Genomic DNA, 72,089 nt, shown 5'->3' on the forward strand with positions numbered 1-72,089 from the left:
ATGGACATCTACGTTGGATTACAGCCATTGGGTCCCTTCTGTATCAGCAACAAGCCAAGTGTTGTCAAGAGAATGGCTAAGCCTTTATTTGGATCTGGTCGCAATATTACGGCAGATAACTAGTTTTCTGATTTTGAACTCATCAACTATTTGAAAACAAACAAGCTGTCATTTGTTGGAACTGCCAGAAAAAATAAAAGGCAATTGCCATCAGAATTCGTTGAAGTAAAACGGAAGAAACGATACAGCAGCATGTTTAGCTTTAATGATGGGAAGGTTTTTGTTTCCTACATATCACGCCAGAACAAAAACGTTATTCTTCTATCTTCGTTGCACAATAACGCTGCTATTGATACCGAATGTGGAGAGAAAATAAACCATAGATTGTTACTTTCTACGATTCAACAAAAGGGGGTGTTGATACTGTAGATCAGATGTGTGCTACTTATAGTGTAAGCCAATGATAATTTTTTTCACAATGCTGAATGTGGGTGGTATCAACTCACTGGTAATTTATCTTGGAGATCAACTGGAGAAAATGCGTAGAAGAGTGTACCTAAAATCACTGGCACATCAATTTGTTCTTGGAGAGATACACAGAAGTATGAAAAAGGTTGGAATCCCCTCCAGCCTGCAAAGTCGGCTCAAAAGATTTATCCCCACTGAAGATAGATCACCACGTTTCCCACGTCCAAAAAGACGTAGATGCACCACCTGCACTACAGAAATGGGTTGCAGAAGGATGCCTAACTATGAATGTAAAAACTGCCATAACGCAATCTGCCTATCCCGCGCAAATATGGTCTGCCAACTTTGCTTTTCTGTGCGCCAATATGTTCCTTCTGGTAATTCTGAGTGAGTGTGAAAGACACCAGCATCAAAAAAGTGGCTTACAATTGGAGATTTTTTCTTAAATTTACTGTTTAATAAAATTTATGTACTAAAAACCGCAACTGTTTGGTGGTGGTTTCAAAATTTCAGTCCTTTCAATTTTGTTACTTTTGTGGATAATAAAATTTTTTTCATCCACTTTCGTATGTTCTGTCTCTAAACATTCCCATGAACGTAACTGATTACGTTTAGGGTACTAAAGTTGAGAATCTGAGATAATGGGTGATTTCAAAATCTGTGCCTGTCAGGCTCATTGCGCCCGAACTCAGGAGTCCCAGAATCGCGCCTGACCGAGAGTTAAATAACCTTGGCCATTTCTCATGTGAAACACAATATAAGTTCTGCGATATTTCGGTAACGTGCCTCGTAAGATAGAACCAATAGGAAGCAAGAACGCTCTCTACGTCACAACAGCACTGTTCTCGCTGGTTCAGACTTCAGACGTATTTTCCTAGGAATAATGGCTACCTCGTGGACGAAAGAACAAATGTGCGTTTTGATAGAAGCAGTGAAAGAAGAACAGTGTCTTTATAACGTGAAACGTAAAAATATAACAAACACGGTCGTGCGGAAGCGCTCTCTCGTGTTTTTGTCAACTGAGTAACCCAAAGGATTGCCAAAGTTCGGCACTTACGCAGTTTAGGGGGTACATGCGCTAATCACGAGAAAAGTATCTATTTTTGAAGGAAACGCGTATTTCTTAAGATCAATTAACTGTCTGCTTTCACCAACTTATTCATGTTCCTATGCCAATATGCTGCAGACACTTCAATATATTTCTTCACAGAGTTCTTTACCCATAGGTAATGCTTACAGTTTCATACATCCTAACCATGATAGCTATTGTTGGCTTTGCATATTGTTGCATATGGTATATGTCCCTATTGCTCACAGTTATGTATCTTGATCAGTGAGCCCAATAACCTACATTTTTCTGTTGAGGCTGTCTGTTTTGAAGTATCGTATATTACTGTGTGTGCCAAAATGGCGAGAAATTTTCCAGATTTGAGTGACTTTGTAATGGAAGATTTATACATGTTACGGAGAACACCCAAAGCTCTATACAACAACAAAGTCTTTTGAAGAACGATATGGTGTGTGAAAATGGAAATTGTGTTGGATACAACGAGATGAAGCTGGAGAAAACTACACGGAAAGATGGCGACATTTGGCACTGCTCCGTTGGCAGGGACTGTAGAAAGAAATGTACAATCAGGAAAATGTAATTTTTTGCTGGCATTCATTTAGACATTTCTAAAATATCACAACTGCCTTACATGTGGGCTTTCGAACTCAATAAGCAGAAGTTTTTAATGAGGGAGCTCAAAATTGGCAGTGAGCACACTGTGATCGACTGGTGCCAATTTTGTAGGGATATCTGCCATGAATATTTCTTAATTGAGCCAATAGTTTCGGGCGGCCCTGGCCATACTGTTGAAATAGACGAGAGCTGTACCGTCACGAGAAAGTATCATCGAGAGTATTGTAACAAGGCCGGTCCCATTCCAAAATACCGTTATCCATGATGGCGGCCATGACGTCAGAGTCATTATGAAATGTTTTCATAACACCGTCGCCATTCCAAAGCATCGTTGGTCGACAACAACAAGGTCGCACGCAGTGTATCCGGCACGTGTTGACTCTCTAGTCTTTATTACCGTAGCGGGTTGTGACAGAGAGAGAGAGTTAGTGCCATCTCTCTCTATGTCGCAACCCCGCGCATACATACACGCGCTAGGCAGGACCTATATAAATCAATGCACGACCTACCTCACTCTCACACTGCTCGTATACTTCATTCATCCAATACTTCTCACGTCTTCATAATTAAACGTGTAAAAATGAAACTATCACGAACCGCCAGTGACAGCAGCAGCAGCAAACGTGCTCATGTGGACGAAGTTCCATTCCCTGGTAAGTACGTTTTCAGTATTCTGATATCTACAGCCTTTAACTCTGTGTATGAGTGCTACATATCTTTTATAATGCTCTCTATAAAGATCGCTCCTCCACTTGTTCTTGCAGTGCTCTTTGTAAATATTTCATTTCGTTCCTTTTTTTTTAAATTTGCTGGTCCGCTTATTTCTCTATCACTTAACTGAAAGCACACTTCCCTTTCCATATGCGATATTATATTCAGCCTTCTCCATCTTCCTAGATTTCTTCCAGCAAATCACGGCTGATCTAGACAATCAGATCGAGATGGAAAGGGCTCAAGCGCAGCTCGAATGTAAGTACATTTATAATACAATAATACTTCTTAAACTTAAATAATTTCATCTAATATATACCCGTTTCCTGATTGTATACATTTAGTCCTCATAAGCCGGTCTTTTCTTTGTAGATGCGCCTAATTCAGCATTCGGTTCAACCACCCAAAACGTTCTAGGAGGTGGCGGTAGCGTTCAAACGACGCCCGCCACACAGGACACTCAGTCTTTAGAGGAGGAGGAGACCAACCTGCCTGACCCGTTTGAGGAGGAGATCAACCTACCTGAGTGGTTTGAGGATCTACTTGATTTTGGCAATGAGTTGCTCAAACCATGGAGTCAGAGCGGAGAAGGTGAATAATTTTGAACATTAACATTCCTTCACATAACCACCATTATCTACTCTTATTGTTATTATTTATCGCTTTTAAATATAAATCACTAAATTAATTTTTTTCCTTATTTATCTTACAGGTATATCACACGGCGTAGGCCGTGTTCCTAGAGCGGTGGTTGCGGGGGCGGGACTCGGGCGCACCGAACCGCAAAGACACGCCGCGCCATGCGTAACCCCTATAAGGGCTTCGCGGGAGACGGATGCAGAACACGCGCCAGCTCCTCCCCCAGCGCTGTCGCAACCGTTTGGCTGCGCAGCCCGTCCGCCGTCGCCACAGCCTGGCCCTTCAAACCAGCTGTCACCCCCTCCTCCTCTAGAAGCAGCAGCTCGCCGCCGCCGCCCACGCAAGGTATGCGTTCCGAGACGTATACCTCTCCCCGCAAATGATGATGATTACGATCACCCATCACCAGCCCATTCATCTATCGGGTGGACTCCTAGTTGTAGCAACAGTAATAATAGTAATTTCCTTATGGCTAGCGGTAGTTCTCTCCCCCGTCCTATCGATAACGAATTCGATCAGAATAACGGCGTAATGACTCCCTTAGAATACTCAGCAGTTGCTAGAGAGTTTGAGGGGCGAATCTCTTTCACCAGAATTGAGAATCCAGGTATCGCGATCCTGTAAGGTTTTTGGAGGCGTGCCTCCCCGTCTTGGAGACCGAGCTCCTCAAACTCTTTAGAAGATCCGGAATTTAACGCCTTTAAATGCAATGCTGTGTTATGCTGTGAACTGAGTCACCCCCCTAAACATCAAGGTGACGCGGAGACGGCTACTCTGCATTATATATGGGGTGACAATGGCGTTATTTCTCGGAGCACATCGATTGCTGAGTGGTATCGAGAATCCACCTTGAGCGCTATTATGGCCCGATTTTCCGAGATGGAAGTACGTGGATCCGCTAAAGCGCTCAGCAGTATACCACACCTCGACATCCATATACATGTCTATGATCCAATGAATGGAGGGTCCAGTTATATTAAACTCCCTATAGATATTGAGAAAAAGCAAGCATGCATTAATGTTCAAAATAAGTATGATAATGCGTGTTTTGCATGGTCAGTCCTGGCTTGCGAGAGAAATTACAATTACAAACATCATCCCGAACGTCCCAGCAGTTACAAAGTCAAAGATATTAAGAGACAGTATATCTTTGACGGAATAGAGTTCCCTTTAAGAATCCAGGACATACCTAAGTTTGAGGCTCAGAATACCGCAATTTCGGTCCACGTTTATGGCCTGGAGAAGAAAAGCAAGTCAGATGAGCAGAACAAGCATACAGTAGTAGGCCCCCCCCCCCCATTTCTCAAAATTTGCAGGTGAGCGAGAGTTGCATGTCAACATGCTGCTCTTCTCCGAACGTGATAATTATCACTACGTCTGGATCAAAGACATGTCCCGACTCATTTCCTCCCAGTTACGTAAAAATGATCATAAACAACATATTCGTATAAGGTGTTTGAATTATTTTTCATCTCAAGAGTTATTAGCAACACATCTATTAGATTGTGCATGCAAGGACCCGGTACGTGTTGTTATGCCCACTGAGGAAAATAACTTCATTAAATTTAAAAATGCTCACCACCAGCAGCGTTGTCCTTTTGTTGTGTACGCCGATTTTGAATGCTTGCTGGCTCCTATTACTCGTTGTGAAGGGAATCCCTTAGCCTCACACACAACCTTCACACAAAAACACGTACCTTATGCGGCGGCGTTCCAAGTTGTATGCGCATATGATTGTAAACTTAATAGCTATCAGTCTTATGTAGGGAACGACCCGGTGGTTTGGCTTCTCACAGAGCTTGAAAAACTTTCTTGGCAAGTTCACAAGCTCTACAGCATCAATATTCCCATGACCAAATCAAAGGAAAATGATGACTTGTATGAAAAGGCTGTTAATTGTCATATTTGCGGGCTGGTCTTAGATAGAAAAGCGGAGACTCCTCGTAGAGACCATTGTCATCTTACGGGTAAGTTCCGCGGTGCAGCCCACAATGCATGCAACTTGAAGTATCAGTTACCTACACACATACCCGTCTTTTTTCATAATCTGAGCGGGTATGACGCTCATTTTCTCGTTGAGCACTTGGCTAAGTTCGGTATGAAGAATGATCAGGTCAATATCCTGCCTGAAAGTGTTGAAAAGTACATTTCTTTTTCAAAACGAATGACGCCGAAAATTACGCTCCGCTTCCTTGACTCTCTACGATTTATGCAAACTTCGCTTCAGAAACTGGTTGAGACTTTACCTCGGAATGATATGCATATCACTCGATCTGCATTTACCGATGAGGAAAAGTTTCAACTTGCGACGAGGAAAGGAGTTTTCCCGTACGAGTATCTTGATAGTATGGCAAAACTCAATGAAACCAGGCTTCCCGACATAACTTCTTTTACCAGTACTCTCACTGGCGATAACATAACTATCACAGATTATGAGCATGCCGTTAATGTCTGGCAGGAATTCAACATCCCCAATTTGGGAGAATATGCAAGGTTATACATGGACACGGACGTTCGTTTGCTTGCAGATGTTTTCGAAAAGTTCCGGAGTGTATGTATGACCACGTACTCTCTGGACCCTGCCTTTTAGTACACGGCACCTGGGTTGTCCTGGGACGCTATGCTCAAAAAAACGGATTGCAACATTGAACTTTTGACTGATGCTTCAATGCTGCTATTTTTTGAGCGAGGGATCCGCGGTGGACTTTGTCAATGTGTTCACAGACACGCCAGGGCAAATAATCCGCGGATGGGTGTCGAGTACAACGCATCCCTTGATTCTAGTTACAGTTTGTACTTAGATGTTAACAATTTATATGGGCATGCTATGAAGCAACCGCTGCCGGTTGCCGGGTTCCAATGGGTGCCTGAAGACGAATTGAAGGGATTAGGTGGACAGATAATGGGTCTTGCGGACGATTCTGATGTAGGGTATGTGCTTGAGGCAGACATCGCGTACCCTAATAATTTGCATGGAGAGACAAGCGACTTGCTGTTATGTCCAGAGTAACAAATTCCACGAGGAAGCACCATCCCTAAACTGATGGCCACTGTTGGGGATAAGCAGAGGTATATTATTCATTATCGTAACCTCCAGCAGTGTCTCAGATTAGGAATGGAGCTCATTAAAATCACCCGGGCAATCTCCTTCAAGCAATCCCCCTGGCTGAAGGAGTATATTGAACTAAATACCGAAAAGAGGGCGGTCGCGAGTAATGATTTTGAAAAAGACTTTTATAAATTAATGAATAATCCCATTTTCGGGAAAACTATGCAAAATGTAAGAAATGAACGCGATATTGTTATTAGAACCGCATGGGAAGGGCGTTACGGCATGAGAAAATGTATAGCCAGGCCAAATTTTAAGCGTGCCACCATCTTCAATGAAAACTTTGTTGCTGTGGAGATGTCGAAGACTGCAGTAGAGTTTATGAAACCCATCTATTTGGGGATGCGTATACTCGATATCTCCAAATTCTACATGTACCGATTCCACTATGAGTTTGCGAAACCTCATTTCGTAGATCCAAAATTACTTTATATGGATACAGACAGCTTTATCTACTGGATCAAGAACTGTGATCCATATGAAGTAATTAGGTGCAATGGTAAAGAATTCGACACCTCTTCTTATGAGGTCAATAATCCTTATGGTATTGTTCCACAGAACAAGAAGGTTATCAGTCTCATGAAAGACGAGTCGAATGGTTTACCAATTGTAGAGTTTGTGGGACTGAGATCGAAAATGTATGCATATCGCACAGTAGACGGGAGCACTCTGAGACGGGCAAAGGGTGTTAGACGGATCGCGTCTCGTGCGCTTACGGTCGAGGACTACTTGCAGTGCCTGTACGGTCGTAGCGTTGAAGGCGCTCATCCACACATGGTTCAACAAACTAGTATTCGATCACGAGCTCACGAGGTGTACACTGTGCTGCAGTCTAAAGTCGGACTGTCTCCTCATGACGATAAAAGAGTCATTTGTGAGGATGGGGTGGGAACCCTCCCATACACTATTTACTTGAAACGAAAGTAGGGGTGGGGTACTCTGGTTGAGTGATAGAGAGGGAATGAGCGTGTGAATGTTACGAATGTGGGCTATGCGTGGAAATAGTATGGCTCTTTTATCATAGTGTAAATAGTTGATGAGAGTGTTTGTTGCGTGTATCAGTTTGCGTGCTTCCATGCATGTCTGAGTGTGCGAATGAGCGCGAACTTGTGTTAAGTGTGTGTGTATGTAAATATAATCATTATTTTTTCAAAGAAAATCATAATAAATCATATTGCTGACCATTATATATATATATATATATATATATATATATATATATATATATATATATATATATGAAAAGGCTATAAATTTAGCCAATTAACTTCTGTATGAACAAACAAAAAAAAAAAAAAAAAAAAAAAAAAAAAAAAAAAATAATAATAATAATAATAATAAAATTTTCTCACATAATATATGCATCACTTCTAGTTATTATAGAGCTTAGATTTTAGTTTGTAAGTTTCACCTACCGCTAGCCACCCAGTCAGAACTAGTTTTTAAGTGTATGTGTTCCACTAATTAAATTCTTTCTATATGTTCAATTGCTTGTTCTAGCGGAAAATGTTTGTAGACGTCCACTTTAAAGAAAAATATATATGTTCACCTTGTTCTTGTAGTTGAAAATCTTTAAATCGATTTAAACCCTGTTTATATTTGTGCCACAGGCTTGGATGAGGCTTGTAGAAAATGCCAGAGTGACATTTCATGCAAAAGAAACGAAGCAAAATGTTTTCTTATATACAGAACCAATGGCAAAACTTCTCATCAGCAGGAAAAATAGAAACTGGTTGACACAGATGGATGCAATACAGAAAAGCTGAACCAAATACTTTATCACGGAGACATTGAGTGAAGACGTACAATTTTGATAAGTAAATCTTGCACGTCCATGTAGGTCTGGAACAATACCTGAACAACTTCCACTACTTCGACATGGACCAGTATGTTTAAAGCAAGCGACAACTTATGACTTGATGCCGTCATCACAGTTTATTCCTCCAGTGTACAACAACTTCTATGAGAGTCCACAGTATACTGCACAGCCAGTTGATATATATATATATATATATATATATTATATATATATATATATATATATCCCTCAAGTGTAAAATTTTGTATAACCCATGGCTTTATATAGACACTGAAATTTTCCTCACAATGAACTCTATGCTACTTATACCATTATGATTTTCACCCATTCAAATGGAGTCATTTCTAGATACCTTCAATAACAAGCTTTCACAGAATGTTAAGAAAGTGTTAATGATTATTGATGAAAATAATAATCCATGGTTCAAACCTAAAGACGTAGTGAGGTATTAAATTACGAAAAATAAAAGCAGAAAATTTCAATGAAATGAAGGATGAGGATCTAGCATCAGTGAATTCTATATCATTTTTGATGGATGATAAAAAGCGACTACTCTTTGCTTCGGTATCTTTAGCCACGCATGTAAGCACCTGCTTTAATCCCCTAGTGTAATTTCATTAGCTGAACGTAATTAATTCAGATAACAACTTTTTTTTATTTCTAGGGGTATAATAGCGTATTTACTGCTTCAAGAATCAAAAATTTGAAACAGTTTGAATGGATGATACAAAATTGATCTATATTCCACAAATATAGAATTGCAGTTGAATGTGATGAAAATGGTCATAATGATTCAGATATATCAGAAGAAATTAAAAGACAAAAATGCATAGAAGATGTAATTTTAATCAAAGGAAGGATGTGGTTGGTCTACCATCAGTGAATTCTACAACACTTTTGATGAATGATAAGAAACAACTACTCTTCCCTTTGGTATCTTGAGCCAAGCATGTAAGCATCTGCTTTAATCCACTAGTGTAATTTCATTAGCTGAACGTAATTAATTCAGATAATAACTTTTTTTATTTCTAGGGGTATAATAGCGTATTTACTGCTTCAAGAATCAAAAATTCAAAACAGTTTGAATGGATGATACAAAATTGATCTATACTCCACAAATATAGAATTGCAGTTGAATGTGATGAAAATGGTCATAATGATTCAGATATATCAGAAGAAATTAAAAGACAAAAATTCATAGAAGATGTAATTTTAATCAAAGAAAGGATGTGGTTGGTCTACCATCAGTGAATTCTATAACACTTTTGATGAATGATAAGAAACAACTACTCTTCCCTTTGGTATCTTGAGCCAAGCATGTAAGCATCTGCTTCAATCCACTAGTGTAATTTCATTAGCTGAACGTAATTAATTCAGATAATAACTTTTTTACTTCTAGGGGTATAATAGCGTATTTACTGCTTCAAGAATCAAAAATTTGAAACAGTTTGAATGGATGATACAAAATTGATCTATATTCCACAAATATAGAATTGCAGTTGAATGTGATGAAAATGGTCATAATGATTCAGATATATCAGAAGAAATTAAAAGACAAAAATGCATAGAAGATGTAATTTTAATCAAAGGAAGGATGTGGTTGGTCTACCATCAGTGAATTCTACAACACTTTTGATGAATGATAAGAAACAACTACTCTTCCCTTTGGTATCTTGAGCCAAGCATGTAAGCATCTGCTTTAATCCACTAGTGTAATTTCATTAGCTGAACGTAATTAATTCAGATAATAACTTTTTTACTTCTAGGGGTATAATAGCGTATTTACTGCTTCAAGAATCAAAAATTTGAAACAGTTTGAATGGATGATACAAAATTGATCTATATTCCACAAATATAGAATTGCAGTTGAATGTGATGAAAATGGTCATAATGATTCAGATATATCAGAAGAAATTAAAAGACAAAAATTCATAGAAGATGTAATTTTAATCAAAGAAAGGATGTGGTTGGTCTACCATCAGTGAATTCTATAACACTTTTGATGAATGATAAGAAACAACTACTCTTCCCTTTGGTATCTTGAGCCAAGCATGTAAGCATCTGCTTCAATCCACTAGTGTAATTTCATTAGCTGAACGTAATTAATTCAGATAATAACTTTTTTACTTCTAGGGGTATAATAGCGTATTTACTGCTTCAAGAATCAAAAATTTGAAACAGTTTGAATGGATGATACAAAATTGATCTATATTCCACAAATATAGAATTGCAGTTGAATGTGATGAAAATGGTCATAATGATTCAGATATATCAGAAGAAATTAAAAGACAAAAATGCATAGAAGATGTAATTTTAATCAAAGGAAGGATGTGGTTGGTCTACCATCAGTGAATTCTACAACACTTTTGATGAATGATAAGAAACAACTACTCTTCCCTTTGGTATCTTGAGCCAAGCATGTAAGCATCTGCTTTAATCCACTAGTGTAATTTCATTAGCTGAACGTAATTAATTCAGATAATAACTTTTTTACTTCTAGGGGTATAATAGCGTATTTACTGCTTCAAGAATCAAAAATTTGAAACAGTTTGAATGGATGATACAAAATTGATCTATATTCCACAAATATAGAATTGCAGTTGAATGTGATGAAAATGGTCATAATGATTCAGATATATCAGAAGAAATTAAAAGACAAAAATGCATAGAAGATGTAATTTTAATCAAAGGAAGGATGTGGTTGGTCTACCATCAGTGAATTCTACAACACTTTTGATGAATGATAAGAAACAACTACTCTTCCCTTTGGTATCTTGAGCCAAGCATGTAAGCATCTGCTTTAATCCACTAGTGTAATTTCATTAGCTGAACGTAATTAATTCAGATAATAACTTTTTTACTTCTAGGGGTATAATAGCGTATTTACTGCTTCAAGAATCAAAAATTTGAAACAGTTTGAATGAATGATACAAAATTGATCTATATTCCACAAATATAGAATTGCAGTTGAATGTGATGAAAATGGTCATAATGATTGAGATATATCAGAAGAAATTAAAAGACTAAAATTCATAGAAGATGTTTAATCAAAGGATGGATGTGGTTGGTCTACCATCAGTGAATTCTATAACACTTTTGATGAATGATAAGAAACAACTACTCTTCCCTTTGGTATCTTGAGCCAAGCATGTAAGCATCTGCTTTAATCCACTAGTGTAATTTCATTAGCTGAACGTAATTAATTCCAAATTTTCCATTCACCTCCCACACAAGAGCCCTATCGTTCATGCCCCACACCGGTACCGTTGTGGCAAAGAGAAGCGACTTTAAAAGTCACTGAATTCCATATAATTCATAATGAACCGCAGGATAAGAGCAGAGATCTGAAATGCAAGCAGCAGTTATGGGACGAGATGTCCATTTACATAAAGGAAGGTTTGGGAAAGATGTTTACGCCATCACAGTGCGAGAATAAATGGTGAAGTTTGCTACGAACTTACAAGGGTGAAGTAGACAATAATAAGAAATCAGTGAGAGTACGAAAAGATTTCAGTAAGAAAAATTTGCCTAAAAGCATTGCTATTTCACCATGTTCATTCTCTTTATCTGGGAGTTAGTAACCAAGCAAATTTGATTTCACTTTGTATTTTTTGGTCCTTGCTTTCGGGTATTTTCATTGCTGGTAAGTGCTAACATTACTATGATGGAACAATACTTTCTTATGCAAAACTTCTTCCTAATGTATGCTAACAATTTGTATGCATGTGCATGCTAAGAATTCTTATACATGCTCGGCCTTATGAAGAATTTTGTCAAGGGTATGGACACAAATGCTAATGGTTTCATTTATCTACATGAAGTCTTCTCAGAATTAAGTGACATCAAACTGAAAGAAGTCATTTTTATTGGGCCATAAATTAGGAAGTTAATGCATGATAAGAACTTCAATGTAAAATTAAGTCAGTCAGAACTTGTAGCCTGGCATTCTTTTAAGGATGTTGTCGAAGGTTTCCCAGGGAATACACGAGCAGAAAACAGCGAAATATTAGTGGGAACTCTTTTAGAGAACTATAAAGATCTTGGATGCAGAATGTCACTAAAAATGCAGTTCCTTCATTCTCATTTTGATTTCTTCCCTAGCAATTTTGGGAACAATTAGTGACGAACACAAAGAGAGGTTCCATCTGGACATTTTGCGAATGGAAAGCCGCTATAAAGGTAGATGAAACCCTTCAATGTTAAGTGACTACTGTTGGTTTTCAAAGTGTGAAGGATATATATCCCACAGAAGGAAGTTGTCATCAAAAAGGCTCAACCCTCCACCATCAGCATTATCATCGAGCACATGAATTAGGCCCAGGACACTAGAGTAAGATAGTTTTATGGCATTAAGTATGTTATATAATGTCTAAATTTAGTGTAGACCACCCTAGTATCTGTTTTTAGATATACCGTAAACATTTAAAAACCTCCGTAACAAAAAGCCTCGATTGTCTTGGCGAAAATCTAACTGCATTTTCAGATTCAGCAAGTCCAAATTAGTTAGGTCCACCATGCCCAGAAAAAACTTTTTTTTAGCTGTATAGTGTAATTGGCACTGATTTTAACATTTTTCTGCAGCTCTTTCTTCATTATAGAAGTACACTGAATGAAATATGGGTCCTAGGTGAAATATTCATACAGTGAAGAAAGCCTTCAAAAAGCACTCCAAGAAGTAAAGAAATGCATCTCATTCAAAGCAGCATCCGGAATGTACCGGCTTCCCAGAACAACATTACAATTCCGGCTGAGTAATAAATATACCAAAACATCCCGTTGGCCAGCACCTGTACTGAGCAAAGAGGAGGAAAGCACCCTTGTTTGGTGAGTACTGGTTCCCCTGTAGCTTGACTCACTGACAAGCTAATTAACCCTTTGTGACAATGTGGTTTCATTTGAAGCCACCCATGATATTTTGACTTTGTGGCAAGAACACAGTGGCTACATTCGTAGCCACGCTTCTGGCTGTAGATGGTGCTGTCACCTGGAGATGAAAATTTGAATGTCAATATTTCTCAGGTGGTCGCAGTTAGCGATTCAAGTATAAGTGCCATTATTGTTTGTGTTGTGCTGGTTCTCTTCTTTTTTATTTGTGATTGAATTTGTCTTTGAAATGTAAGTTTCACACATGGAACAACTTCGTAATACTTTCTTATATAAGTACATGCTATATACAGGGTGTTTCAAAAATGACCGGTATATTTGAAACGACAATAAAAACTAAACGAGCAGCGATAGAAATACACCGTTTGTTGCAATATGCTTGGGACAACAGTACATTTTCAGGCGGACAAACTTTCGAAATTACAGTAGTTACAATTTTCAACAACAGATGGCGCTGCAAGTGATGTGAAAGATATAGAAGACAACGCAGTCTGTGGGTGCGCCATTCTGTACGTCGTCTTTCTGCTGTAAGCGTGTGCTGTTCACAACGTGCAAGTGTGCTGTAGACAACATGGTTTATTCCTTAGAACAGAGGATTTTTCTGGTGTTGGAATTCCACCGCCTAGAACACAGTGTTGTTGCAACAAGACGAAGTTTTCAATGGAGGTTTAATGTAACCAAAGGACCGAAAAGCGATACAATAAAGGGTCTGTTTGAAAAATTTCAACGGACTGGGAACGTGACGGATGAACGTGCTGGAAAGGTAGGGCGACCGCGTACGGCAACCACAGAGGGCAACGCGCAGCTAGTGCAGCAGGTGATCCAACAGCGGCCTCGGGTTTCCGTTCGCCGTGTTGCAGCTGCGGTCCAAATGACGCCAACGTCCACGTATCGTCTCATGCACCAGAGTTTACACCTCTATCCATACAAAATTCAAACGCGGCAACCCCTCAGCGCCGCTACCATTGCTGCACGAGAGACATTCGCTAACGATATAGTGCACAGGATTGATGACGGCAATATGCATGTGGGCAGCATTTGGTTTACTGACGAAGCTTATTTTTACCTGGACGGCTTCGTCAATAAACAGAACTGGCGCATATGGGGAACCGAAAAGCCCCATGTTGCAGTCCCATCGTCCCTGCATCCTCAAAAAGTACTGGTCTGGGCCGCCATTTCTTCCAAAGGAATCATTGGCCCATTTTTCAGATCCGAAACGATTACTGCATCACGCTATTTGGACATTCTTCGTGAATTTGTGGCGGTACAAACTGCCTTAGACGACACTGTGAACACCTCGTGGTTTATGCAAGATGGTGCCCGGCCACATCGCACGGCCGACGTCTTTAATTTCCTGAATGAATATTTCGATGATCGTGTGATTGCTTTGGGCTATCCGAAACATACAGGAGGTGGCGTGGTTTGGCCTCCCTATTTGCCAGACATGAACCCCTGTGACTTCTTTCTGTGGGGACACTTGAAAGACCAGGTGTACGGCCAGAATCCAGAAACAATTGAACAGCTGAAGCAGTACATCTCATCTGCATGTGAAGCCATTCAGCCAGACACGTTGTCAAAGGTTTCGGGTAATTTCATTCAGAGACTACGCCATATTATTGCTACGCATGGTGGATATGTGGAAAATATTGTACTATAGAGTTTCCCAGACCGCAGCGCCATCTGTTGTTGAAAATTGTAACTACTGTAATTTCGAAAGTTTGTCTGCCTGAAAATGTACTGTTGTCCCAAGCATATTGCAACAAACGGTGTATTTCTATCGCTGCTCGTTTAGTTTTTATTGCCGTTTCAAATATACCGGTCATTTTTGAAACACCCTGTATATTGCAACAATAATGAAAATCGTGTACTTTTTCTTTATTTACTCTGGTGGTTTCGTTTTAAACCACTGCGGCTGTAGGGGTAATATTAGAAGCTTATCTTCTTTTAATTTCAGTTTCACAAAATGTTTTCTCGCAAATTGAAGGATGAGGAGGTTCTGGCGTGTCTTTTAGAAGAAATTCCTTCTGATGTAGGCTCTGAGATTGACAGTACCAGTAATAATGTGAGTGATATTTTGGCTGAAGACAGTGATCTTGATTCACAAGTGCAAAGACCTACAGTTTCAGTTCTAAAGATAACATGCCACTAACAAGGTCTGAATTTTACATGGGCAAGGGATGACAGTACGATGCATTCTGTCGATTTTTTAGAGGAAGCTGGTATCAAGGGAAAACTGAAGGTGAAGGTATGCTGCCAGCCGATTTCTTTTTATATCTATTTGGGGACAATATGCTGGAACATATAGTAGTTCAGACTAATCTTTATGAGACTCAGAAAGGTAAGAATTACAGACCTCTTGAAAAAGGTGAACTCAAGGTGTTTTTGGCTATAAATATTCTAATGGGTATCAAACAACCTCGCGCATATCGTGATTGCTGGTCATCACACAACAAACTCGGATCAGTACAGTTCTTCACTTATGTCATTGAAAAGATTCAGCTGGATTTTATCTCACATACACGTAAATGACAATGCCCTTATGCCAAAAAAAGGGAATAAATGTTATGATAAATTGTATAAAATTCGACCACTAATAAATCAATTACTGACAAGGTTCAAAGAATGTTATGCTCCAACTAAGGAGCAATCTGTTGACGAACGCATGGTGAAATTCGAAGGGCAAATATCATTCAAACAGCATATGCTTCAAAAGCACACCAAGGGAGGGTACAAAATATGGGTCAGAGCTGACAAAATGGGATATATCTGCGATTTGAGGTATATACTGGGAAATCAGATGGTGCAGTGGCGAAATGTTTGGGAGAGAGGATTGTAAGAGATTTGTGTAAGGCTTAGAAGGCGAAAGATATCACATCTATTTTGACAATTTTTTTACTAGTGTTCCACTTTTGCAGACACTAAAACTTGATGGTATCCTAGCCTGTGGTACCATTAGGACCCACAGAAAAGGACCTCCTCCTCTGAAACTGGACAAAGGGTTGTGAAGAGGAGAAAGTGACTAGTCAGTCCGTTCTGATATGATTGCATGCATGAAATGGAAACATAAACATTACTATCAACAATTGACTTACCTGTAGCTTTGAAAGAAGTCAGTAGGAAAGAAAAGGATGGTACAATTACAAAAATACCTTGCCCAAAGATAGTGAAATCTTATAATTCAAACATGGGATGTGTCGATAAAGCGGACATGATGAATAGTTTCTATACAATTGACAGAAAATCTAGACGCTTGTGGCTCAGACTGTTTTGCTATATGATTGATATTTCTATTGGAAATGCATTTACATTCTTTCGACTAACCAAGCCGAATGGAAAGAAAAAGCTACAGGAATTTCAGTGGTGTCTTGTAGCTGGCCTTGTAGGATCCAGTATTTTCAAAGACAGTCCTGATTGCCCAAGCACATCATCTGAACCATGTGCCAAAAAGTCTAAAACTGTTGTTGCAGTGGAAAAACGCACAACAGAATCAAAACATCTACCAGTACATGGCACATCGAGGTGAAGTGTACACTGCAGCACAAAAAGTAATCCACATAGAAGCAGATGGACATGTTCTTCCTGCAAAGTTGCTTTGTGTTTATCAGCAGAAAGGTACTGTTTTGTGCCCTATCACGGAAAGTTTATGGTGGTGGTCTCATTTGAAGCCACTGAATTTAGTGTGCAGTTGTTTCACTTGAAACCACCCTGTACCTGCAGAAATACTGCACGAAAAAACATTTTTTTTCACATTTTTCCACAATATTGTATGAGCTACATCCTAATAAAACAAAAAAATTTTAAAAATAATTTTATTTATTTTGCATCTGAAAGGGTTAATTATTTCTGACAATATTCTTAATTATATTTTCAGGGGGATCTTTAAATGTGCTTGGAAGGGATTCCCACGGCGAAGACTAGATAGTCAGGCAAGTGTGCGAGAATTTCTTCATAACAACAAACATCCTAGTCCTTTTAAGGATGACACCTCTGGTTACAAATGGTATCCTGCCTTTTTAAAAAGGCATCCAGAAGTTTCTGTAAGAACACCTAAGGGGGCAACTGCTGCAAGTGCTTGTGTTAGTGAACAAGATGTGAGAGGATGGTTTACGTCCACCTCCTCAAGGAGGAAAATGTACGAGGGTCACTCCAAAAGAAATGCACACTATTTTTGTAAAAATACAGTTTTCATTCTGCACGTGTGAAAGTTTTGCAGTGTGTAGATACATCCTTCCCGCTTGTTTTCAAATTTAGTTCAACCTGTTCCCGTGAGTGGCGTCGTCACAGCATGTCTTCAAGATGGCTGCTACACTTGACATTCGTCAGAAGCAACGTGCTGTCATACAACTCCTGTGCTGTGAAAAGGAGACAGTGGGAAACATCCACAAGAGGTTGAAAAAGGTGTACGGAGATGCTGCTGTAGATCGCAGTACAGTTAGTCGGTGGGCAAGCAGGTTACGTGATGAAAGCAGGCACGGCAATATTGAGGATTGTCCTCGAGCGGCAGGCCTCGTACTGCACACACTCCAGACAATGTGCACAAAGTTAACAAATTGATGACTGCTGTCAGACGCATCACAGTGAACAAATTGTCACGCTACGTTGGGATAGGGGAAGGAAGTGTTTGCAGAATACTGAAAGTGTTGGCGTTAAAAAAGGTTTGTGCCAGGTGGGTTCCCAGGATGTTGACAGTGGCTCACAAAGAAACAAGAACAGCGGTATGCAGCGAACTTTTGGAACAGTACGAGAATGATGAATTTCTTGGAAGAATTGTGACAGGTGATGAAACATGGCTCCATCATTTTTCACCAGAGACAAAGAGGCAATCAATGGAGTGGCATCATGCAAATTCACCCAAGAAAAAAAAAAAATTCAAAACCACACCTTCTGCTGGAAAAGATATGGCTATGGTGTTTATCGATTCCGAAGAACTCTTGCTTGTGGACATCATGCCAAATGGAACCACCATAAATTCTGATGCATATGTGACGACACTGATGAAACTTCAAGCTCGACTGAGTCGTGTTTGACCACATCGGCAAAAGCAGAATGTTTTGCTGTTGCGCGACAATGCACGGCCACATGTCTGTCAAAAAACCATGGAAGCGATCACAAAACTCAGATGGACAACACTGAAACACCCGCCTTACAGCCCTGACCTGTCTCCATGTGACTATCACCTCTTTGGGAAACTTAAAGACTCTTCGTTTGGAGATGATGACTCCCTTGTGCACGCTGCCAAACAGTGGCTCCAACAGGTTGGTCCAGAATTTTACCGTGCGGGTATACAGCCGCTGGTGGCGTAAGGCAGTTGAGAAGGGTGGAAATTATGTGGAGAAATGAAAATATTGTTCCTAAAGAACATATCTACACACTGTAAAACTTTCAAACATGTAGAATAAAAGGTGGATTTAAAAAAAAAGTAGTGTGCATTTCTTTTGGAGTGACCCTCGTACTTTATGTACTGTCATGCCCGAGCCACATTTTCAATGGCGATGAAAGTAAATCTTGTGTCTCTATTGATCAGATCATTATTTATATGAATTCCAATTGCTTCTTTAATGAGGACGGTTTTCCTACCATATGTTGGCAGTGTGTCCTTTAAGATAAGCTGGCTGTTCAAGAAACTTGAAATAAAATGTGTCTTCCGCCCTCCAGCATGAGTGCAAACTATGCTGGGTTCTGTTAGATGACCTAGGTCTAAGGCCGGTATTACGCTATCAAATTTCTTTGTATAATCTTTCTGTCAAATGTAGCCAAATATTTGATCAAAACTAGGGCCTCGCTGTAGATTTGATCAAAGAAGTCACTTGTCTTCTGTTCATTGCAATGTGATATGTTACCACGTGGAGCGCTAGCATCGCTGCAGTGTTCTGTCATCTTTAGTGTGTTTGTAAACATGGCCGGAAAGTACAATTGGTGTGTGGCGTCTACCAGAAAATTTAGAGAGATGTATGAAGCTGATGAGGTGCTTTACAATGTGAGGCACCCTGATTATAAAAATAGATTACGAAGATTGGAGAGCTACAAAAATATTGCTGAGGTTATTAGCAGCGACATACGACCTGGGTGTACGGCTGAAGACATAAAAAAGGAAATTAATGGCCTCCGCACAAGTTACTCCTACGAGAAAGCAAAAGTACATATCGACATATTTCTTTCTTTTTATTTATTTATGCAACTAAAGGTTACATGTCACACAAATGATTAGCATTAATTTGTTCACTGCAGCGACTTTAAGCACACAATAATGCTTACGTAGCCTACAAGTAGTTTACATTATGTTCATTACTATTATTGCAGATACATAAAAGCAAAAGTGGAGCCAGTGCACAGGCGGCAAACACTCTGCAAGTGTACTGGTTCTACATGCTGATGTTTCTGGACCAGGCGACAGAGGCGGACGAGAGTGTCTGTAACATCGAAAGCACTGAAAGTGAAAGTGAACGTGCTACACCAACATTCGAAGAAATGTTTGAGGTATGTACATTTGTTTACATTTTACGTAACTAAATGTGAATATCTTGCCAGGGCAGTTTCCCAGCACCATTGTAAAATGTCTTAAAGTATTCTTTAACTGCTCCCCCATGTACTGGACATCCAGAAGCAGTTTGGCAAGCTCTTGGTTCAATTTGCTGTAGGTCCTCAGTGCTTTGTGTCTCAAGATTAAGTGCAGTCTCCTACTACAGCAGACACTGTTTCCTGACAAGTGTACAAGTGTTTTCTTCTCTCAGTTAACAAGTTGTACAGTGTGCAGGCAGCGAGTGTAATTGTGATAATTTTTTCTGGAGGCAGATTAATGGTACGTAGTAAGAAAAATCCTGAAACAACTTGCAAGAATGCCAAAGCTGCTCTCCACTAATCTTCTTCCTCGTGACAGTCTGTAATTGAAAACCTTCTCTTCTTTTGTGATTCCTTTTAAGGGGTATGGCTTCATAATGTTATAACTCGGAGGAAAAGCGTCATCTGCCAGTACTACCATTGGAGTTGTAATATTTGTGTTCCCAAGCTTCCTGCCTTCAGGAATGTTGAGAATAGATCATTCAATGAGACATTCGCATAGTTTGCTTTTTGAAAACACTCCAGCATCACCAACACGCCCATTAGTTCCTACATCAACATACAAATATTTGTCGGAAGCATCTACCATGGCAAATGATACTGTTGAAGGATATGTAATTGAAGAAGTGAGATCCACTAGCTTATGGACATTTAATACAAATATGCTTTCTGTCCATTGCTCCTATTGTGTTATAACAGTTTCACTTCTTCGAAATCCTCTGCAATTTGCTCCCACTCTCCTCTGCTTGTGGGTACCTGTTAATAAGATTTATGTATGTGCAAGAAGTATGTAACTAATGGCTTTTATCTCTTATTTTATAGCATGAGATGCAAGAGCCTGTCGCATGTAGCGAGGCACAGCCACAGCCACAGCCACAGCCCCAGCCCCAGCCCCAGCCCCTGCGTCAAGAGCGGCCTCCCACTAAAAGGAGAGAAGTCACACCAGACGTGGCAACAGACGTCATGGTGGAGGCCAGTAGGACACTGAAGGCTGTGGCTCATATGGTCAGAACTCTGCCCCAGCCTGTCCAAGAAGACTGCTACGGTACCCATGGCACCCACATTGCAGCAGAATTGCGCGAGATGGAAAATGTGGGTGGCAAGGAATTCACAACAGCAACAGTGCACGGTCTGCAGCGATATTTAATGGATAGGTGGGATTTGCTGCATGCGACATCTCAACAAGCACAACACCCTAATTCAGTAGTTAACCTTTCCTCCAAACCTCTCTCCCAATCCGAAACCTATGTCCTAGCCAAAGGCCTCACCTTCAGCCCTACTCCCAGATTCAACCAATCAGCCCCCGTCAAAGATTTACTGTCCTACACTCGTAGTCTCTGCTGGAAATATCACTTTGCCACGAAGAAAAATAATCCTAATCCTACTCCTAATGATCCAACTCCCCCAAGACACTATCCAAATTGATCCCTGCCTGGAACAGTTCCATCCTCTGTCACACCCTCTTCCTCAGAATCACCCTCTCCAAACTTTCCAGGAATTTCTCACTTCCAGGCTTGCCTCTCAAACCTTAATCCTACTCCCAACATCACCACAGCTGAAGCCCAGGCTATCCGTGATCTGAAGGCTGATCGATTTCCAGCTGACAGGGGTTTCCACGACCGTGGTACTTGATCGTTGGGAGTATGTGGCTGAGGGACTGCGTCAGCTTACAGACAACGCTACATACAAAGTTTGCCAAGGTAATCCCATTCCTGATGTCCAGGCAGAGCTTCAAGGAATCCTCAGAACCTTAAGCCCCCTATAAAACCTTTCACCAGACTCCATCAACCTCTCGACCCCTACCTTCTTCCTAAAATTCACAAACCCAATCATCCCGGCCGCCCCATTGTAGCTGGTTACCAAGCCCCCACAGAATGTATCTCTGCCTATGCAGATCAACACCTTCAACCCATTATATGCAGTCTCCCATCATTCATCAAAGACACCAACCACTTTCTTGAACGCCTGGAATCCTTACCCAATGTTACCCACGGAAACCATCGTCGTAACCATTGATGCCGGCACTTCCTTATACACAAATATCTTGCACGTCCAGGGCCTCGCTGCAATGGAACACTTCCTTTCACACCCTACCTAAAACCTCCGTCATTACCTTAGCCAGCCTCATCCTGACCCACAACTTCTTCACTTTTGAAGGCCAGACATACCAACAATTAAAGGGAACAGCCATGGGTACCAGGATGGCCCCCTCGTACGCCAACCTATTTACGGGTCGCTTAGAAAGCACCCACGTGATTTACGAACTGACATGCCTACACTGTGTAGCCTTCTATGTGGGAATGACCAGCAACAAACTGTCCATTCGCATGAACGGACACAGGCAGACAGTGTTTGTTGGTAATGAGGATCACCCTGTGGCTAAACATGCATGGCCAGCACATCTTGGCACAGTGTTACACCGTCCGGGTTATCTGGATACTTCCCACCAAGACCAACCTGTCAGAACTCCGGAGATGGGAACTTGCCCTTCAATATATACTCTCTTCCTGTTACCCACCAGGCCTCAACCTCCGCTAATTTCAAGTTGCCGCCCCTAATTTCAAGTTGCTGGCCCTCGTATCTCACCTGTCATTCAACAACACCTTTGCCTCTGTAGTTCCACCATCTCTGCCCAACCTCTTTGCATTTACATATGTCTGCCTGTGTCTGTATATGTGCGGATAGATATGTATATGTGTGTGTGTGTGTGTGTGTGTGTGTGTGTGTGTGTGTGTGTGTGTGTGTGTGTGTGCGCGCGCGCGCGCGCGCGCACGGAAAGCTTGAATATTCGTAATCTATATTTGTACTCAGGATGCCACACGTTATAAAATGCCTTATCAGCTTCATACGTCTCTATTAATTTTGTAGTTTCAGACACCAATTGATACATGCTATGTTAATAAAATAAAATAAAAATTGATCTTAATGAACTTAAAGTGTATTGAACATTTATTTACCTTCAGACATTAGTCCTTTATAAATTGCTTGACACGTTTCAGGTATTATTCTACTTAATGTGCACTGTGGAATTCGAGTGCTGTACTGTAAGCTAGAGTAATTTTCTCCTGTAGCAAGGAATCGAAGTGTTACAGTGAGCCAGTGTTCTACAGATATAGCAGTTCTTAAGTGAGTATTGTGCTTTGAGATATGAGGAATCACTTCACTGAGCACATACTGAAACGTATCTGCATCCATTCGTAAGTAATTGATGTACGACTTGACGTCCTCCACGTAACAAGTTTTGTTGAATGCTTTTATCGTCTTGTCATGAAACCCACGGCTTCGCCCAGGTACGTTTCCTTTTTTCCCCCCCACTTTTGTATCACACGTGCACACAGTGCAATTGTGGTACCAGCAACTGCTGCGGTTAATAACAATTTGTGTCAGCCATCTTGAACTCTGACGAAAAATTTGATGACTTCTAGCGCTGCGTCGAAGATCTTTGTCAAATATATTTGACGGAATATGGGATCACATCTTTGAACAAATCTTTGACAAAGGAATTTGATAGTTTAATACCGGCCTAAGGAGACCAGGGATATATACACTCCTGGAAATGGAAAAAAGAACACATTGACACCGGTGTGTCAGACCCACCATACTTGCTCCGGACACTGCGAGAGGGCTGTACAAGCAATGATCACACGCACGGCACAGCGGACACACCAGGAACCGCGGTGTTGGCCGTCGAATGGCGCTAGCTGCGCAGCATTTGTGCACCGCCGCCATCAGTGTCAGCCAGTTTGCCGTGGCATACGGAGCTCCATCGCAGTCTTTAACACTGGTAGCATGCCGCGACAGCGTGGACGTGAACCGTATGTGCAGTTGACGGACTTTGAGCGAGGGCGTATAGTGGGCATGCGGGAGGCCGGGTGGACGTACCGCCGAATTGCTCAACACGTGGGGAGTGAGGTTTCCACAGTACATCGATGTTGTCGCCAGTGGTCGGCGGAAGGTGCACGTGCCCGTCGACCTGGGACCGGACCGCAGCGACGCATGGATGCACGCCAAGACCGTAGGATCCTACGCAGTGCCGTAGGGGACCGCACCGCCACTTCCCAGCAAATTAGGGACACTGTTGCTCCTGGGGTATCGGCGAGGACCATTCGCAACCGTCTCCATGAAGCTGGGCTACGGTCCCGCACACCGTTAGGCCGTCTTCCGCTCACGCCCCAACATCGTGCAGCCCGCCTCCAGTGGTGTCGCGACAGGCGTGAATGGAGGGACGAATGGAGACGTGTCGTCTTCAGCGATGAGAGTCGCTTCTGCCTTGGTGCCAATGATGGTCGTATGCGTGTTTGGCGCCGTGCAGGTGAGCGCCACAATCAGGACTGCATACGACCGAGGCACACAGGGCCAACACCCGGCATCATGGTGTGGGGAGCGATCTCCTACACTGGCCGTACACCACTGGTGATCGTCGAGGGGACACTGAATAGTGCACGGTACATCCAAACCGTCATCGAACCCATCGTTCTACCATTCCTAGACCGGCAAGGGAACTTGCTGTTCCAACAGGACAATGCACGTCCGCATGTATCCCGTGCCACCCAACGTGCTCTAGAAGATGTGAGTCAACTACCCTGGCCAGCAAGATCTCCGGATCTGTCCCCCATTGAGCATGTTTGGGACTGGATGAAGCATCGTCTCACACGGTCTGCACGTCCAGTACGAACGGTGGTCCAACTGAGGCGCCAGGTGGAAATGGCATGGCAAGCCGTTCCACAGGACTACATCCAGCATCTCTACGATCGTCTCCATGGGAGAATTGCAGCCTGCATTGCTGCAAAAGGTGGATATATACTGTACTAGTGCCGACATTGTGCATGCTCTGTTGCCTGTGTCTATGTGCCTGTGGTTCTGTCAGTGTGATCATGTGATGTATCTGACCCCAGGAATGTGTCAATAAAGTTTCCCCTTCCTGGGACAATGAATTCACGGTGTTCTTATTTCAATTTCCAGGAGTGTAAAATCCCGTGCCAGTGTGGGAAATTATACATTGGCCAGACTTGTCACACTGTTTAAGATAGATGTGCTAAACAAATGTCACACCAGACTGGCTCAGCCAAGAAAGTCTGCTGTGGCTGAACACCTTGACATGGGACACAGGATGAACTACAGAGAGACAAAGATCCTTTTGTCCGCTTCCACATACTGGGACTCCATCATTAAGGAAGCAGTCTAAACTCATACAAATGATGAACTGATCAATAGAGACAGACAGGATTTCAACTCAGCAAGGCACGGGAACCAGCAGTGGCAGTTCTAAGGCATCGTCGGCTGCAGTCTAATAAATCCGAGTTAACACGGACGGAGTATCAAGTCTGCACATTTCAACTGGGCGCCAATACTCTGCCAACACACACGCTGTGCCGCTATTTGTGGCCGTGCTTTTCCTGCGTCGCGAATGAGAAGCCCGTGGCCCATTTGTACGGTAGGGGCACTGGAGGTCGCCACGCTCTACGATTCGTCCATGATGACATTATAGCGTTAACCCTTGGTGCCTGCGTTTCTCTAGCAAATCTGCATATATATTGGCGAGCCATTGCAGCAACACGTCAGTCAGCACCTGAAGACGACGAGCAACTGTCTATTGCACAGCTTCCACAATGTTATCCGCCGCGATGCCTGTGAACTGATGAAGCAGTGTCCCTTTCTAATGAAAATCTGAACATTTCAAATCCACAACATGTAAGAGTGAAGAAGGTAGCCAAGTTCATCAAGAAGAGATGACACACAAGATAAGCCTATGCCTACAATAAATAAAACTACAACCAAATGTATAAACGAAGGCTTCTGTGGCCAGAAATGGCAAAAAGGAAAGGAAAGCATCAAGTGGGACGAGTCTAATTTGTTTTAACCTCAAGGAAGAGGAATGACCTGCACAAGAAAAAGGTAAAAATGAAGGAGGATGCCATGAAACAGAAAGAAAAACGAAAGCAGGAAAGAAGAAAATGCAAAAGCAAGCTAGTGAACAAATTAAGAAGAAGAACATGAAGAGCGATACTACCATTCCGACAGAGCTGACATCCCAAGCTATGTATTCAGAGGTTGAGAATGCTCCAGCTGCTACGAGTGGTTGCATAAAGAATAGAAAAAGAGTTTCGTCGAAAGTACAAGAAGTGTTTCTTCCAAGAAGGGATATGAATGTAACAGCTGTAAAAAAAACTTCCCCACTCTACATGTATCCCCAGTGGGCATCAAATACATACCCCAGATGATTCAGATGATCAATTTTACATCTTTTTAAGCAACTTATTTCATATGGAAAATAAAGAAAAAACTTTTGTTACTTTAATATTCTAATATGTTTTGTGTTAGAATTTTACTTCAAGCAAGGCAAGTCTACATATACATCAACATCTACAGGGATACTCTGCAAATTACATTTAGGTGCCTGGCAGAGGGTTCATCGAACCACCTTCACAATTCTCTATTATTCCAATCTTTTATAGCGTGTGAAAAGAATGAACATCTATATCTTTCCGTACGAGCTATGATTTCACTTATTTTATTGTGGTGATCGTTCCTCCCTATGTAGGTCGGTGTCAACAAAATATTTTCACATTCTGAGGAGAAAGTTGGTGATTGGAATTTTGTGAGAAGATTCTGCCGCAACGTAAAATGCCTTTCTTTTAATGATGTCCAGCCCAAATCCTGTATCATTTCTGGGACACACACTCCCATATTTCGCAATAATACATTACATGCTGCGTTGCTTTGAACTTTTTCGATGTACTGTGTCAGTCCTTTCTGGTAATGATCCCACACCGCACAGCAGTATTCTAAAAGAGGACGGACAAGCCTACAGTAGGCAGTCTCCTTAGTAGGTCTGTTAGATTTTCTATGTGTCCAGCCAATAAAACGCAATCTTTGGTTCCAATGTAAGTTGTTTGTAATTGTAATACCTAGATATTTAGATGAATTTACGGCTTTTAGATTAGACCGATTTATGGTGTAGCCGAAGTTTAATGAGATCCTTTTAGCACTCGTGTGGATGACCTCTCACTTATCGTTACTTAGGGTCATCTGCCACTTTTCACACCATTCAGATATCTTTTCTAAATCTGTTTTTCAGCTTGTTTTGATCTTCTGACGACTTTATTAGTCGATAAATGACAGCGTCATCTGCAAACAACCGAAGACGGCTGCTCAGATTGTCTCCCAAACCATTTATATAGATAAGGAACAGGAAAGGACCTATAACATACCTTGGGGAACACCAGAAATCACTAAATCACTTCTGTTTTACTCGACGACTTTCCGTCAATTGCTACGAACTGTGACCTCTCTGACAAGAAATCACAAATCCAGTCACATAACAGACGATATTCTATAAGCACGCAATTTCACTACGAGCCACTTGTGTGGTACTGTGTCAAAAGCCTTCCGGAAATACAGAAGCGATCTGAAATCCCTTGTCAGTAGTACTCAACACTTAATTTATTGTACAAACAGGTTCTTAAAGTGCCAATAACTGGGTGGTTTAACCTATATTCTATGCATTAATTGAGTTTCTATAAATGTCTATATTTGTATCATTAAATATGACGATGTTATGCCAAAACATTAGACTTTTGCACATTCTTGATAATAAATCTGTCTCTCAGTGCATTAGTGTTGTATTAAATGATTCCTGCACTTTCAAAACTTTGAGGCCATTTATCTCATTATTGGCATTTTTCCATTAACGCTGTTATTGCTCCTAAGTACTCAATTGTCGATCACCTAAACTCCCACAATATTCTCAACAAAAGTTCTTTTGGGTTTTGCGCTGGTCTTTGTACCAAACGAGCAATATTCTTTTAACAATCAAGTTTTGGAAGCCATCAACAACAGAATGACACTAGTAGATATTTTCTGTAGTCTCCCAAAAGTCTTGAATCACGTAAATCATCAAATTCCTTTGAAAAAGGCTGAGTTTTATGATTTAGCAGGAACTGTTGGCATGGAGCTACAATATCTAAAGGATCAAAAGAAGATTGTAACACAGAATGGAGATTATGCTTCAGACGTGTGGGGCACCTTAAGTTTCAGTGTACCACAAGACTATTTTTGGTCCACAGCTATTTCTTTTTTTCATCAATGACCTGCCCCTTTGTTCTGATTAGCAGAACAAGTTTACCCTTTTCACACATGATACCACAATCCCCATTGGCAAATTGTCAGAAAATAGTTTCTAACAAACTGTGAACAGTTTTCGCTGAAAACTGATTTACTTAAAATGGTCTCACTCACAGCAGATAAAACTGATCATAAGAGGTTCTATACACCACAAAGAAACCTTGAAGAAATTGACACCCACAGAAGAATAGCTGCAGAAATTGAGAAAAAGAAACAGGAACAGGAAACTTACCCCATGCATCCCCTGTTTGGACACAAAGTACAAAGACCTAGGCTGAGCTTAAGAAAGAGCTTAACACACACGACATCAATTCTGTCAGCACTTGGAACTCGTCAAACAGACCTTTGGCAAGGTTCATTAAGTGAAAGGAATAGGGAAGAACATTGAAGAGGAACCTGTTGCAGGCTGGGCACAGAAGGCTCAAAGCCGACAAAGGACACGAGTGTCAAGACACAATGGAACCTAAGGATGTGATGTTAAAACACTGAGGAGGAATTATTCGAGTGTGGCGACTTACAGGACACACATCCCCTGGTCTGCAGAAAGCTGCTCTATCCTTGCACCACAAACTATCTTTATGCAGCAAGTGATAAAGCCATCAAAAAACTGCGGAATTTTCGAGCTTGCAGTCCATTTAATAGAAAACCATGTGTCTTGCTGTATTATATTATTACTTTCAGTATCTAGATTACTGTAGAGTATTTTTATTCATCATCATGCATTTTAATTAGTTTTATATAACCTGAGTCCTGATCATGTAAAATAAATAATTGACAAAAGTGTAGAAGCCAAATGATACCTAAGTTGAGGACACAATGTTCCTGGGTCCTCATACAGATAGTGAATATAACTGGTCAACCCACATTTGTACTCTTTTTTTTTCTTTTTTTTTTCCAAGAGACTTAGCTCAGCAAAATCTACACTAAGGGTTATGGGATCAGTGGCTGAAACAGATACCATCAAGTCTTCCTACTTTGGCTACTTTCTTTCACTAATGTTCTGGGGGAACCAACTTCTCACAAAAAAGAACATTACAATTGAGCAAAAAAAAAAAAAAAAAAAAAAAAAAAAAAAAAAAAAAAAGCCACTAATAATGAGAGGGGGAACCTGTTCCCCTACCGGGCGCGTCCCCAGGTGGCGGATAGGGGAAAGCTCTACAGATATGTAGGGTAGGTGGGAAATAAAATACCACCCGTGGACCAACACAGGACCAGAAATCCAAAGGCGACTGTCTCACATTGGGCGGTCTTTGGTCAGCGTCTGTTCCCCAGGTTATGGGCGGCTGGGAAAAACCTTCAGGGCTAACAACCGTGGTTGTAAATTTGTGGCTCGAAGAGTCACCCCTTACATAATACTATCAATCATGGAAGAGTGTAATGTGAAACAAATTACCCCAGGTGGACAATCCACCGCACCAAGGTGCGCAAGCAGACTATCGGATTCTGGGGAGTCTGCAGCATTGCACAGAGAGGAATCGGGACATGATAAGACATCAAGCAAATTGAAATGTAAAAAAACAAGTTACATAGCTACTTTCAATGTAAACTCTCTTTTAAAAACAGGAAAATTAAAACATCTTACAGATACCCTCAAACATCATAGAATACTCATAACATCACTACAAGAAACTCGATACATAGATGAAAACAATTTTGATTCCGGAGTTTTCAGAATATACAAAGGAAAGGTAGGCAAAAGAATAATGAAAAACACACCCCACCTCGGAACGGGCTTTATAATAGATAAAAGTATTTTAGACTCCATTATCAGCTTTCAATCACAATCGGAAAGACTCTCCACACTCACTTTTAAATCTGCTAATAGAGTATACACAATCGTGAATGCACATGCCCCCATAAATGAAGACAATAGGAAAAATAAGGAAAAGGTGGAACGTTTTTTGGGAGCAACTAGATGACGTGGTGCAAAAGATCCCAGACAAACACAACATCATACTTACGGGGGACTTCAATGCTCAAGTAGGAAAAGAGAAGAAATACAAAAATATTGTTGGAAACTACCCAGCGCACAATAGAACTAACCAAAATGGAGTCAGATTAGTAGAACTCTGCCAAGCGCATGGCTTGATCCTGAAATCCACAGCCTTTAAGAGACTACCCAGAAAACAGAAGACATGGACCTCACCAAACCCACACTTGGGTGAATTTCAACTTGATCATGTGGTGATAAAATGGAAACACCATACAGAAATACAAAATGTCAAAGTACTCAGAGGAGCAAACTTGGATTCTGATCACTATCTTTCTAAAATAAAACTCAAAATTATCCCCAAAAGGAAAGATAGAAACAGTAAACCCAAAAGCAGAAGATACGATCCAGAAAAGATAATGAATTCGAAGGAGTTTCCCCTCGCGACTCAAGATATAAGGAACCAAAATTGGGATCAAATGAAGGAAAGCCTACTAACCAAAGCTGAACAAATAGCACCTATAACCAAAATCAAAAAACACGCGTGGTGGACAGAGGAATGTGACAAACTTATTGAGCAAAGAAAGAAAGCATGGCAACAGATGCAATCTCAGAAAAATGAATATAATAGGCAAAATTTCCTGAGTGTAAGAAAACTAGTGAGTAAAAACCTCAAAAGAATTAAAAAAGCACAAGAAGATCAACTCCTTTTGCAGATCAACGAAGACTTCAACAAAAACAAGACTAGGAGCTTTTACAAAACTTTTAAACAAAAAATAACCAAGTACAGCCCACCGACACTCCAATTACAAGATAAAAATGGTAATATTGCAGACAACAACAGGGATAATTGCAAAATTTTGAGGGAATATTTCAGAAACCTTCTCAACTGTAAAGAACCAATTGAAAAAATTGATTTCAGCAACTCAACTTCAACAAGTCCTAACTCAGAACCACCCACCGTCGAGGAACTACAATCAATCATTTTGAATCTCAAAAACTATAAGGCTTCGGGAGAGAACCAAATTACAGCTGAACTGTGGAAAAATGTCAATAGAAATGCCATAGAATCTCTCCAAAACATATTTGAAGAAATATGGAAAACAGAAAGAATTCCGGATGAATGGAAGATGGCCCTCATTCACCCAATTCATAAGAGGGGATCCAGAACAGACCCCAACAATTACAGAGGGATTTCGCTCCTTGACGTAACATACAAAATACTGTCTAAAGTCCTTTTGAACAGAGCAGAACCCCAGCTAGATTGTCAACTTGGAGAATACCAGGCAGGCTTCAGAAAGGGAAGATCCTGCCCAGAACAAATTCTAAACCTCAAAAATCTTATGGCCTACCAAAAATCGAGAGCAAAAGCGTATGTCATCACATTCATTGACTTTCAAAAGGCGTACGACTCCATAGACAGGGAATCTCTAATCTCCATATTAAAAGAATTGAACCTAGACAATAAAACTACAAACCTAATTAGAGAAACCATCACCAACACATACTCCAAAATTAAATTTATGGGAGAACTCTCAGACCTATTTGAGATAAAAACTGGAGTACGACAAGGTGATGGACTCTCTCCATTGTTATTTAACTGTGCCCTAGAAAAAATAGTAAGAGAATGGAACAAGAAAATCAATAGTGGAATCCGACTAGGAACAAAAAACAAAGGCATCAAGGTTAATTGCCTAGCATTTGCAGGTGATATGGCCCTACTAGCTGAAACATGGGAAGAAGCCAAAGAACAGATCCTCGAATTACAGAAACAAGCAGAGAAAATAGGCCTTAAAATTTCTTTTGAAAAAACCAAAATAATCACAAATATAAAAAAGCCAATGAAATATCTTAAAGTAAGAGACCAAAAGATCGAAATTGTTAAAGAATTCAAATATCTTGGTGAATGGATTAGCTGGAACGCCCTTGAGAAAAAAGCAATAGAATTAAGAAGAAACAAAGTTGAACTAGCCTTTCAGCTTACTAAAAATACTTATAATAAAAAGTCCCTCTCATGGAATTCAAAAATAAAACATTACAACACTGTCATTAAACCAGAAGCACTATATGCAGCTGAGACATTATCTATCACTAACCATGGCCCAATTGAAAGGCTAGAGATCAAAGAAAGAAAAATATTGAGAAAAATTTTAGGCCCCAAATTTCATAACGACAAAATAATTCATACCAAAAATGAAACACTCTACAAAACCACAGAAAAACTTTCGGATACAATGAGGAAAAGAAGAATTGAGTTTTATGGGCACATTCTCAGAATGAACCCAAATAGACTTACAAAAAGAATGTTTGACTACTTCAGGAATAAAAAATCCAAACCAAATTGGTTTATCCAAACAGAGAAAGACTTAAGAGAACTACACATCACAGAAAAAATGCTCACAGACAGGACCGCAAAAATGATAAGCAAAGACAGAAAAGAGGGATTCCAGCTCCAAAATAGAAAGAAAAGAACGATTGTCATCTCTGATGAGGAAAGAAAAGCAAGATCAGAAAGAATGAAGCAGTACTGGGCGAAAAGAAAGGCACAGAACACACAGAAGTGATTGATTCAACTTACCCCAAAGTTGGGTGAAACGAAGAAGAAGAAGAAGAAGAAGAAGAAGAAGAAGAATGAGGAATGAGAGGTGTCCACCATAGGCATTCTTGCAGGTATCTATTTTGAAGGATGGGGATCCTTATTACCACACATTATATATTTTCCTTGTTTGCTTGTCTGTAATAACTTTTCTCTATACATAAATAATACCAAATATCATTATTACAACGTAAGAACCAAAAACAGTCTGCACATTGGACTGAAAAATCGTAAGTCTGCTTCAAACAGTAGTTTACTACTCCAGCATTAAGCTGTTTAATGCACTCCCATCACATTAAATGTGTAAATAAACAATTATCCTAATTAAAACAAATTTTCAAACAGTACTTTTTATACAGTCGAATTTTGGAGACACAATGCATATGACTTGGTTAGCTCAGTTGGTAGAGCACTTGCCTCCAAAAGACAAAGGTCCCAAGTTGAAGTCTCGATCCGGCACACCGTTTTAATCTGCCAGGGAGTTCATTTTTTACTATGGTTGCTAAAAAAGAATTCCAATTTCCAGCTGTTATGTGTCTGGATGGTAATACATCGCATATGTCAGTGCCCTTGAATCAGTTTTGTGCAGAGAAGGGCATTATATCCAAAGACAACACACATTTTGCAGCCTATTAATGTTGCTGTGTTCCATACCTAATAATGTCTTGGAAGCAAAATGTACAAAAATGGCACATGGAGAAAGGACATTTAAATAAACAAAACTGACCATGTGCTCATTTTGGTTCTAGATGGTATAATACTTGAGATCCTTCAGAATGGGTTCCGTGAATGTCCCTATAAGAAACCCATTTTCTGCTCCTGAACAGGACAGTTTTATATTATCAGTTTTATTAATGTTTAATTTGTGTTATGCTTTTGAAATGTTAGAACTGAATAAAAATAAATCATTAGTATTTTCCTTGTTCATTTTCTCTCCTTATTTTTTAGTTATTTGTATTAATTTTTGGAAATAAATGATTCACTGAACTTTAATAACAATCTATTAAATATACGATCTTTTTGGTTCAAATTCCGTGGCAGATTAAAACTGTGTGCTGGACTGAGACACAAACACATGACCTTTGTCTATCGCAGGTAAGCATTCTGCCAACTGAGCTACCCAAGAACACCTCACGACCCATCCTCACAGCTTTACTTCCGCCAAGATCTTGATACCTGCCTTCCAAATTTCACAGGTCTCCTGCAAAACTTTCCACAGTAGCACTCTTAGAAGAAAGGTTACCGCAGAGCTGTGGCTCAGCCACACCCATGCCCTGTGGAATGTTTCCAGAATGACATATTCACACTGCAGTGGAGTGCCCGCTGATATGAAACTTACTGCCAGATTGAAACTAACTGCCAGACCGTCTCATATCAACACTCTGCTGCAGAGTGAAAATTTCATTCTGGCACTTTTGTTTGATTAACATGGGCTCACTGAATTTTTTAACTTCGTGTCAACAAATTTGAACACGCAGGACAACGCCATCCGGAGTACGGGAACATTACCTCAAATTTTTGGAAAGTTTTCACAGGCATAAACAGTTTCAAAAATTTGGTATTACCACACTAACATCACCACAAGAGATATAGATAAAAAAAAGCTGCTACAGCTTAGCAGCATCCTGTCAACCAATCAGAGTGTAATGCATCAAAGCGTATGGAAAAGTGGGCCAATGTTACCCAGCTGACAACACAGATATACAATATGAGGACATTAGTATGTGAAATGTAGGGGAAATGAAATTTCTCAGAGCAGTTAAGGGAAAAACAAGAATGGACAGAGTAAGGAATGTAGAGATTAGAAAGGACCTCAAACAAGAAAGTATGAGAGAAGAAATTGAAAGAAAGAGATTAAGATGGTATGGGCACGTTAAGAGGATGCACGGCCAGAGACTCCCCAAAATTATGGAAGAACTAAAGATGGATGGGAAAAGACCTAGAGGGCGCCCAAGAACACAGTGGAAAATGGGAGTGAGAATATCTGTAGAAAGGAGAGGTGTGACCTGGCAGCAAGCGGAGGAAGAAAAGTGGTGGGAGGACCGAGCCAAATGGAGAGGACTCATCAGCACCCAGACCCGGCAGTAGCTGGAGCGGGATTCGGATATAGATAGATAGTATGTGAAATAATAAGTCATGCTTTTCTTACTTATAAAACTTGTTGATGGGGTCATGTTCTCCAAAAGTGCATTTTCCAAACAAAAGAAACCACGCATTTGGGCAACTGGTGCATAATAATCTCCTTCCTGTACTCACAATTCACTCACATACACTGCAGGACTGGCACTCCGGAAAGAAATGATATTACAGGGAAACGGGTTACCCAACGCGTAAGGGGTTGTTTCTAGAACATTTCAAGTCACCCCAGAGTGTCCCAGAATTCTCCCGACTTTTCCAGTAAATTCAACTTCCTTAAGAATTCTCCAATTTCTAGACAAGTCATGATTCTGGGCAAAAGTACTGCAACGTCCCGGCATCACGGGATGCAATGGATTCGGCAGATGCTCCAGAAGTGCAGCTCGCGCCACGCACAGTACCTGACAGATGCAGTGGATGTTGGCAACTGAGGCGGATAGCAGTGCCAGGTCACGGGTTTCTGTGGCCAATCGAGAGTGGTGACTCCAGATCTGGAAATGGCTAGCTGTGCCACTGCATTCCCCTGCAACAAATGAAGCAATCCTGTACAGCACACAAGTATGACAAATGAAAAATATATGATAGTAGCCATCATTCCTACAGCCACATTCCTCTATGGTGAGCCAAGTTGTTAAAAAGGTAAACTTTTATTCATGAAAAGTGAGGCTAAAATTCATCTGCATACATCCTAACTTCTGATGTTTACATTATTTACAAAAATTTTAAGCAAAACTCAGGACTGTTCCTCGAACAAAACACCTGGTCCACATTTGAAGCCATGTTGAAAAGGAATGCACCAAATCTTTATTCTGCTCTCTGTATTGGTTAAGCTATTAGATGCCATAATACATATTACTCAGTCAACTTCCCTGCTTTGCTGACAAGTTGCAGCCCCCTGCCACTTGAGGACTCAATTGTAGTGTGTAACATGGTGATATGTAATGTAGCTGCGGCAGGTTGCGGAAGTAGCAGCTCAAAAAACTGAAAGCGTGAATTCAAAGAGTTTGCCCACACTTGGACCATGACAATGCCAGACCACAAACAAGCACTGCAATACCAGCAACAATCCAATGCCTCGGATTCATTGTTATCAATCCGTGAAACTAGTCATGTGATTTACAAGCTCAGCTGCTCCGTTCTATGTGACCACGACAACCATCAAGCCGCCTGTCCCCACGAATGGCCACCGACAAACTGTTGCCGAATAAAAGCTGGACCACCCAGTTGCCGAGCGCACTAACTATCACGGCATTCTTCATTTTAATGACTGCTTCACAGCTAGTGCCATCAGCATCCTTCCTAACAGCACCACCTTTTCTGAACTTCGCTCCAAGAAACTCTCCCTGCAATTTATCCTATGTTCCTGTAAGCCTCCTGGCCTTCAACTTTGTTAGTCACTGTCCTTCACCCACCTATCCCTTATCTGCTCGCACTCCACAGCCTTCTATTCCACCAACGCACACACAGTCTCTTTACTTCTGTCTTTTTCCAGTGCCTGCCTCCACCCTCCATCTAACCTCCCGACTGCACCTAGCTGCCCTCCCTCTCCCCACATTGTCCCTTTATGGTCTCAAAAGCAGCACTTTAACAGCCTCCACCCCTACCGTGCTATCCCTCCCCTTCCACACCCTAACCTCCTCTTTACGCCCAACACCCTAGATTGCTTCTCGCATCACATGCAGTTACTCGGAGTCTCGCACTGGCAGCCAGAGACAGTGGTCACGGATATGTGACTGCATTTGTGTGAACTTGTGTGTGCATGTTGTCTATTTCGGAGGAAAGCCTTCTGGCCGAAAGCTTACGTGTTTACCAGTCCTTTTGTTGTGTCTGTGACTCAACAACTCCACTTCATAATGAGTAGTAATCTATCCTTTTCGTAATATTGCCAAAATTTGATGTAAAGAAGATCAAGGTTTAATGCCTCAATGACGAGGTCAGTTGGTTGGTCAACGTGGGGGAGGGGACCAAACAGTGAGGTCATCGGTCTCATCACATTAGGGAAGGGTAGAGAAGGAAGTTGGCCGTGCGCTTTCAGAGGAACCATCCCGGCATTTGCCTGAAGCGATTTAGGGAAATTACGGAAAACCTAAATCGTGATGGCTGGATGTGGGTCAAACCGTCGTTCTCCCAAATGAGAGTCTAGTGTGCTGAGCACTGTGCCACGTATCTCAGTCTAATGATGAGATCAGTAGTGTGTGAACAAGAGCTCGTACTGGAGAAGGAAATGAGGTGCATCCTGCTCTGAAGAGCCAGCCTGACACTCTTTTTAAGCAGATTCAGGCAAACCACATAAATCCAAATGGTGAGACAGGAATTTGAAACACTGTCGAACTTCCGCCCTCCATCAACTTTGACCCAGTAAGTAACCCCACTGTTCCTCTACACAGTGCCAGTCCATGGTCATACCGCATACTGTTGGGAGCTCTTATTTCAGCTATACGAAGTACTACTACTACTACTACTACTACTACTACTACTACTACTTTTGGTGTGTATTGTTTAGCTTATTTTTTCATTTGAAAAAATGAAAATTTTCTTTAGCTGTTGTTGTTGTTGTTGTGGTCTTCAGTCCTGAGACTGGTTTGATGCAGCTCTCCACGCCATACAGTAAAGCTGCATGCCCTCGGGAAAAATTACGGCCGTAGTTTCCCCTTGCTTTCAGCCGTTCGCAGTACCAGCACAGCAAGGCCGTTTTGGTTAGCGTTACAAGGCCAGGTCAGTCAATCATCCAGACTGTTGCCCCTGCAACTACTGAAAAGGCTGCTACCCCTCCTCAGGAACCACATGTTTGTCTGGCCTCTCAACAGATACCCCTCCGTTGTGGTTGCACCTACGGTACGGCCACCTGTATCGCTGAGGCACGCAAGCCTCTGCACCAACGGCAAGGTCCATGGTTCATGGTTCATGAGGGGGTTCTTTAGCTACACTGTTTTATTTTACTTATTTACATTTAATTATTAGTCCTAATTCCTAATTTCAAGCAATTCTTTATAAAAATAGTACATAAAGAGTTAGCACGCTAAAAGCATAAGTTTTGGAAATTATATTACAATGACATTATAGCACCATTAATTTATGTAACAGTCTAAGGTTAATCTCTACAAAGCACCCATGTGGTTTATGTGACAAATAGGTACATAATCCACAAGAAAACAGCTCTGCTTTGTCAGAGTAATAAAATATGTATGATGCAACTGAAGATAGTTAAACTGTCAATAACAAATAATTAAAAATGATATAATCTAACCAAAACTACATCTGTGAAATAAATTCGCAATTGCAGAACCTATCTGACATTAGCTGCATTAGGTATAAAGATATTATCTAATGGTAACATGAAAATCTGTGCCAGGCCAGGACTCAAACCTGGATTTACCACTTCTTGCAAGCAGTTGTGTTAACCACTGCGGGGTGATCCTGGTGATACACCTGTCTCTGATGAACACTCGCCATCAAGAAAAACATACTGGGTTCTATTACTAAAAATGCCTCTGAGCCACTCACATGTCTGGGAATCTATTTCGTATGCTCAGATCTTTGTCAACTGTCTGCAGTGGGGCATCATGTCAAACGCTTCCCAGAAATCTAGGAATATGAAATCTTCCTGTTGTCCTCCATACATGGTTTGCAGGATATCATGCAAGAAAAGGGCAAGATGAGTTTCGCTCAAACAACGCTTTCCAAATCCATGTTGATTTGTGGACTGAAGCTTTTGTGTTTCAAGGAATGTGAATACTGAGACATACAGCTTGCACATTGGACAGTAGGTGTTGAGTGGAATTCAATGACGATCTACACAGAGTAAGGAAATCACAATACGAATAACTAAGCAAAAGACCCTCCCACAGACAACAATCGTTACTAACTGCTAGGGGAGTCATGACACTCTTAATTTCTGAAGGTTTTCAGGACTTAATAGTGAATCACAGTGTAAACCATGTCCTTCCATCAAGGTGTCCCGTTCACACACAGAACAGAGGGAATTTGGTGAGATGAGGCACCATCCAACAATTTCGAAAAAAATCCTTTCATTTTGTGGGTTGCCCGGCTGAGTACATGTTTAGCAGAGCAAATCACACAAAAGAATTACTGCAGGCCAATTAAAATTATTTGATAGTTGACAATTCACGCACTGGGAGCTGGTTTCCTTTAATCTGAGCACTCAACGTCGCACCTGAACCATTCACCGCTGGCAAACTGCCACAACAATTGGTCAGTTCACTTCCAATTCTTTGTCTAGCATTCTTTCTTGGTTGTGTTTGTACCCCGAATCACGGGTCTGGCACTTTCATTTCACACACACACACACTCACACACACACACACACACACACACACACACACACACTAGATAAGCTTTGAAAGACAGTGTGTGAAGCCAAATTTTTTTAAGGCTGCAATTCACTGTTACGAACAGATCACTTTAGTCATAAATATAACTATTTTGTAGAGTAATGTGTAGTGCAATGGTTAGAATATTCACCTGATACGTAGATCGTAGTTTCAAATCTTATCAAATGTTAACAGTTATTTTTATTTCTAAATTGGACCAAAAGAGTTATTTTTATCTTTTCACCATCATAGTGACTTCTTTATTTGCTTATATTTTTTCCTAACATAATTTTTTTCATTTGGAATCTGACTGTGTTTCCTATAATCTGCAACAGAGAGCCAACGAGAGCTGCTCATCGGCTGGTAACACTGGCAGTTTGTGTAGCTAGTGCGAGGATAGTTTCAGGTAAACAATGATGGTGCTGAACCTGAAATTTTTCTGCCTTGAGTTTGCTCATAGAGGTTAGCTTCAATCACCACGAACAAAACAATAGTGATTTTAGTTCTGCCACAGATTGCTGATCATCATTTTCTTGGATATATTGCAAATCACGAGGACGGTGGTTAGCTTAAGGACATCAGTTTAAATTGGGGCTACAAGGTGCGTCATCTGCCACAGATCGGCCACTGGTCACTCAAAATCAGCAGCTAACATCTTTCATTTCTGTCATACCTCGAGGCAGTTCTTCCAACATTGCTCCGCCTTACACATTAACAGCATTTGTGCAGTGACCCGTCATGCTTATGTGTCACGTATAACCGAGCGTTGGCAGGGGTGTTCAACTCGCAGCATTTGTGTTGTCGTCTGAAGAAATAGTGATGTTCATTTTACACATTTATACCCCTTTTTTCTCATTCCTGTCTACATTTACTTATGTGTCAGGCATGCAATGCCTTTTCCTTTTACATTCAGACATCTTCTGTGGCGTTAGTCTGGTTTTTTTTACTTGTGATGCATATACACAAGGAAACAGTTTACTTCATAACACAGGCCAACAAAAATGGTTTTTCAGAAACTTTTTACTTTGATAGCTGATCTTTAAATTTTTATGAGCTGATTTCAAATCTAGCCTTGGTTTTTTTTATCACCCATGGTTTTTGAGCAATATACTTTTTTTTTATATAGTATAAAAATCCTATGCTATATGGTAAATGGGGAAATTAATGAAACGCTTTGTTAGAACATTAAGCGTGGTTTGTAATTACAGTAAGCTACTTAAAACGATGATATTTGTTAATGTGGAATTGGTTTGTATTTTCTTTCTCTTTTTTCTTTGAAGCTTCTTGTGTAGCCTTTTCTCCGATTAATCGCTTGCTGAACTTATCGGTGAAGTGACCAACAGTAGTCCCCCATCATGATCGTGTTCCAGCAGACTTGGCAGCATTTTTCAATCACTTTAATGTCCTGGTGAAAATGCTCTCCTTGCTCCTCACTAACATCTCCCATATTGTCCGGGAAGCAATCAATTTGACTGTTCAAAAAGTGAACTTTCAGCCTCATTAAACATCCTAAAGTTTTAAACTTCTTTAACATTGTAGCTATAGTAGAAACATATTCTGGGTCTTTTTCATATCCTAAGAACTTTGTAACGACTTGCTTGAATTGATACTCATGCTTCTTTCTCATTTAAGGTAATTGTGGATTCAAAGTTAACACCAAACATCAATTTTCTAATGTCAAGTCTGACAAAGACGCCTTCTTTTAGCTTAGCTTCTGAAAGGTGTGGGAACTTTTGGCAGAGATACTTAAAACATGGTCCATTTTCAGGTAAAGCCTTTACAAACCGTTTCATTTGGCCTAACTTTATATGTAAAGATGGTAGGAGTATGTTTTTTTTTTGGATCTACAAGGTTTTTGCGTAGCTCATCAGGTTTTAAAGACTCCCTCACAGGCCAGTTCTTTCTGCACCAGTGCTGATCCCTAGCCCTACTGTCCCATTCACACAAGAAACATGGAAATTTGGTAAAGTCACCTTGCTGACCAAGGAGCATGCATGTTACTTTTAGATCGCCACGTATCCTCCAACCATGAGTAGAATAGCATATTTTATTTAGCACTATTTCATCGTTTTCATAGCTTTCTTTCATTATGTACAGAATCTCCAACAGCCTTTACACTAGTTTTGGATGAATCAATAAACAGCCGCCAGTCTTCCTTTTTGTAGTCAATACCAAACTCATTCATCAGACCGGGAATATCTGAGCAGTGCACTAAATCACCTTCTTGTTGAAAAAACTTGGAAAATTGCTGCTCTCTCTTTCTATACATGGGTCTTAGGGTACCCAGCTCGACCATCTTCAATTTTGATGAAATTTGTACAGGATGTACCCGAGGGCACTACATGAACTTATGCAAAGTTTCAGGCTCACCCGTAACTTGGTTGAGGTGTTAGAGCCATTTTCGTGAAAACCACTTTTACAGAGACTGAAAAGTCGTGAAGAAATAGCCAAGTTTGGCATTCCACTGTTCCTTATGTAAAAGAGCTAGACACTTGCATCTGGGTATAGTGGTACAACTTTGTGTGCTCTACACACAAAAGTTGCAAGTAGAGTTCAGAAAGCAATGCATTTGGCATAATCTCAGTTCAAAGTGGGCAACAAATCATGTCGCAAGAATTTCCCCCATAGTTTAATGAGGCATGAGTAGTGGAGAAAGTGCATTATGGACCTGGTCTTTTGCCAAACTACTGTATGTCTGGGTGTTTAGTATATCACAAATATTTGCCTGGCTTGTGTGTTTAATTACCGTGCTACTATCCTGTAAACTTGCTAACAAACATGAATGTATAAAAATATACCCGTGTTCAAAGTCATGCATCTCAAAATGGACACCTACCACATTACATTCATTAACACCCTTCAACAGAGCACATTTCATTATATTAAAAAAACTTATTTTCATTTTGGTGTCCCTTTGGGTAAGGTGCAAAAATGTCGCCTAAAATTTGGAATTTTGTTGATTATGTCTTCATTGTTTAAATATTCATTTTGCTGTTTATTCTGTGATTTTAAACCTGTGTGACAGGTTCATTGCTAAATTTAACCATTTAACTGTACTAGAGACTGCCACATAATTTTTGGGAAGCTGAATGCTTATTAATTTTATTTATTTTCTTTATTTAGGACTCGACAATTTGATGTTAGTGTCTGAAGCATATCAAGTTGTTACTAAAATGGAAAAACAAGATCAAGTTAATGTAACCAGTTTGGAAATACTGATTCCCATGCCATTTAACGACATACAGTGCCTTAAAAGGACTGAAAGCTGTAAAGCAACTTTCCTTAGAACTTCAAGAATTACTTACTAGACGGAGGGGTTTACACTCTACTGAAAATACTCAACTATGCTTCCATCATGAAGCTTTACTCCTAAAAAGATTTGAATTTTTGCAAAGATCATGCTGCAACCCATTTGGCAAGAAAAACCACACTGCACGAAAAAGCTTGCACTCAATCAACATAGAAACAGCTGACCTACTAAAAAGAATAACCATGTCTGATATTAAACCAGGCCAAAAAATGTGCCCTTCCTGTAGAAAAGAATTTGATACACTGAAATATTCACAAATGGACATTACATATCAGTCAGATGAAGATGATGAGACTAATGTTGGTCACAATTTGAATACAAGCTTAACATCTGTTGGAATATCACCATTAAAATTTCAACGAATTGGTGCAAGGGATACAAAAGGATATGCAAAACACAAAAATACATCAAGCTGAAGGTGCAATTATTAAGAAAATTGCAGAAGTGGGAGGACTTGATCCCGGTGAACTGGAGCAACCATCCACAAGCAAGCAATGCTTGACTTGTTCAGATTACATTGCGCTGATCCAAGAATTGAAAGAAAAATTACATATCAAATAACAACGAGAAAATTCAAATTTTGACCTTAGTTCCCCAGAGCTGGTCTATCAAAAAGACTATGGAAGAATTTTATGTTTCAGAAAGAATGGTAAGGAAGGCTAGAAAGTTAAAAGCTGAACAGGGAATATTTACACAGGATATGAAGGCAAGAGTCATAGAACATTTTTATGATGAAGAGTTTAGTCGGATTTGTCCAGAAAAAAGGATAGATGGAGAAAAGGTTAAAAAACAGAAATACTTATTACTGAGCAACTTAAAATGTTTGTTGCCTGAATATTTGGAAAGCGCTTTTGCAGATATTGATCCTGAGGATACAATTAAGTTCACCACCACACAAGGGGTTATGGGCAATAAAATCTCTCAAAAGTAAGAAAGGTATAGGGAGTTGATCAATCAGTGCAGCTAATACACTCAGGGGTTCTGCACCATCTGGAGGAAGATATACATTGCCGACAGTTATTTGCTGCGGCATCCTAATTCTGACAGCCACAGCTTCAAGAGGGGCTTTTCACTACAGACCAAGTTTAGGACAAACGCAAACTCCACCTTACACTCGATTATAGTCACTACAGTGCCTGTAATATCCCTTATAGCCGCGGAAGACAGGGGTTTGCACTGCCGGGAACCACGTTTCCTGGAGGGCAATGCAGATAGCACGTGTAAAGCTTAACAGTTGCCATAGCTCAGCCAGGCAGTGGAAAATAACCGCTGCAATTCCACTGGAGGATGACGTTATCGTGAGACTGGGAGGGCATGGAACATTCAATGAAATAGTTTACGCCTCAGTGTCACCTGCTGCCACTGAATTATTGTCTGAGAAGTCTATATCCATTGCGTCTGAGGTTCTGGCGAGATGTAGGTCCTCAGTGGACGCCAGAATCCTCAGACGCAGAGCTTGTAGGTAGCGGTGGTGTGGGTGCCACCGCAATTTCCATGTCTTAAGTGTTTTCGTTTTGGATTTCTCTCGCTGCTCCTTGGGTTTCTATGTCTGAGAGGATGTCACTGGCTCAGTCCTGAGGATGCGCGTGAGTCCCTACAACCAGCTACTTTTGAGCTTTTCAGCCACTGGAAGGTGTCATCTTTCCCACATGCAAAAACCTGGGAAGGGAGTGACCCAAAGGATCCCTTCCTAGCGAGAGAAGCCAAAGAAGACTTACGCTTCTCGCCTTAGAAGTGGGGGCGGACGTCCGCGATGGTTCGAGGGGAGGGGGGGATGTTGCACCCAAAGTAGGTGGTGTGGGAGCAACACGGAGGGAAGTGCCCCCCACCATCAAGGGGGCAGGTGTAGTCTTCCGGCTCTGGATTGTGACTGGGGTTGGCGGAGCTGATGGTGCTAGAACTGTTATAGCGGCAGCGTAAGACGATGCCATACATACAGGATGCAGGCATTCAAATTTTCTCTTACCCTCAGCGTAGGTCAGTTGGTCCAGTGTCTTGTACTCCACGATTTTCCCTTCTTCTGGAGAATCCTGCAGTCTGGCGAGCAAGGCAAATGGTGCTCTCCGCAGTTGACACAGATGGGAGGTGGGGCACATGGAGTATTGGGATGTGATGGGCGTCCACCATCTTCACATGTGACTGGAAGTACAGTGGGAAGACATATGGCCAAACTTCCAGCACTTAAAGCACCGCATCGTGGGAGGGATATAGGGCTTTACATCACCGTGGTAGATCATCACCCTGACCTTCTCGGGCAACGTATCACTCTATGAAGGCCAAGATGAAGGCACCGGTGGCAACCTAATTATCCCTCGGTGGACGCGCCGGACGAAATGTACATCTCTCCACTCTAAATTGATGCGCAGCTCATCATCAGACCGCAAAAGAAGGTCCCTGTGAAATATGATACCCTGGGCCATACTTAAGCTCTTATGGGGCGTGATGGTTACAGAAACATTCCCAGCATGTCACAAGCGAGTAGCGTCCGTGACTGGGCAGAGGATGCTGTTTTTGATCAAGACTGACCCAGATCTCATTTTAGGCACTCCCTCCATCTCCCCAAACCTGTCCTCTAAATGCTCAACAAAAAAACTGAGGCTTCATCATCATCATTAAAGATTCCCCATCAGCTCTCTAACATACAAGGTACCGGGGCGAATAAGATCCGCTGCCATCCTTACCCTGACGTTTCTCACATGGTGTGGCCAGGGAGGGGAACGATTTGGAATGTACTTCTGTGCGTTGAATTGAGCTCGTGATCGCTTAGAGACTGCTGGTGTTTCACCACCAACAAGAGATGTTTGACTACACTTAATTGCGTGTCATCCGCCCTGATTACAACCCCTCCAACCAGGGACCCTCCCCAAAGGTGCCACCCACCCGCAGCAAAGGCCACCTGCCAAGATGGCCATTGCCGGGAGTCCCGATGGCCCAGGTGGATGAGCATCTACCCCTTGGCATACGTGGGGGTTAATGACGCAGGCATCAGCAGAGCAATCCCTGTGTGGTTGGGGGCTACAACCAACAGGGTTCATGGTGGCCCCAACACAATGGACTGGCCACTGTGCTGGATATCAGGTGCAAAGAAGTCCATGGTCATCGTTGACACAGAAAGTGACACTGCATAGTACATGGTGGAAAACACTCCCCGGAAGGTGTCCTCGCCCAAGAGATGGAGAATGAGCAGGACTGAAATTTGATGAGAAAGTGGGCTAAAGATCTCAATGCACGATGGACACGATGCACCATTTAAGGTACCCTTCCCCAATTGGCTCGCTCTTCGGAAAAATTTTGAAGAATGGAGGCCAAACCCTACTGGGGACCATCACATAAAGGCGGAAACATGTGAAATTCCTTTTAGTCACCTCTTACGACAGGCAGGAATACCTCGGGCCTATTCTTACCCCCCAAACCCCCACGGGGAGTCCACAAAAATTGCTTACAATTCACTCATGTGACCTATTCTAGAATACTGTGGAAATGTGTGGGATCCATACCAAATACAACTAACAGGGGATGTTGAATGCATAAACAGAAGGGCAGCATGATTGGTGGCATGTTTGTTTGCTCTACAGTAGAGTGGCACAGAGGTACTGAAGTAACTGAACTGGAAGACTCTTTAAGATAGACATAAACCATACCGGGAAAGTCTATTAAAGTTTCATCAACTGGCTTTAAATGATACTCTAGGAATAAATCACAACTATGTAAATACTGCTCACATAAGTATTGTGAGGATAAGATTAAAATAATTACTGCATGCACAGAGGAATTCAAACAATCATTCTCCCCACACTCCATACGTGAATGGATAAGGAAGAGACCCTAATAACTGGTACAATGGGATTTACCCTTTGCCATACACTTCACAGTGGTTCTCAGAATATAGATGAGGATTTTCTGCAAATGGTCTCACTCTCAGTCTTAAAAGAACACAACATCTGCACATCAAGGGGTACTACACTAACCTCACATGGTGAGGAAAAGTGTAAACAATGTGGAAACTTCAAAACTCTTAGATATGCATACTGATGAAAATTTAAACTAAAAAATAATAATAATAATAAATAAATAAATAATTTGAATTCCTAAAACAACTTAGTTCATTCACATTTGCAGCTAGAATCATTGCAGACCTTCAGGAGACACAAATCAGGAAATTGACATATTTTGCTTATTTTCATTCAATAATATCGTATGGAATAATCTTCTTGGGTACCGCATCCTTAAAGTCTCCACTGCCCAGAAACTTGCTCACCCACAATCCTCCTGTAGACATCAGTTTAAGGCATTTGGCATTCTCACTACTGCTTCACAGCATATTTATTCCCTTATGAAGTTTTTTGTAAATAATCTACTGCAGTTAAAAAAGAATGCTTTACATAATTACAATACCAGAAGGAAAAATGACATTCATTACTCCACACTGAGGTTGTCTTTAGAAGGAAAAGGGGTGCAGAATACTGCAACAAAAATTCTTGATAACTTACCCAGTGTCAGTCATTTTAGTATGACAGACAGTAAAATTCAAAAACGAACTGAAAAAGTTTCTCCTTCACACCATGTAGTCCATACAAGAATTTCTATTTCTGTAATTTGTATATTTAATAATAAACTTATAAATGTTCAGCATTCAGCCATATTTATAAATTAATTTGGACGCAAACATAAAGCGACTCATTCTACGTAGTTATGATTTACTGTGCAAATCAACCCTGGAACATTGAACTAACTAGCTAACAAATGAAGAGAGAGCCCACTCGTTCCAGACATCCAGCTGTACAAATGGACAATGGGAGCAAAGGAGCTCAAGAGGCTAAACAAATAATAAGATATCCCCATTCAGTTTAGACACCAACATGGCATGAGAATTTGTGGCACCAATCCAAAAAGTGCCCCCATAAATTCTCTTAAGAGAAGCAACAAATAAGCCAAACTAAAGAGTTTGAAGAACAAACCTGGATCTGAAAAAGACAAAACAATGTGACAATATCCCTGCTTTCTTGAAAACAAAGCGCTATTTCTGTAAATTTCAAAGGATCAACTGCACTAATAGAATAGTGCAAAGTGTAATCTTCTTGATCATTAACATGCAGTCTCATATAGTTAATGAGCCTCAATAGTGGCTGAAAAACAGACTGCAGTTTGCGTTCAGTAAATGAACACTGGCTTTGCCATAAAGAATGAAAAACCCAGCTTACCAGGTATTGTAAAACATTATACATATAAATGATTTGTGCATTGAAATAAAATTTAAAAAAGCAGCCATAATGTTACCCAAAAAGGTCTCTATAGTTCCGCAGCTATACTGCCCCCAGCCTAATCACAATGAAGACTGCAGAATATTAATATTTGGTGATGTTTATTGACATTTGGCACAACAATAGTAAGTATTCTTGAATGAATGAAGTAGGTACAAACACTTGGTAAACACACTATGCTGCATTCTATCTAAGGTTTTTAGCACCTAATACAAGTAGTTTCCAGTTTCAACATGTATGCTAGTACTCAGCTTCAACAACATACAGTGTAGAAATACCTGAATATACTGTTGACAATGCAGGAAAAGACAGGCTGATACTTATGCTAAAGACAACACATTATGTTGCATACAGGCCAATGAAAAGACATTTACATAAAGATTCCGGCCACAGCCTTCATCAGCAAAAGAAAAACACAAATCACCATACAAGCAAGCACACCTCAATTTTACTACACAAATTAGAAGTATTAAGAATATGGGGTATGGCACAGAATTGGTTCAAGTAATACTTGAAAAGCCAGGTGCATATTTCCCACAGTGTCAAGTATGGAGAAAAAATATTATTTGCCAGCACCATAGTGATTACAGACAAACATCAACTCCGTTAGCAGACAAATCCAATGAAGCTCTCAGAGATGTCCACGACTGCTCATTAAAGAATAGATCAACTTTAAATGTAAAAAAAAACAAACCATATTCCGATCAAATAAAAAAAACAATGATGCTGTACTGAAAGTAAATAATGATGTACTAGATTGTGTTAACTGATACCAAATTCTTGGGGAGGAATGTACATTGTCAATTGAAATGGACAGAACATGTGAGAATTTTGGCAAAGAAGCTATCCTAAGCATGTTATGCCCTGCGAATCCTTGCACCAGTGTGAAGTATTTCATGACTCAAAGTAGCGTACCTTGGATATAAGCATTCAATCCTGTTTTGGGATAATGTGCTGGGGAATAAGTGCTGAGAACATACAGACTACTTTCAAGATACAGAAAACAGATGTACAAACAGTAACAAATAGTTGCAACAGGGCACACTAAATAATTGGTCAAGAATCTAGAATTTCTGACAGTATTCTGTGTGAGTACATCTATCAGAACATAATGTACATATGAAAAAAAAATCTTAATCTGTATACCACAAACAGCATTATACATGACCACGGAACCAAATCCAGACAGGGTTTACTTCTAAACAGAAGAAACAAATCAAAACTCAAAATAGTGTACTATAGTAAATTAGTACCAGATAATCTAATTACGATTGCTGCAATGAAATATGTACAAGCTCTTTAACTGTCCGTTACAATTATATTTACAAATAAAAAAAGTATGTTAGTGTGTGGAACAACAAAACTTTGCACACATTACTGATAACTAACTTGACATATGTTGTGCATACGACTGAGTAATACACTACGGCAGTTTCCCACCATCACATACTGCTTATGACCTGCTGGAAAGAATATTTACATAAAAAACTTAACGTCTCTCCTTCAACAATATCCTTTCCTTGGCTTAGTTTTAGTTACTTTTCATGTAGTCTACAACAATTTACACACATATTGTACCTAGGGTTTGTGTTTGAGATTGTGTAAGTGTTACAGAAACTGCTGGTAACTCTTATATTGGACCTCCATAAAACTCATAGTCGTGACGGGCTCATCCGTGCACAACCCGAGGTTTAGGTTTTCTTGTGACCCTAAAATGCAACGGGTGATTTATGTAACTTTTACATAAACAAATACAAAAATACAGAAAAATTAAAAATCAGCTATACCATTCCCATTATTTGTCACTTATCTTGTTTTTCTTGTAGTGTCCGAATTCTTTGTTACTTGTAATGGTACACTAAACGCAAGGTTGACTTACTTTTTTTGCACTTAAAAGTCTCGATAAATCAAGAATTTAACCTCACATTATGCAGTAATTTTCGTCACAAAATTTGTTCAAGTTCAAACAACGCAGGTCTTTGCAACGTGATGTGCTAGTTGGCGAATTTCATTAAGTTATTGTACGAAAATTGTACTTACTACACACAACTGAGCTGGACTTGTAAGCTGCCGGTATGCGTCACAGATTTTCATCAGTCTCACTCTCCTCCTCGTTGATTTCTGCCTTCTGAGCTTGAATAGTACGACACAAAACATCCACACGTGCACGTTAACCGCCGAACATAACAATTACGGCGATTGCAGCCAATCATCTCCACCGACACCTACAGACAGGCGTCTAAAGCTAGCGAAATGAGGGATGCTCAACTACCGGACCTACCGATAGATGGCTCTACCAGCTGATTACTATCGTCTGTATTGCCCGCCATATTTGAATTTGCCAAGAAGTTTCTCTCGGTCTGTACGGTGTATAAGGAATTAAGGATTATCGAAATGGTGATTTCTTGTTCCGCTTTCAATTGTGCGAAGCGATGGAGTAAGGAAGGTGACTTACCATTTCACAGGTGATAAGACTGCCGATACAATACAACAACAATACAGACTTAGTGCGTTTGCTAATTCGATGTTTTTGAACACGTTTCCTCTAAAGCACCCAGAGCTGCTAAAGAAGTGGATTACTTCCGTGAAGCGGAAAGATTTTAAACCTACGTCTTGCAGTTTTCTTTGCGAAAACCTTTTCCCACAAGATGATTACGTAGTGAGCCCTGGAACGTGGAAGAAACGTCTCAAATCCGAAGCAGTGCCATCAATTTTTGACTTTCCGACACATTTGATGCCACCAAATAAGCAGCCACGACGACATTTTAGGATTTTGAGTGACAACGATGCTTCTCCATTTGAGGTAGCTAATTAATTTCCTTGCTATGTGTGTGGTTTTGACTTTTGCGAATTTATTTCGTACGGACACAAATGGGCTACATAGGTCTAAGCAATGTTGTAATACAGTTCCATATTTTTGTTTTTAGCGTTCTGTCCTGGAATCCGTGCTTGATTTGCCCTCTGCAGAAGCAACTGATTGCGTGGAGAATGTTGTCAATGAGAATTCTTCCGTGGAAAGCATGTCCCATTTATCCAATGCAGAAGCTACGAATTGTGTCGAAATCGTTAGTATAAGGATGTTTTCACACCCCCAAAGTTTTCTTATAATATTTTTTCATCAAGCCTTGAGTTATTTCAATCATATATAACGAAATTATTTCTTTATTTCAGAGTGCAGTTGGTTCTCAAGTAATTGATTGTGGTATACAGCCGAAAGTAGAAATGGAAGACAAGCGACCGAAACTTGCAATTTTTTCTCAGACATTGTGCACGAATTAAAACGTAAACTGAAGTGTGTCCGTGAAAAACTTCGAAGAAGAGAGAAGAAAGTGTTTTCCATGGATGACATCATAAGTTCATTGAAGGAGAAGGGGCATCTTCCTGGGAAGTTACTTAACTTCCTCAATCATCAGAAAGGAACACAAGTGGAACTAGTGTGCAATTTAGTGGACAACTCTCTCTCGTCAAAGGGTAATAGATACACAACAAATGTGAAAATGTTTGCGATGACTGTGTACTTTTATTCACCAGCAGCATATGAATACCTGCAAAAATTAATGCCTCTGACCCATAAATCATTGATTCCCAAAAGGGGGGCAAGTGTCGACTGTGAAACTGGCTTCTTAAAAGATGTTTTTAAGTACATTGATTCGAACCCAATTGTAAGGGACCGGTTCAGCGATTCATGTCTAATTGTAGACAGTGTGGCACTTAGGAAGCAAGTAGTTTGGGACCAAGGAACTAAGCAATACACAGGTTTTTTAGAGTTTGGTGGGGAAGTGCCTCAGTCAAAAGAAGTAATAGAGGCATCTGAGGCTCTGGTTTTCATGCTTGTCTCTATTAAAGGCAAATTTATATGCCCGATTGCATATTTCTTTATCAACGGTGTACAGGCAAATAATCAGGCCACACTGATAAAATCCGCTTTAGAGAGGCTGCATAGTTCTGGCATTAGGGTTTGGTGTGTTACATGTGATGGCTGCAAGGTAAATATAAGCACTTTACGTACACTTGGCTGTACTTTAAATTTTTCCAAGGGTGATTTTAAGAGCTACAATGTTTATTGTATCTTGGGCATGTCATATGATTAAGTTTGCCAGAAATGCTCTAGCAGAAGTATCTGCTATTGAGTCTCCAACTGGCATTATTAGATGGCATTTCGTTGAGCAATTGAACAAGGTACATCATCTCCAACTGGCGCTATTAGATGGCATTTTGTTGAGCAATTGAACAAGGTACAACAAGAAGAAAGTATGACATTTGCCAACAAACTATCAGGACAACATATAAGTTATGTAAATAGAAAAATGAATGTTTCATTAGCTCCACAGACTTTCTAGTGTGGCAGATAGTATAGAGTGTTTGTGGAGGGTTGGTGATCCAAATATTAAAGGAAGTGAAGCAACAGTAGAATTTTTGTATAATATTGATAGGATTATTGATATTCTGAACTCCAGAAATCCATTAGGTAAAGGGTATAAGAGCCCCCTGAGACTTGACAACAAATCTTATTGGCTTGGCATTAAAAAAAAAAAAAAAAAATTAAATTAAAAAAAAAATGGTTCAAATGGCTCTGAGCACTATGGAACTTAACAATTATGGTCATCAGTCCCCTAGAACTTAGAACTACTTAAACTTAACTAACCTAAGGACATCACACAACACCCAGTCAACACGTTGGTATTTTCAGACACACTGAAAATTATATCAAAAGCTTAAAAATCATTGGTGTTCCATTGCTGCTCCATGCAAGAAATATTTTTGCTTTTGGGATAATTTTCAATGTGCAATCAGTAAGGCACATAGCTCTGACAAGTATGCTTCGTGTTGAATCTCCTTTGAAGTATTTGCTAACATATAAACTGTCACAAGACCACATAGAGCTTTTTTTTCCCTGCATTCGGTCCAGATGTGGTTGGAACAACAATCCAAATGCATACCAGCTCAAATGTGCCATGAGAAAGTTGCTCTTGGGTAACAGTGTCACTGCAATGAATGGGAATTGCTCAAATTTTAATGTGTGTTGTTTGCCACCTGTTTATGATTTTCATGCAAGAAAGCATGTAGTAGAAAGTGATGAAAGTGCTGCAGAAAATGAAGTAGAGTGGTGTGCACTTCTTGATGATAAGATTAAGTTCTCATTTCACAAGTAAAACATACTCAATTATATTGCAGGGTATGTGTCATTGCGCCTTTCAAGGCAGATCACATGCAAAGGCTGTCTTCACATACTGAAGCCACCAGTAGTTAAATCTGCATTAGAATGTGATTCTCTCTATGCTTTTCCCAATATGGCCAATAAAAATGCATTTGTAAATTTTGTTAAAACGAGGATAACTGGTTAAAACAAGTGACTGTGTGTACTCTGTTGTAGAATACTCAGAAACTGTTTCAGATGTTTGTGACTGCTGGGGATATGTGACAAACATATACAGGCCAAGATTTTGCATTGTGTTAAAAATAAATTTGTAGATTACCCATTTCCTGCCCTTGGTCATGATTACAGTTATGAAATTAGGATTGAGGACTTATATCAGACTCAACTTGTTTGTAAGATTGCATCCCTATACTCCTGCATACGCTTAAAAACATGTGGAAAAAAAGCCTGCTGAGAAAATTTTAAACAACAAATCAAGTATAAGGCAGAAGTTAAATAAACTCATATTGTTTAATCATGTATAGTGCTCAAATTGGAAAAATTATGTAATGGGACATTCCATGCAGATGGGTGCGACATTTTGACAGATTTTTTTAAAACTATTTTGTCCATAGATTTGTTGTTGTGTAATGATGAACTTCAAAAGATGAATCACATTGAAGTAAAATTAAGTCTTTACATCCTGTGTAGATATTGTAACAAAATTATAATTGTTTATTATACAAGCTTAGTTTAAGGTGTTTGGTGTTACAAAATATGCACTTGCATTAAAAATGGGTGATTTTTGTGAAATTAATGAAAAAAAAAATGTGCTGAGACTTATTTGAGAGATGGCTTTCAGTGTGAGAAAATATGTCCCTCAATAACTATGTTAACTTGAATTTTTCACTTTAAGAAAGCAGTTTAATCACAGGATGGGTGTGATCTAATGAAGTATGCAGTGGCCCTATGTTTCAAACAGTAATGTTTGTGGATACTCTGCAACATAAGAGCAATAAAATTGTTACTCTGTTAATTCTTGTTTTAATACTTCCTATAATGAACACAATGTTCCAGTTGATCATAAGCATTCTTATTACTTTATAACCATTCTAGAATAAGGGGACCTGAGACAGGCAAAACCTAATTTTCTGAATTTTGTCCTTATTTTGTTAGGATGTCTTTCTATTATATTTTCCTGTGTAAAAGGGGGGGGGTGGGGGGTGGGGGGAAGAGAATGCAAATAATCATATAGAATTATCTTTCTAGCATTACAAAGTACAGAATACAGTGATTACAGGTACACGTGGAAATCTAGGAAATTTCAGTATTCATGTTACATGCCTAATTTTCATCAACATTTACCTTAATTATACGGTTACACTTTTTGCTGATTTGAACTGTGTACTACATGTTAAAAAGATTTTGTTTGGTCATAGTAATAAAAGCATTTCATTTTGTTAGTTCTTATGTCCCATACGGAACTGAAATTATCGAGTTATGATGACAAAGGAAGGAAATAACATTAAGGAATCTTACTTCACAGAAATTATGTAACAAGGGTTACACTTTTTGCTAGTTAACTTTAACATAAACCATTTAGTTTTCCATTAAGAGTGAAAGCAGTTGCACGAGTCACATAAATAACAAAGTTTCCCATAGGGAACTAAAGTATTTTACGTTTGAGTTATTGCAGACCCAAAGTATTGTGATCTTCATATTTCTATTTAAAAAAGTTTGTAACTCAAATTCACAGACATTTTGGAATCTGTACATACATGTGTGTAGCAAGGTACTTTTCATGTGCCATGTGGAACCTTTAATTTTCTGGCTTAAATATAATTTATTTCATGAATTACCTTTAATACCAGCACTGTCTGAATGCATTATTTACCATTTAGAAGAAGAAATATTAGTGTACAGAATAACAAACCTCATGAAAAATGCGAGAGATTGTTCTGTACAGAACTTGGAATGGCTCTTAATCAATAGCAGGTAAAAAAGAAGGCTTCTATTAAATGTTCAAAGAAACCAGTCAGTACCTCTTAATTTGCCATAGAGGTGATACAGTAATAAAACAATTTACTTTTTTCAGAATTTCTGCTAAGTATTAAAAGTGTGAAGACGTATTCAATTAGTATTTGCTTTACCAATAACCTGTAGTACAAGCACACGTATAAGCAGATAATTATGGGAGTCAAGAGTTATGTTAAAATTAAAGATACTGACTATTATTACTTGCTCACAAAGCACTGTAGTTGCTGTACAATTTATGCTGTATGTGGTGTACCCAATGTGATTCCTGGAGGACATAATATTCTGTTATCCTATGGGAGTGCACTGGTACCACACCTACTGAAAGTACGTTTTGTTATGGAATAGTTGTATCAGGTGTCTGTACCAGAAAACAAATCTCCACTGTGACACCCTCATGTTCTTGGTATGCTATTAGCTATTATTACAGGAATACTCTTCACATGGAGGAGGAAGCATAGTGAGATTTTCTTTTTCATCATTTCCAACATTGTACACAACTTTCTTGCACTTTTATGTTATCACATTTTTCCCTTGATAATCGAAAAGAGAGAGGGGGGAAAAAAATTTAAGCGAGCTTTCATAGCTGAGAACTCTACTTGCGTCATTTGTTATTTTCAAAATGTTACTCTCTTTCCCAATACTGTCCTATTTCTTCAAACCAATTTTGAATTTCTCAGATTATTACATATTATTTACTGTACATTGTCCACCAATACTTCTGCTGTTACCAGATAGTTTGGAATGTGGCACTACCTTTGTGCCACTGGTATTGGCTAGTGTACTTTTGCAGATAAGAAAATCGACTGGACTAGATTGTCCTGTCAGTATAGGACAAATTCAGACAATATGGAACTTTTTACAATAAATTTGCAATATAATGTCACCCTTGTCTCACACAGATGGTAGCAGCCATTGGGGTGCCTGTCTGGCCAGCTTCTGCAGCTTTCACTATCAGGTTTGTTTTTTGCTTGGGCCGTATACTGACAACCACTCATTCCAGTGATTGACACCATGTCAAAGACTGGAACCAAGATTCACAGAAATAGAATTCTGTGGTTGTAAGTCAAAGTGTAATTAATTCTGCTCACTGACATGTTTTGAATTCAATTTTAAAATTGTTTGGGTGTCAGACTGGAAAATTACAGTTTTAAGACACGCCAACCTTAAAATTAACAGCTGTGATCAAGGTTATTTTCAACAACTTCTTTCACTTCCTACATCATCATGGATCAGTCCAATACAAGTCATGCATTTAAGAGGAGCCTTAATGTTGGGCTTTGTTTTTATCTCATTTAAATGTATTTCTTGTCTCGTATCAAAGACTGAAGCACTGTTAAATACTGGTGCTTCTACCATATCACTCAGTTTAAATACACCGTGTAATGTACAGGCGTTAATAAAATCATGGCATTTAAATTACTGATCAAAGGGAGAGCCAAATTCGTAAGTGCATGTTGCAATTACAGTGTCAGCATATATGCAGATCGGCAATGCATCACTTCAGATAAAGAAAAATAACAATTTTTTCTGTTTATACGTGAGTAATACTTTAATAGTTCACTTGTAATTTCCGTTGTCAGTAAAGATACCCCTCAGCAAACGATGTCAACTTTTTTTCAAGAGATGTCTTCACTGTTGTCCACACTTGATTTTCCGAATTATACCAGTAGTTAAAAGTTTCGGCAAGTAAGGTAATTTGTTGACCTCCATTGAATCGTAAATAGTGTTTTAAAACGGGCAAATAAGTAAAGCACTCATAAAATAGTAAACAATTTATAGGTCAGCTTGTCAAACTTTCAAAACACACTCGAATTTAGGAATTTCATAGCAGAACTGTCACTGTTTTTTCTCGCTAGATTAGAAACACTTCATTATGTTGATGTGTAGATATCTAGAACATCCAATATAAAATACTTATGAGGGCGCAGAACGAAAAACATTTTCATCCGTGTTTTGACACTTCGTTTGTTTGCCAAATTCAGATATGGCGGACACTCAATTATATAACGTCTTGCCGGCACGCGCTAGAGCCATCTATCGGTAGGTCCGGTAGTTGAGCATCCCTCATTTCGCTAGCTTTAGACGCCTGTCACCTACAGTAGAGATGGCAAAAAATAACGTAACTGATAGAAATAACCGGTTACTGAGAAGTAACGGTTACTGCGATAACCGTTCCTCTGATTCTGGCAGTTATTTCAATAACTGTTTAGTGTCAACAATGCCTCGCGCCATCTGTTGACCGAAGATCGTACTGCGCATTTGGAAGGCGTTCTATAGACCATGGGAATAACTGTGAGACTGCGCGCCATCTGTTGATAAGAACTGTGTACTATTTCGTGGGCCTTCGTTACTTTTAGAATAAACAATTAAATAAAGTTAATGTCCGAGCCGTGGCTGATAGGAGCTGCAGTACAGGCATTAACAAGTACGGTCGTTCCCTTAAGCCACCGCCTTACGTGTTAATTTAGCTTGGACGGGTAGTACAAGGAAAGTTACTAAGAAATTCGAGCGACTATGGAAATAACTGTCAGAGCCGGTATTCTCCTCTGGCAGTTATCGTTATTGGCTCGTAGTTCTAGTTCTCTGGTAGTTATCGGGCTACCACCACAGATAACCTGGAAGCTGGTAACGGAATAACTGTGTGTCTAGACGTTCCTGACTCGGTGACTCCAGTTAAAGGTCGTAGTTCCAGGTGATATTTCCAGAGAGGATAGTAACTGGAGCAAACAAATATTTTCGTACTGCTACGGAAATAGCCGCTGGCCATCGCGAATGACAAATAACATGTCAGAAAGTATAACATAATACAGTGGAATATAATAATTATTATCCTCATCATTTGTCAGGAGATTGTCAAAATACGTGAATATATCACAGTAACTGCTAATATTTACAGAATTGGTACACTGACAGAATAAAACACAGTTACGTACTTTTAATAAATTTATCGTACACAGAATACCCGATCTTGACTGTTGCAACCAAGTGCTGTCAAAACTGAAATATAGCAGAATTTTTACCTGAGCTGGTCTATCAGTCTCTGTTACGATATTCATCTACAGAGTAGAAGGAGGGGTCACTGGAAGCGTCTGATTCCACCCGTCTGCTTCGACGTAAAGGTGTTGTGGTGTGTGAATGTCATTACGGCACGGTGTTTATGAGTTGGTTTTTGTGTGTGTGTGTGTGTGTGGGGGGGGGGGGGGCTGTCGATCTAGGTTGCAGTGCCGGAATTTGCTGGTGGTAATTAATTTTTTTTTTTTTTTTTCTAGCTGTGATGTTTTGTGTATTTATGAAGTATTGAATGTGATTTAATTTATGTAGGGATGATTGATTTGTGGACTTTTGGGATTGTGGTTTTATTTTTCGCAGCTGTAGATGTTGGTTTTTTGGCATCAGTAGCTGTGGTGGACCTATATAGGTCACCGGATAATGACCGATTCCCATTTTCATAATTGTGTGTGTTGATGTTTTAGTATCGTCATCTGAGGTTGACCTATGTAGGTCAAGGGAAATGTCTGATTCCAATTTTCGTACTTTTAGTTATGGGTATTGGTGTTTTGGTATGGTCACCTATAGTTGACCTATATTGTTCAAGGGAAGTGTCCGATTCCTGCAGATTTTTGTTGGTGTAGCAGAATGCTGTATTTTTTTTCTTTTTGTTCTTCATTTTGTGTTTTGGGATCATGGTGTGTTTTTTTTACTAGCTTGTCCTCACCCTGAAACACCCAACTTCCCGCAGTTGTCCCATTGGTTTGATTGTATTTTTGGTGGGAAATGTTATTGTATTATTTATATGTATCTTCGTGTTTGTTGCCATGTGTATGTAGTGACGTCATAGACACACTTAAAATAGACATTTCCGGCATATTGATGATGGGTGGAATCAGACACTTATGTATCAAATAGTCATTCAAACACACTGTAAACCGTGCCTTATCTGAAACCAAGTTTTTAATGGTTGCTGACTTGCTGGCAGCTTATTGAAAATGCATGTTCCTGAATATTAGACCCCTTTTGGACCAAGGTAATTTTAGGTCTTTATGTAGATTGCTGTTCCCATTTCTAGTACTGATATTATATATTAAGCTATTGGTTGGAAATACTTGTAACAAATTTCATTAAGGAATAAATATACTAGGAAGCAGTGGTTAGAATACAAAGTTCCTTGAACAGGTTCCTACATGATGTTCTTGAATTGATACCAGAAACGATTTTTATTACACGCTTTTACATGCGAAAAACTTTTGCTACGTTTGATGAGTTACCACAGAATATGTTCCCTTATGAAATAATAGAATGAAAAAATGTGGTATGCCCTTCCCAACTGAATTTATTATCGAGTTGTAATCCCAGAAATGTAACACTGTCAACCTTTTCGATCTGCATGTCTTCATATGTTATAAACATGCTGTCGCTGGAGAAATCGAGCAGTTTGCAAATCTGACATAAAACTTGGATTAGCGTACTCACACTTTCCCCAATAGGACTAGCTTTTACAGCACAGGAGTAAACGAATCTGTCACATTACGTATATTTTGTTGTATTACAAGGCTGTACACTTTATTCTATTATGTGAGCAGCACAAGAAATTAAGCTTCGAATTTAACCTACAGTACTCAGTTTACATATTACTTCATACTTAAAAACGCACGTTGTTAACATTTTACTTAAACAGTGCTTTGGCGAAGTTCCGCGTACTTTCTGTCGCAGCTGCGAAGATCATATTTCTAATAGCGACCGATAACCTACAAACATATAATCTGAAACACTAATAATCGTTCTAACATCAACCAAAATGTACCCGGAGTTGATAAGCTGAGGTTATGACACGATTCATACGACATTCCTGCTATTTCACACTACTCGCAGTTATACTGATAACTAAACTGATGGATTCCAACTACGTCGTTATTTAACTGTCGGAGTTATCGGTATTCGCTAGCGAAAAATAACTTGGCAGTTATTAATAACCGTTAACGATAACGGTTATCAAAGAATAACTGGAACTGTGATAACGGTTACTCCAGAATAACCGTTTGGCCCACCTCTAACCTACAGTCACAGTGTGTAAACTTTTAGATGGCAGACCTCTCCGTAGTCCTGAATCGGTAAAAGTCGATAAACGACGGGAGGCTTCGCTAGGCACGCAGTTTCGACTGCTGCCAACATTACGTAGCTGACTGTGTTGTACAAGGTAGCCATTGTCGTCTGCTTCGTTATTGTTTTGCGCTGTACTGTTCTGCGTGTTTTTATTGTGCAGTTGTGCTAAACATTATCAAAATGAGTGAAGAGGCAGTTGCTGGCCCATCTCGGGAGTCACCAACAACCCCTACCGGTAGGCCTACGGTTAGAAGGAAACCAGTGTTACGTAGCGATGCTCGCAAAATTATATTGCGTGTGATGGAATGCTGCGAAAGGGAGCAGAAAAAATTGCTTCACCCCATTTACAAATGTTCAGTGAGAGCTGCTACATACACAGGACAGAGCATGCGTAGCATTGGAAGAGTAAACAGTTTTCCAAGAATCATCCTGGCGTATTACCACAAACGCCTGGCAAGAAAAGGTGAGTTTCCATTTCAGATATTTTGTTCACGATCACTTCGAAGGAGCCCCCTATTTCGTCCGAATTACCTTATATTTCATTTTTCCTTGCTGCCGTATTGCTTTGTATGGAAACACCAGTGGTTACTGTATTATTTCGAAACACATTCATATTACAGTACATTTCCAAATTCAAAAACATACATGCAGTGCAGAAGGCATTTTCTTATAAATCTTTCTCTCTCTTTTAACTTAGGAAAAGAAGTGGAGAAATCGAAGTAATGATCGATGATTTCAACCAGCGTGTCATTCGCGACACGATAGCGGAATTTTATTCAGTGCGGAAGATTGTGCCGAGCCTGCGAACACTGCTTCCAGTTTTGCACGACAAAATAGGCTGGAAGTGGAGTATTGTCTCGCTGAGAAAAGTACTTTTGTCTATGGGATTCATATGGCGTAAGGTGGAAAACAAGAGGAATGTATTGTTAGAACGTCCAGACACTGTGCACTGGCGATCAGGTTTCATTGTTGACATGAAGAACTTCAGGGAAGCAGGCAGAGAAATATTTTATCTCGATGAATCGTGGATCGATAATAACTTAACGTTTAATAAATGTTGGCAGAGGAAGGGTGACTTAATACGTGAAGAGAGTGTCGTTGGTGTCACTGCATGGGGGAGCTCATCGAAAAGACTGGTAGTTGCAAGTGTCGGACCCAAGAATGGGTTCTTCAAGGAAGGGCAACTTATGTTCTGGGCAAAGTCGACAAAGGGCGATTATCACGGTCAGATAAATTCGGCAAATTTTGAGAAGTGGTTCGGAGAGAAGGTACTGCCAAATCTCCCGCCTAATTCAGTAATAGTTATGGATAACGCTCCTTACCATAACAGGCAAACAGAGAGAACTCCAACGAAGTTTGAGACGAAAGTGCGAATGCTCAAGTGGCTGCAACGCAGAAATAAACCCTGTGATGAGAGTATGAGGAAGGACGAGCTGTATGGAAAAGTACGAGCGAATAAGCCAGCTGAGAAGTCTTTTGCTGTAAACCTGTTGGCTGAAAGCAAAAGCCATCAGGTCGTTCGCTCGCCACCTTACAACTGCGACTTAAACGTAATAGAATTAGCATGGGCGAAGATAAAAAGGCATGTTAGGGAGCACAACATATCAGGGGACTTGGCTGCCACAAACATGTTGAATCTTGTGGACGCAGCTTTCCAGTCGGTTACTGCCAATGATTGGAAGGGATATTGCAAGTAAGTTAAAAAACAGAAGAAGAATATTGGGCACGTGAGAGTGTCGTCGAAATTGCTGTGGACGAAATTATCATTAACACAGCCACATCAGATGTAAGTGAGGAAGACTCAGACACACAAACGGAAGACACTGACAGTGAAAGCGATTGATCATGTGGTGTGAAGTGTTTTTACAAAAGATCACAGCTTGAATAAATAACAAAAACAATCTCCTATTAGTTTGTTGTAAATTGTATTTCTGTTCTATTTTAATCAAACACTGAAATGGAACATAGTGACAGTGAAAGTGGTGGACCACATGGCTTTAAATGTTTTTACAAAAGTATGACATCTCGAATAAATACGAAAAACCATTTGCCATTCATTGCGTCATAAATTTTATTTCTATTTCAGACTGTTTCCTTTCCTTGCGATAAGCGTACTTCATTGCTGCAGTTAAGATATTTATTTAACTCCAGCTGTACGCCCGTGCTTCGCAACGGAAGAAAACTTGGAAGGTTGTTGACCGATTGATTTAAAATTTTGGCACAACGCTTTTTAGGAATACGCCCGTGATTTTATATACTTTTTTAACATGTTTGCGAATAGTGTTAGTAGTGAAGAAATAACAGAACAAAACGTCATACTGACGCGGCACTTTTTCAGGCATCTCGATGTTTACCACGTCATATCTTCTGAATTATATGTCGTAAAGAGACATAAATTTGCCGGCGCATTTACTGATATATGTGGATACTGTATGCGAAATATGTTGCGATTAGAGTTAATAGTAACGAAATAATACATTAAAACGTCATGCCTACTGAAGCAGATTTACGGTATGTACTGAAAAAATGTAGTAAGCGACAACCTTTTTTCCTTTCATTATTTTGTGGGGGGTTTCAGCGAGAAAAATTTTCGTAAAGGTTTGAAATTGTGCGTTTGTTGCTAGTCGCTAAATGCTCTCATTCTCAAACAGTGGATGCATAAATCTGGGTATTTTCCCGCAATGGCATCTCATTGTTTATGACGTCATATCTCCTCAAGAATGTGTCTTATTTCTTTTTTTTCGGCTAGGAACCTTCGTGGGCGTACGGAGAACAAATCACCAATATTTCATCGCAATCGGTTGAATGTTTGGGAACGCACAGAGATTGACAGTTGCATTATACTAAATGACCTGTTTAAGTATATTTAAATTTTATAATTAATAGTTTAACATTGCGGGGAATGAAATAAAATGCAAAAAAAAAGTTGCAAGCAGTGGGAATCGAACCCAGCTCCACTGCATGACAAGCCTTTACCTACCTTTTTTTTTCTCATTTTGTTCGATAAAGTTCGTTGCGTTTGGTCCGGGCGGACGCCACAATACATCCATTCAAATTTATCGTTGGTTCCTTGTCTCAGTTTTTTTTATTGCAGAGAGCACGCAGCCCTCTGACCGAACACGCTGAGCTACCCGTGCCAGCGTTTTTTTTTTTTTTTTTTTTTTTTTTTTTTTTTTTTTTTTTTTTTTTTTTTTTTTTTTTTGCGAACCGCCAGGCGACGGGCGCGCATCGCACGTTTAAGGAGACGCGGCCGGCCCTACAGGCAGCCACGACACTCCCAGGCCTCCGAAGCGGGGCAAACGCCGCGTGCTATACGTAGCCGACCCTCAGCCAGACGTGGTCCGGGAACAGAATCCGTGGACCGCAATGTGCGTTCGAAACGCCTACTCAATTGTGCTACGCATGCTGCAGTGACGCAGTTGTTGAAACATTGTCCATTGCTTTTCTCGGGCGTTCGGAGAACAACTCATCAAAGTTTTATTGCAACCGGATGAATGGTTTGTGAGCGCGTAGTAGACAAACATATATACATTCATTTTTATATATACAGATTTTAATGTACGAGACGATTTCAGTTTCGTTTACGAACAACATTTAAAAGCGAGTTTTACTTCCAAGCCTTTTGTCTGCTTTCGTGTAAGCATGACGCGCAATTTGTAGTGCCAGCACTGCAACTGGTAGGCGTGCCTTGTCTCCCCTCCCCCCCCCACCGGCACCAACGGCTCCTAACCCCTCACCAGCCAATGCTTGCTTCCTCTCTCCCCGCACTCCCCTCACAACTCTGCCGTCTTGCAGTTAACACACTGTACATGGATGCTCCCCACATGTACTTGCCATCACACAAGAACACAAGACATCTACCGAATAAACTGCATAACATCCTATCGGTTGCACAAAGTAGTCGTTTGGTGGCAGGACAATCTACTTAACTCTAGCAATTACATTACATTACTTTTATCGTTTTCCATGGATCCCATAGAGAGCAATCTCTGGGATGTGGAAAGTGTCAAAGAATACAGACAGGGTTATGAGCTATAATCCTTGCAAAGATATTCTTCGATGGAATAGAAGGAGTTGCCGAACAAGAAGTCCTTTAATTCACTCTGAAACCAATCTTTATTAAATTAGTACTTGTTCCATAGATCATGAATACGACACTTGGAACATGTCAGGTTAATAAAAGGTGTCTGTACAAGATATTACATTAGACAAAATATTACAAGACACTTAATATTTTTTTAAATTTTTTTTAGGGGGGGGGCAATTACCCACTTACTATATCCAAAAATTAATCTAATGAGTAGAAGGAGTTGCCATTCAGAAATTCTTTTAATTTCCTTTTAAATGCTATATGGCCATCTGTCAGACTTTTGTTACTACAGTCCTGGAAATGGAAAAAAGAACACATTGACACCGGTGTGTCAGACCCACCATACTTGCTCCGGACACTGCGAGAGGGCTGTACAAGCAATGATCACACGCACGGCACAGCGGACACACCTGGAACCGCGGTGTTGGCCGTCGAATGGCGCTAGCTGCGCAGCATTTGTGCACCGCCGCCGTCAGTGTCAGCCAGTTTGCCGTGGCATACGGAGCTCCATCGCAGTCTTTAACACTGGTAGCATGCCGCGACAGCGTGGACGTGAACCGTATGTGCAGTTGACGGACTTTGAGCGAGGGCGTATAGTGGGCATGCGGGCGGCCGGGTGGACGTACCGCCGAATTGCTCAACGCGTGGGGCGTGAGGTCTCCACAGTACATCGATGTTGTTGCCAGTGGTCGGCGGAAGGTGCACGTGCCCATCGACCTGGGACCGGACCGCAGCGACGCACGGATGCACGCCAAGACCGTAGGATCCTACGCAGTGCCGTAGGGGACCGCACCGCCACTTCCCAGCAAATTAGGGACACTGTTGCTCCTGGGGTATCGGCGAGGACCATTCGCAACCGTCTCCATGAAGCTGGGCTACGGTCCCGCACACCGTTAGGCCGTCTTCCGCTCACGCCCCAACATCGTGCAGTCCGCCTCCAGTGGTGTCGCGACAGGCGTGAATGGAGGGACGAATGAAGACGTGTCGTCTTCAGCGATGAGAGTCGCTTCTGCCTTGGTGCCAATGATGGTCGTATGCGTGTTTGGCGCCGTGCAGGTGAGCGCCACAATCAGGACTGCATACGACCGAGGCACACAGGGCCAACACCCGGCATCATGGTGTGGGGAGCGATCTCCTACACTGGCCGTACACCACTGGTGATCGTCGAGGGGACACTGAATAGTGCACGGTACATCCAAACCGTCATCGAACCCATCGTTCTACCATTCCTAGACCGGCAAGGGAACTTGCTGTTCCAGCAGGACAATGCACGTCCGCATGTATCCCGTGCCACCCAACGTGCTCTAGAAGGTGTAAGTCAACTACCCTGGCCAGCAAGATCTCCGGATCTGTCCCCCATTGAGCATGTTTGGGACCGGATGAAGCGTCGTCTCACGCGGTCTGCACGTCCAGCACGAACGCTGGTCCAACTGAGGCGCCAGGTGGAAATGGCATGCCAAGCCGTTCCACAGGACTACATCCAGCATCTCTACGATCGTCTCCATGGGAGAATAGCAGCCTGCATTGCTGCGAAAGGTGGATATACACTGTACTAGTGCCGACATTGTGCATGCTCTGTTGCCTGTGTCTATGTGCCTGTGGTTCTGTCAGTGTGATCATGTGATGTATCTGACCCCAGGAATGTGTCAATAAAGTTTCCCCTTCCTGGGACAATGAATTCACGGTGTTCTTATTTCAATTTCCAGGAGTGTATTAGGTAAGTGACCAAAGACTTTTGTGGTAGCATAATTTACCCCTTCTGAGCCAAAGTTAGATTTAACCTTGAGTAGCGAAAACCATCCTATCTCCTAGTGTTGTAGCCATGTACACTGCTATTACTTTTGAATTCGTTCGGATTGTTAATAACAAATTTCATAAGTTAATATATATTGTGTGAGGCTAGAGATGAATACACTAAACAGATTCAGAAGGATGTAGGCTGCAGTAGGTACTGGGAGATGAAGAAGCTTGCACAGTATAGAGTAACATAGAGAGCTGCATAAAACCAGTTTCTGGACTGAAGACCACAACAACAACAACAACAGTGAAGATCCCCTAGCTCTTTAAATAAGTGTATGCAGGATGATCTTGGATGAGTTCCAGCAATTATTCTGATTACCCACTTCTGTGCAACGAACACTCTTTTACTCAATGTTGACGAGAATGGGGCAAAGAAATACAGTAGACGAAGAAAGGATAGCTTTGAGGGATGAAGTGGTGAAGGCAGCAGAGGATAAAGTAGGTAAAAAGATGAGGGCTAGTAGAAATCCTTGGGTGACAGAAGAAATACTGAATTTAATTGATGAAAGGAGAAAATATAAAAATGCAGTAAATGAAGCAGGCAAAAAGGAGTACAAACGTCTCAAAAATGATATCGACAGGAAGTGCAAAATGGCTAAGCAGGGATGGCTAGAGGACAAATGTAAGGATGTAGAGGCTCATCTCACTAGGGGTAAGATAGATACTGCCTACAGGAAAATTAAAGAGCCCTTTGGAGAAAAGAGAATCACTTGCATGAATATCAAGAGCTCAGTTGCAAACCCAGTTCTAAGCAAAGAAGGGAAAGCAGAAAGGTGGAAGGAGTATATAGAGGGACTATACAGGGGCGATCTTCTTGAGGACTATATTATGGAAATGAAAGAGGATGTAGATGAAGATGAAATGGGAGATATGATACTGCATGAAGAGGTTGACAGAGCACTGAAAGACCTAAGTCGAAACATGGCCCCAGAAGTAGACAACATTCTATTAGAACTACTGACAGCCTTGGGAGAGCCAGTCCTGACAAAACTCTACCATCTGGTGAGCAAAATGTATGAGACAGGCGAAATACCCTCAGATTTCAACAAGAATATAATAATTCCAATCCCAAAGAAAGCAGGCGTTCACAGATGTGAAAATTACCGAACTGTCAGTTTAATAAGTCACAGCTGAAAAACACTAACGCGAATTCTGTACAGACGAATGGAAAAACTGGCAGAAGCCGACCTTGGGGAAGATCAGTTTGGATTCCATAGAAACATGGGAACACGTGAGGCAATACTGACCCTATGACTCATTTTAGAAGAAAGATTAAGGAAAGGCAAACCTACGTTTCTAGCATTTGTAGACTTAAAGAATACTCTCTTTCAAATTCTGAAGGTGGCAGGGGTAAAATACAGGGAGCGAAAGTCTATTTACAATTTGTACAGAAACCAGATGGCAGTTATAAGAGTTGAGGGACATGAAAGGGAAGCAGTGGTTGGGAAGGGAGTGAGACAGGGTTGTAGCCTCTCCCCGATGTTATTCAATCTGTATATTGAGCAAGCAGTAAAGGAAACAAAAGAAACATTTGGAGTAGGTATTAAAATACATGGAGAAGAAATAAAAACTTCAAGGTTCTCCGATGACATTGTAATTCTGTCAGAGGCAGCAAAGGACTTCGAAGAGCAGTTGAACAGAATGGACAGTTTCTTGAAAGGACGATATAAGATGAACATCAACAACAGCAAAACGAGGACAATGGAATGTAGTCGAATTAAGTCGGGCGGTGCTGAGGGAATTAGGTTAGGAAATGAGACACTTAAAGTAGTAAAGGAGTTTTGCTATTTGGGTAGCAAAGTAACAGATGATGGTCGAAGTAGAGAGGATATAAGATGTAGACTGGCAATGGCAAGGAAAGCGTTTCTGAAGAAGAGAAATTTGTTAACATCGAGTATAGATTTAAATGTCAGGAAGTCGTTTCTGAAAGTATTTGTATGGGGTGTAGCCATGTATAGAAGTGAAACATGGACGATAAATAGTTTGGACAAGAAGAGAATAGAAGCCTTTGAAATGTGGTGCTACAGAAGAATGCTGAAGATTAGATGGGTACATCACGTAACTAATGAGGAAGTATTGAATAGGTTTGGGGAGAAGAGGAGTTTGTGGCACAACTTGACAAGAAGATGGGATCGGTTGGTAGGACATGTTCTGAGGCATCAAGGGATCACCAATTTAGTATTTGAGGGCAGCGTGGAGGGTAAAAACCGTAGAGGGAGACCAAAAGATGAATACACTAAACAGATTCAGAAGGATGTAGGCTGCAGTACGTATTGGGAGATGAAGAAGCTTGCACAGGATAGGGTAGCATGGAGAGCTGCATCAAACCAGTCTCAGGACTGAAGACCACAACAACAACAACAACGAGTTACCCCAGAATATGATGCCATATGAAAGCAGAGAATGAAAGTAGGTGTGGTAAGCTAATTTACTGAGATGTATATCGCCAAAATTTGCAATGACCCTAATAGCATAAGTAGCTGAACTCAAACGTTTCACGAGATCTTGAGTGTGTTTTTTCCAGTTCAACCCTCATCAATGCATACATCTAGAAATTTTGAATATTCTTCCTTAGCTGCCGATTTCCGATCGATGTCTATATTTATTAATGGTGTTATTCCATTTATTGTGCGGAACTGTATATACACTGAGTTTTGTCGAGGTTTAATGAGAGCCCATTTGCAGAGAACCACTTAATGATTTTCTGAAAAACATCGATTACAATTTCATCAGTTAATTCTTGTCTGTTGGGTGTGATAGCTATACTTGTATCATCGGCAAAAAGTACCAACTTTGCATCTTCATGCATATAGAATGGCAAGTCATTAATATATATTAAGAGCAGCAGAGGACCCAAGACCGAACCTTGTGGCATCCCATTCTTGATTGTTCCCCAGTTTGAGAAATCACCAGTTTTTTTGCATATTACAGGGTGAGGCAGTGAAACGGCACGATTTCGATAGTGGTTGTCGGGCGCGGAGGGGGGTTGCGAGAGTGGGGGAAGTGACCTTGGGCGTCTAGAGTGGTGGAAGTTTCAGTAGCCATGGAGCGTTGGTCGAGTGCGCAACGTGCATATGCCGTAAAGGCATATTACAAAAACGCGGATAGTGTGGTTGGTGCTCAACGCGCCTTTCGTCGTGAATTCAGCCTGCCGCCACGGGCTCCCGTGCCATCAAGGAAAGCCATTCTCCTTTGGGTTAAAACCTTTGAAGCTACTGCTAGCACAACAAAGAAAAGAGGCGGCAGCACAAAAACAATCCGGACACCCGAGAACATTAATCGTGTGCGCGAAGCGTTGGGACGAAGTCCGCGAAAATCCGCGAGACGGCACAGCGCAGAACTTGGTCTCAGCAATCGATCAGTAAGACGGATTTTGAAGAGTGACCTTCACTATCATCCATACAAAATTCAGGTAGTGCAAGCCCTTAAACCTAATGACTACAATAACCGTATACGCTTTTGCCAGTCAATGCTTAACGTTATTGAACGAAATGAAGAAAGAGTGCATAACTTATGGATGAGTGATGAAGCCCACTTTCATCTTAGTGGGTACGTAAATAAGCAAAACTTCAGATATTGGTCCTCAGATAACCCGCACGAACTTCATGAAAAACCTCTCCATTCTGAAAAAGTAACAGTCTGGTGCGCAATGTCATCTCGTGGAATCGTGCGGCCCTATTTTTTTGAAGATGAAGATGGCAACACAGTGACGGTAAACTCTGGACGTTATGCTGACATGTTGACCATTTTTGGTCTGCCTGGAATTGATCGACATGATCCAGATGCTGAAACACTCTTCCAGCAAGATGGTGCAACAAGCCATACTGCTAATGTCTCAATGGAATTGCTCAGACTTGCATTTCCACGACGTCTAATCAGCAGGAATGGCGATTTCCCCTGGCCTGCCCGTTCACCAGATCTGACGGCACCAGACTTTTTTCTTTGGGGCTACCTCAAGTGCAAAGTCTTCCAGGAAAATCCACCAAGAACAAAAGAAGACCTGAAGGAGTGAATTCGACAGGAAATTAACAACATTCCAGTACAGATGCTACGAAACGTCATGGGACAATTTCATCTCAGGCTTAGACAATGTGTGCAAAACCAAGGACGACACCTCACTGACACCATATTTAAAAAATGATTGTTTTTAAGTTAAATCTTTAATTTCCACTCTTGTACTTGAGATCCATGTTCAACTATTATGATTTTACTTGTAAATAAATCTTTGGTGGTTTTACAAAATCGTGCTGTTTCACTGCCTCACCCTGTATGTGAACTGCTTATTATGACTTTGATATGCTGTGGTAAGTTATTGAATATATGAGTTCCCTTTGTATTTTACTCCTTTTTGTAATAATGTTAAGCTTTTAGAGTCCTTATACAGACTGTTTTTGGTTCTGGTATTATAATAATGTTTTGCACTATTTTGTGTAAAAAGAGACATGTTGGAAATGAGAAAGGACAGCAATGAGTATATCTACTGAGAAGTAGTAGTTAGAATACCAAGTTTCTTAAAAAGGTCTCTACATGACGATCTAGGACTGACACCAGATGTAATTCTAATGACTCATTTCGGAATTTTGAAAATGTTCTCTTTGTGAGAGGAGTTCTCCCAAAAGATGTTTCTGTAACTCATTAGTGAATGGAAGTAGGCCGAATAAACTAACTTCTTCATTTTTAAATCACCTATTTCTGCTATCATGTGTACTGAAAATGTAGCTGAACTAAGGCATTTCATTATGTCTACAGTGTGAGTTTTCCAATTTAGGTTGTGGTCAATTTGTAGCTTTAATTTCATTGTTTGAACACATTACACTTATTGGGTCAGGTATTCTTTGTGAGGTACTAAGCTGTATGTACTGGGTCTTGTCAAGATTCAGTGACAATCCATTTGCTGTGAACCACCGATTGATATTTACCAATATTTCAGTAGCTGATTGCTCAGTGAGAAGACGGGTACTGTTTTTTATACCAGTACTTGTATCATCTGCAAATACGACAAAATTTACTTTTTGTGGCACTGCATATGGAAGGTCATTCATATATAATAAGAACAACGAGGGACCTAAAATAGAGCCCTGGGGCACCCCTTGCCTAATGGTTTCATATTTTGAATGACTGTTGTTATGTAGTAGCCTGATACAGACACACACTGTTTTCTGTTAAAGAGATAGGATGAGAGCCATGAGTCTACTTCTCCTCTTATCCCATAATATTTTAATTTTTGTATAAGGATTAATTTTGCGTGAAATACTGATGAGAAAGTATTAAAAAACTTACGTTTCTTTATCCTGTCCCATTTCTAGTTCTAACTGATAAACAAATTGAATATAACTACAATTAGAGGTTCACCCTGTGTAGAAATAACAAATTCGCTTTCAGTAGCTCTACCAATGCTGTTAGCTATATTAGCAGTTCGGCATCATGCGTAAGTCTTCTCTATTCCAGATGATCCAAAATTTCATTGTTCCATCTCTCCCAACATCATCGAACGTACGGATACTTCCACTGCTCCTAGAAACCAGTACTTGGGCCACACACCGCCATCGGAACTTAACACTCCCGTCAATACACAGGACATCATCCTCACACTCTGCACTAAACGCAAGATTGCCCCCAGCCACGACCACTTTATCTACCACCACCCCAAACACTGCCCTCCCTCCTTCCTTGCAGATCCTACCGCGCTCTACAACGCATTTCTTGACACCAGTTTCTACCCTGACCTGTGGAAAATGTCCTGTATTCTAATGTTCCCCAAACTAAAAAGCCCCCGTCTGATGCCTCTTCCTGTCGCCCTATATGTCTCACCTCAATGTTCAGCAAGCTCTTAGAATCCATCCTTACCTGGCGTATCCATTACCACCTCCACCAAAACCACGTCCTTCCCAGCACCCGATGTGACTTTCGGCCTTCCTACTCTGCCGATGACCAACTCCTACGCCTCACCCATCTCCTCTAAATCCCGCTGAACTCCTGTCGCTCCACCACTATTGTATCCCTAGACCTCAAAAATGCCTACGACCGCATGTGGCATCCCAGTCTCCTGTTTCAACTCCAGACCTACACCCTTCCTATCAACTACGTCTGTCTGATTGCCTCGTTCCTCTTTCGTCACCCTTCCTATGTCACCGTCCATAACACCAATTACTGCACTTTCTTACCTACCCTCCCCCCCCCCACCTGTGGGTGTGCCCGAAGGCCCTTCCTCTACCTCTACCTCTTGTACACAGCAGATATGCCCCAACTCCCCACCCCCCTCCAGTCCCCATCCTGCAGTATGCCAATGACAGCCTTCCTTGTCCTTGCTCCTACCCTTCAACGATCCCAACGCCTTCTCCAGTATCATATTGACCTTTTTGCCA

The 72,089-nt window shown here is 40.6% G+C and overlaps 1 long non-coding RNA gene across 1 annotated transcript; it reads right to left on the reverse strand.

Annotated features, from left to right (window-relative positions):
- Positions 1-19,585: 19,585 nt before the first annotated feature.
- Positions 19,586-49,766, reverse strand: LOC124552675. The gene is made up of 3 exons (XR_006967951.1): positions 49,601-49,766; positions 35,060-35,181; positions 19,586-19,724 (listed from the first exon to the last, which is right to left on the reverse strand). It is a non-coding gene; the product is annotated as an uncharacterized LOC124552675 (long non-coding RNA).
- Positions 49,767-72,089: the final 22,323 nt, after the last annotated feature.

The sequence above is a fragment of the Schistocerca americana genome, chromosome 10, assembly GCF_021461395.2.
Source record: "Schistocerca americana isolate TAMUIC-IGC-003095 chromosome 10, iqSchAmer2.1, whole genome shotgun sequence".
NCBI classification, from domain to species: Eukaryota; Metazoa; Arthropoda; class Insecta; order Orthoptera; family Acrididae; genus Schistocerca; species Schistocerca americana.